The sequence below is a fragment of the Triticum urartu genome, chromosome 4 (assembly GCF_003073215.2).
Source record: "Triticum urartu cultivar G1812 chromosome 4, Tu2.1, whole genome shotgun sequence".
In the NCBI taxonomy this organism is placed as follows: domain Eukaryota; kingdom Viridiplantae; phylum Streptophyta; class Magnoliopsida; order Poales; family Poaceae; genus Triticum; species Triticum urartu.
The window spans coordinates 551,624,339-551,696,427 of NC_053025.1; the positions used below are offsets into that span (position 1 = coordinate 551,624,339).

General features: G+C 46.9%; 2 protein-coding genes and 1 pseudogene across 3 annotated transcripts; 1 reads left to right on the plus strand and 2 right to left on the minus strand.

The window, feature by feature from the left end:
- Positions 1–46,265: 46,265 nt before the first annotated feature.
- Positions 46,266–51,060, plus strand: LOC125552622 (deSI-like protein At4g17486). 2 transcript variants are annotated; one of them, XM_048716234.1, is made up of 4 exons: positions 46,266–46,507; positions 48,307–48,524; positions 49,595–49,882; positions 50,516–51,060. In XM_048716234.1, the coding sequence occupies exons 2-4, from the start codon at positions 48,311–48,313 to the stop codon at positions 50,758–50,760; spliced, it is 747 nt and encodes a 248-aa protein (XP_048572191.1). In that variant the 5' UTR covers positions 46,266–46,507; positions 48,307–48,310; the 3' UTR covers positions 50,761–51,060. The 2 variants fall into 2 exon arrangements, with proteins under 2 accessions (XP_048572191.1, XP_048572190.1); XM_048716233.1 differs by lacking the exon at positions 46,266–46,507 and adding an exon at positions 46,543–46,780.
- Positions 51,061–52,691: 1,631 nt separating this feature from the next.
- On the minus strand, positions 52,692–54,147 carry LOC125554115 (homeobox-leucine zipper protein HOX12-like). Its single transcript, XM_048717722.1, has 3 exons — positions 53,873–54,147; positions 53,418–53,752; positions 52,692–53,252 (listed from the first exon to the last, which is right to left on the minus strand). The coding sequence occupies exons 1-3, from the start codon at positions 53,961–53,963 to the stop codon at positions 52,983–52,985; spliced, it is 696 nt and encodes a 231-aa protein (XP_048573679.1). The 5' UTR covers positions 53,964–54,147; the 3' UTR covers positions 52,692–52,982.
- Positions 54,148–65,314: 11,167 nt separating this feature from the next.
- Positions 65,315–72,089, minus strand: part of LOC125554857 — a 28,173-nt pseudogene continuing 21,398 nt past the window's right edge.

A 72,089-nucleotide genomic window follows, 5' to 3' on the forward strand; every position in this document is an offset into this window, starting at 1 on the left:
GCGATAAAACGCTCCATCGGACGCGAGAGACCCCTCCAGAGCAGAGACCTTCGCCTTCGTGTTGACGGGGGTGGACGTCGGCTTGCAGTTAAGCATACCGGCATGCTCAAGGAGCTCGCGGGCGTACTTCTGCTGATGCAGAAAGAAACCGTCAGCCCGACGGATCACCTCGATGCCGAGAAAGTAGTGCAGGGGCCCCAAGTCCTTGAGGGCAAACTCATCACGAAGATGAGCAGTCAGCCGCTGAAGGAGATCGGGGGTGGACGCCGTGAGGATGATGTCGTCGACGTAGAGCAGCAGATATGCAGTGGCAGCTCCCTGATGATACACAAAGAGTGAGGCATCGGAGCGAGTGGACCGAAAGCCCAGAGACCGCAGGAAGGCTGCGATACGCTGGTACCAAGCCCGAGGCGCCTGCCTCAACCCGTACAGAGAGCGGGAGAGCAAGCACACGAAGTCGGGGTGCTCGGCGTCGGCGAAACCAGTAGGCTGCTCACAGAACACCTGCTCGGCGAGATGACCATGCAAGAAGGCATTGGAAACGTCCAACTGATGCACATGCCAGGCGCGCGAGCCGGCCAGCTGAAGGATGGCGCGGATCGTTCCCGGTTTCACAATCGGGGCGAAGGTGTCGGTGAAGTCCACGCCCGCGCGCTGCCGAAAACCACAAACCACCCATCGAGCCTTGTAGCGCTCGAGAGAACCGTCCGGGCGAGTCTTATGGCGAAACACCCACTTGCCAGAGATGATGTTGGCACAAAGGGGTCGCGGAACAAGTTGCCACGTGCGGTTGCGTTGTAAGGCGTCAAACTCATCCTGCATCGCAGCTAGCCAGTGGGGATCCCGAAGGGCAGCGCGAGCGGAGGTGGGGACAGGTGATGGCATCGACGTCGAGGCGGCGCACACATACTCGTCGGCGGAGTAGCGCGTGCTGCGCCGAAGCACTCCTGCTCAGGCACGGGTAGTCACGCCAAGTGGAGGGGCAGCAGGGCCGGCGGGTACCGCGGCAGCAGGGGCCGCGACGGCGGGGGCACCCGGTGCGGCGGCGGCGGAGGCGGCGGCAACGGCGGAGGCCGCAGCGGCGGCGGAAGAGGCGACGGGCGAGGATGACGTCGAGCCCGTCGCAGGGTGGGAGGGCGGGGTGCTGGGCTCAACCTCATATGAGGGAGACGGGGACCCGGGGGCCCGCTCGGGCTCGACCTCGAGGGAGGGAGTCACAAAGCCAGGTGGTGGCGGCAGAGGGCGCCGTGCCGGGAGGGCCGCCGGGGGCTGCTGTCGCGCATCGCTCCATGAAGGGGGCGCGGGGGCCGGCGCCGAAGGGACCGAAGCCGGAGGAACCTGAAAAAAAGGGAACACTGTCTCGACAAAGTACTCATGCCTCGAGGTGTACACACGATAAGTGACAGGATCATAGCACCGGTAACCTTTGGTGTTAGGAGGGTAGCCAAGGAAGACGCATGGGACAGATCGTGGTGCGAGCTTGTGTGGCGTGGTAGAGGCGGTGCTAGGATAACAGAGACACCCGAAGATGCGGAGACCATCATAAGATGGTGGTGTGCCGAAAAGAAGGTGGTGAGGGGCGTAGTTCCACCGAGGGCGACACGGACGGATGTTAACTAAGAGAGTGGCGGTAGTGAGGGTATCGGGCCAAAACCGAGCGGGCATGTTAGAGTGAAAGAGTAACGTGCGAACGCAATCATTAAGAGTGCGGAGAATGCGCTCGACGCGGCCGTTCTGCTGAGAAGTGTAGGGGCAAGTCAGACGGAAGGTGGTGCCGTGAGAGGCGAGAAGTGTGCGAAAAGCGACGTAGTCAAACTCTTTTTCGTTATCAGTTTGGAGTGCGAGTATGGGTCGACCGAGCTGGGTGGTGACATAGGAATAAAAGGCGGTGAGTGTGGCTAAAGCATCAGATTTACGACGGAGGGGAAATGTCCACACATAATGAGAATAATTATCTAAAATTACCAAGTAGTATAGATAGCCCGTGTTACTCGCAACGGGAGATGTCCAAACATCACTATGAAGTAATTGAAACAGAAAAGTGGAAATTGAAGAAGACGCACTAAAGGGAAGACGAACGTGCTTGCCTAAGCGACAAGCCTCACAAGAGTGCTCGTCGAGCTTATCACGTGAGAAAGAGAAACTCCTAAGAATTTAACATAAGACAGTGTGGTTGGGGTGACCCAAGCGAGCGTGCCAAAGGTCAATGCCGGCGGCAAAGGCGACAGGTGTGGATGTGGAGGCGCCGGCGTGCACGGGGTAGAGCTCATCGGGACTGTCACATCGGTGAAGGACCATCCGGGTACGGGCGTCTTTCACAGAAAAGCCGACACCGTCAAATTCAACAGTAAGTGGGTTCTCACGAGTAAGACGATGAACGAAAACTAGGTTCGTGACTAAATCAGGTGAAACAAGAACATTAGACATAGTGATGGGTGTGAAAGTGGAGGGAAAGCTAGTGCTGCCGATATGAGTAATAGGTAAGGAGGAGCCGTTGCCGACGGTGATACGAGTGGGTGTGTGAATGGAAGTGGAGGAGGTTAGGTTACCGGGATGAGCTGCCATGTGCGCAGTAGCACCTGAGTCCATGTACCAGTCGCCTCCACTGACAGAGCTACTCGGCGACAGCGCGGAGTGCTGGGCGGCGAGGAGGGTGAGGTCCCGTGGCACAAGTACCGGCGGCGGCGGAAGGCCCCCGTAGGGCGGCGCCGGGATGGGTGGGCCATAACCACCGAGAGGCGGCGCAAGGAGGGGCCATAGTCGGCGCCAGTCGGCTGGAAGGGCGCGCCGATGAATGCCTAGTGGCCAGTGGGGAGAGCCTGCTGATAGTACGGCGCCCCGCCGGCGTCCTGGGCCTGCTGTTGCTGCTGGCGGCGGCGACCGCCGCCACGCCGATTGCGTCGGGCCCCTCTCCCTTGCGGGTGCTGCGGGGAAGGCACTGGTGGCGACAACGGGTAACATCCGGCGGGTGCCGGAGGAGGCATCTGGATTAGCGCGGCCGATGGAGCGGTTCCACCGCAGAGGGTGAAGTAACCCGGAGAGTCCATGAAAGGCGTCAGAAGCGGCGGGAAGAGGAAGGAGGCGGCGGCGACACGTGGGAGCGCGCGGCGGCGGTGGGGAGCGGCGGCGGCACGCGCAACGAGGCGTTGCGCGGCGGCGGTGGGGAGCAGCGGCGGCGGCACGCGCGAGAAGGCGTTGCGCGGCGGCGGCGGCGGGGAGCGGCGGCATGCGGGGAGGCGCTGCGCGGCGGTGGGGGGAGCGGCGGCGACGCGCGCGGAGATGCGCTGCGCAGCAGCGACGCGAAAACGAAGCGGCGGCAGCGAGACGGGACGCGGCAGCGCAGCGTCACGGGATGCTGCGGCGCGATGCAGCGGCTGTAGCAGGCCGGGATGAAAAACAGAGCGACGCGGGGGCGGCGGGCTAGCGAAGCGCGGGCGCGGTGGCAACTGGCTAGCGAAGTTAGCTAGCTACCAGGCGGTCAACGTGGTCCTGATGGCTAGCGAAGCTAGCCAGCTAGCCAGCTAGCCAGCAACAGGACGAAGCGTGTGCGTGGAAGGGCGGAAGCAAGGCACAACGGCGGCGGCGCGTGGAGGCAGGAGGTGGAGGGGCGCAGCGACAACAGGTGCGGAGGTGGGGTGCGGCGGCGGCGGGTACCCTAGGATTAGACCGAAAAAGATGATACCATGTGATAGATGATTTGCAATACCATGTATTGATTTGGGGTGCTGGTGCACGCATATCTCTCCCTATAATAATAATAATAATAATAAAGCACGGATTGACTCCGTGGATTCACCGTCACAATACGCTTTTTTCCGTGATTTTACGCTTTCAATTTAAATTTAAAATATACCTGTACGTCAAAAGCATTGAGCGACTTGGGCCTGCACCCGTTTTAGATCTGGCCCACCTGGTCCTATGTGTCCGTGTGTTTGATTTTTTTTTAATTTAAAAAAGAAATTGGTCACAGCTGGGATTTGAGCCCTGGTCTACTAGATGTGTGCAAACACATCAGACCACTAAGGCTGGGCTCGTGAGTGTAATAACCTAAGCGTCATTCCCGCTATTTAGAATAGAAGGCAATGCGTGTGTACTTGGGCCGAGACAATGGGCACGGGCGTGCTGGGCCGGCCAACTGCCCATTGGGAGCAGGCTGGAGGCTGTTTTCCATATTTGTTTACTTATTAAATAGTTCTATATTGCTATTTTACATAATTTTTTATCAGTTTATATATGTTCTTAGGTTGTCAAATATCAAGGAGCTGCTTCGGAAATTATGAAAGAATATGGCATGAATAAGAATTGTGCTTAGCGAAATAAATGAGGGGAAGAGCAATAGATATTATGCATAATTAAGCCGGCAAGAAAGAAAATAGGCTCTAATTGCATGGGAAATAAAGAAGTTAGGAATTAAACGGTAATTGCAGATTTTTTGAAGGAGGTGCGGGAATCAATGGCAGGCGTGTAGTGCCCTTATTTATATCTTATGAATAAAAATGATGTGGCATCTTTTTCCTGCATGATCCTCACTAAATTCAGGCCATTCTTTCTTTCGTTGCAACATACAACGTGACATGTTTTCCTTGTAACTATAATCCTTACTAAATTTGCGCCAAATTTATAACACATTAAACATTATGTTTGTGCATACAGTCCACGCTAAATTTATGTCAATTGTTTCTACCGTTGTAACCCACGGACATATATATTGTTTTTTATATTTATATAAATAGAGGTATAATCTTATTGGTCCTCCCATTTCTTATGTCCATGGCATTTCTTCATACTGAGCTAGGCTATTCTACCGATAGTCTGCCCTGGGCCACTTGGCCTCTACCCCATTGGTCCGCGTAACGTTTCACCAATAGAAAAAACAGTGCCCTCCCAACCTATCCGTGCGACCCACCCCAACAAATCAAACCCACCATCTCATTTAGGAGATGAGGCAAAAAATAGTTGACCATGACTGGAATCAAACTTGCAACGTCCACTGTTTTTTGTGTTGATCGTGTTAGCCCGCAAGAAAAGTATTGATTTTTTATAACTAAAGTTAAATTTGGTGGTTGTTTGTGTCCTTCACATACTGGTACTAAACTATTACGATGTAAAATCCGGATAACACGAACACAAGGCACAAGCATTAGATTGTGCAGATGTGGCCGTGATCTCAAACGCGACTGTTCATTGGTTGTCCATGCAGGCGATGCAATGTTCATTGGTTGTCCATGCAGGCGATGCAATTCTTTATTGGTTCCAAACTTACGTGGAACGTTCGCTGTGTAGTGAACATCATGACCGACAATGATGATAAAGAAAAGAAATGACAACAAGGATGGAGGCAGGATGGAGATGCTAGGGGTGATAATTTGTTTCTCCCGTTGCAACGCACGGGCCCTTTTGCTAGTATAATACAAGGGAAAGCCTCTATCTCAACTATACAAGACTAGGAGGTGGGCCACAACTCCAATACACGTGCAGTGCAAAATACATACTCAACACTATGGAAATATAGCTATACTAATACATAGCTGAATGTTAAGCTTGGCACTCATCATAGATATACTGATACATAGCAGAATGTTATTTTAATTTCAGCTATACAAGGTTAACGAAAATGTCAAGCTTGCGCAGATGGTGTTGATTGTGGAGGAGCTTGCCCAGGAGTTAGCGGAGTCGTAGGACGAATATCAACACGCCATGGTTGTGTTCTTACATGGTGCTGGCCAAGGCCATGACCATGGCGTTGGCCATGGGTGTGGTTGTGCCGGTGGCTGAGGCGTTGAAGGTGCCTGTAGACATCCCAAGGACGGTCGGTTGCAGTGGGGGTGGCCGTGGACGTGGCCGCAATTAGTCCTCTCTCTGAACGTGTTTATAATTATAACTAGATCGGGTTCGCGCTGTGGCGCGAGGGTGCCGATCAGAATGTTTAAACAAAACATGTAACAATTTGTCGGTAAGAGCCCAGGAATAGCATGTGTAGACAACCAATTGTGTTAGAAGCAAAACATAATGGGACTGAAGATAAACATCAGGTTATAAGACAGAATCAAGCTCGATGCTTTCATACAACCAGAGGTAAAACACAGGACCATACATTACTTTTTACGACAGAGAGATAGGAATTAAAATCTGAAATCTATACATGCCTTGTTCAGAACAAAGTGAAAATAGCAACATACCACCAAGTGGTACCTTCCACTACAAAGACAGCAACGGGAATCTAAAGGCAGATATCGAGGTTGAAACAAGCAAACCATCAAACAATTGTAACGATGAATTAAAGGTAACCGTCACAGGAGACTTGCTGCCTAGACATGTCTTGTGATGGTAAATTGCAGGGGCAGCTTTAGAGCTTACAACATGAGGGCAAAAAATGTGGGAATAGGGAATCACCATTAGATAGCCATCATCCTGTAGAGGAAAGTCAAGGATAAAATAATTGTTTTATAAAAGGATATGCAGGCAAGAGTACTGCTGCTGTAAAACTACTGAAACTACTCCATAGAATTAACAGAATTAAGATGATCTCCTGGAGTAGTTCAAGCAATACTGGAGTAGTTCAAGATACTGAATCTTGGTGCAGCACTAAGCATGAGATACAATACTCCACAAAATTAACACAATCAAGAAAGTATAAAAGCAAGTTAACAATCTAACAGGGCAAGTTTCAGTACCGCACCAAGTCAAAATCTACTGCAATCTTGTAACGCCCCGGATGTAACTTTCCCTATTTGTACTCCAACTCTTGCCGTTTCCGGCGTTAAGTTATATTTATTTTCTCGGGTTCGGGTTTTTGTCTCCGTGTGTTGTTGTCGTTGTCATGCATCTCATATCATGTCATCATGTGCATTGCATTTGTATACGTGTTCGTCTCATGCATTCGAGCATTTTCCCCGTTGTTCGTTTTGCATTCCGGCGCTTCGTTCTCCTCCGGTGGTCATTTCTAGTTTTCTTTCGTGTGTGGGGATTAAACATTTCCGGATTGGACCGAGACTTGCCAAGCGGCCTTGGTTTACTACCGGTAGACCGCCTGTCAAGTTTCATATCATTTGGACTTCGTTTGATACTCCAACGGTTAACCGAGGGACCGAAAAGGCCTCGTGTGTGTTGCAGCCCAACACCCCTCCAATTTGGCCCAAAACACACCAAACTCTGCTCCATCACCTAGAGCGTTCAATCACGATCGCGTGGCCGAAAACCGCACCTCATTTGGACTCTCCTAGCTCCCCCTTTGCCTATAAATACACCCCCCTCCAAAAATTCACGGTGCAATCCACCCCTAACCCTAGTCTCTCCTTCCTCCGCGCGCCGGACACGTCCGCCACCGCCCCTCGCCCTCTCCCGCCGCGCCATGTGGCAGCCGCCTCACTCCACCGCCGCCGGCCCGCCCGGCCCAGGCGAGGCCCCCGCGGGCCCGAGCTCCGCGCCGCCCGACCCAGCCGCCTTCTCCGACGCCGGCCGCCGCCCCGCCGCCGCTCGCCGCCTCCTCCGCCTCGCCCGAGACGCCGGCCGCCACCTCGCCGCGACCACCGCCGCCTCCACACCGCCCGACGCGCTCCGGCGCCGCGAGCCGCCGCGCGCCACCGGCCGGCTCCGCCGCCCTCTCCGGCCTCCTCCTCTCCTACCCCGGCGACCCCCCTCCATCTCCGGCCACCACCGCCATCGCCGGCCGACGAACCTCGAACGGCGCGCTCGGTGAACAGTAATTTCAGATCTGAGATCTGGAATTTTGAGGGTTGACTTTCTCCTCCGAACCCTAATTTTTTATGCAATCTTTGACCGGCCGTATCTCTGCATCCGTAGCTCCGTTTTGGACATATAGCATATCAAAATGTTCATCTCAGAGAGTACATCATTTCATTCCATTGCATCATTTTCATTTGAGCTCATATTGATGCCCGAAATTCTGTTATAAGAGGGCTTCGTGAGTTAATTGTCAGATCTGCTAGTTCATCTTAGACTTTTGTCATTTTTGCCATGATTGTTGTGTGCATGATATGCCTGTGAGTCCTTCATATGTTTTGTTAAGCATCTTGTTATCTTTCCAGAGGTGCAAACCATGCATTTTTGTGATGTGTGTGGTGACTTGTGCAAGCTTGCAAAGTGAGGCACCCGGTAATTCTGTTTTCAGGGACTTAGTGATTTCACCAAGTCCTGGGATTATTTAGTTCATGTTGCCATATGTTCTTATTGTTTCCTAGTGATCCGTGCCTCTTTTGAGGATGATCAGTAAGGGAGTTTTGTTAATATTGTTATGCTCTATCCATCCATGTCTTTGTTTGAAATTATGGAGCACCCTAGCTTGAGTCAATCGAGCTCTACTTTTGCTTCGTGGTGAATCTGGGCAGATCGTCAACTTGTTTGCGATTTTGCCGATGTTATTGTAGTTGATCCGTGCATGATATGCCATTGTTCTTGCCATGTCTAGCTTGTATTTTGTGCCTTCTTTATGGTTTAATGCTTGTCTTGCCATGACTTGCACCGTGGTGAGTGCATCGAGCTCGTAAACATGCCTTCGTGAGTTATGTTTCAGCATGTCCCAGTTTTTCACTAAGTCTGAAACTGATTATGTTTTTGCTATGTTCGTGTGCTTGTTAGTATATTTTGTGATCCCTTTTGGCTCAAGGTCACTAAGGTACTTTTGTTAATCTTGTTGAGTAGCTCCATGCCATGCCTTTCTTTGTCATGTTCAGGTCCTGTAGCATATTGTTTTGTTGCTCCGAAGAGGGCTATATGATCTGAAATTTCAGACAAGTGTTAATTTCACTAAGTCTGAAATCTGTTTTGCATTTGCGTTTTTGCCATGCTTGTTTGAACCTCATAATGGATGAATTGGCCGTAGCTCAGTGCTAGACTTTTGTTAAGCATCTTGTGTGCATCCCTGCCATGTATTTTGTTGTCATGTTTGGGTGCTGTAGCATGTTCATCTCATTGCATTTAGATGCCTACTTGCTGTAAATCGCAGACCAGTGTCATTTTTGAATCGCTTGCCATTTCCAAACCGTAACTCTGATTCCGGCGTTCTTTATATCGTTTTCAAGCGATTTCATCTCATATTTCCAGTGTCACCCTTGGAATTCTAAGTTGAGGCCAGGTTCATGCATTTCCTGTCATATCTTGCATTTTGCATCCCGCATCGCATCCCGCATAGCATATCTTCATTTCATCATATTGCTTGGTCTTGCACGTGGTTGATTGTATCCTTGTTGCTTGTTTGTCTTGTTTGGGTAGAGCCGGGAGACGAGTTCGCTAACGAGGAGCTCATTGAGTTTGCTCTTAAGGATCCAGTCAACTCTGACGACTGTGCAGGCAAGATGATCATACCCTCGAAATCACTACTATCTTTGTTATGCTAGTTTGCTCGCTCTTTGCTATGCCAATGCTACGATGCCTACCATTTGCTTGTCAGCCTCCCAATTGCCATGTCAAACCTCTAACCCACCTTGTCCTAGCAAACCGTTGATTGGCTATGTTACCGCTTTGCTCAGCCCCTCTTATAGCGTTGCTAGTTGCAGGTGAAGATTGGAGGCCGTTCCTTGTTGGAACATTTATTTACTTGTTGGGATATCATTATATTGCTATGTTATCTTAATGCATCTATATACTTGGTAAAGGGTGGAAGGTTCGGCCTCTCGCCTAGTGTTTTACTCTTGCCGCCCTAATTTCCGTCATATCGGTGTTATGTTCCCGGATTTTGCGTTCCTTACGCGGGTTATAATGGGAACCCCTTGATTCGCCTTGATTAAAGCTTTTCCAGCAATGCCCAAACATTGGTTTTACCATTTGCCACCTAGCCTTTTCTTTCCCTTGGGTTCTGCAGACTCAAGGGTCATCTTATTTTAACCCCCCCCCCCCGGGCCAGTGCTCCTCTGAGTGTTGGTCCAAACTAGAGCCCCTTGCAGCGCCACCTCGGGGAAACTCGAGGGCTGGTTTTAGTTGTACGGATTGCTTATCTGAGTGTGCCCTGAGAAAGAGATATGTGCAGCTCCTATCGGGATTTGTCGGCACATTCGGGCGGTGTTGCTGGTCTTGTTTCAACCTATCGAAGTGTCTTACCGAGATACCGAGTATGATCGGAACGTCTTGGGAGGTCTATTCCTTCGTTGACCGTGAGAGCTTGTCATGGGCTAAGTTGGGACTCCCCTGCAGGGATTGAACTTTCGAAAGCCGTGCCCGCGGTTATGGGCAGATGGGAATTTGTTAATGTCCGGTTGTAGATAACTTGAACCTTAATTAATTAAAATGAATCAACTGAGTGTGTTGCCGTGATGGCCTCTTCTCGGCGGAGTCCGGGGAGTGGACACGGTATTGGAGTAATGTTTGCGCAGGTTGTTCTCTAGTTTCTCGCTCGCTCTTTGCCTCCTCTTCTCGCTCTCCTTTGCGAATAAGTTAGCCACCATACTTGCTAGTCGCTTGCTGCAGCTCCACTCATATAATACCTTGCCATACCTATAAGCTTAAATAGTCTTGATCGCGAGGGTGTGAGATTGCTGAGTCCCTGTGGCTCACATATACTATAACTCCAGATGCAGGTCCAGGTGTTTCCGCTCCAGGTGACGAGTACGAGCTCAAGTGGGAGTTCGACGAGGACTCTCAGCATTACTATGTCTCTTTTCCTGATGATCAGTAGTGGTGCCTAGTTGGGGTTTGATCGGAACTGTGTCGCTTGTTGGGTTATTTTCTATTTTGGCGCCGTAGTCGGGCCATGAGTGTTTGGATGATGTATGTTATTTATGTACTCTGATGTGACGTGGCGAGTGTAAGCCAACTATGTATCCCCCTTTTATTCTATATGTTACATGGGATGTTGTGATGATTGCTAACTTGCGACATTGCTTTCAATGCGGTTATGTCTCTAAGTCGTGCCTCGACACGTGGGAGCTATAGCCGCATCGAGGGCGTTACAAATCTTTAAGCTACTGAATATTCCAAAACAGTGAAGTCAAGTTCCATTTTAAGCTACTGCAATCTTTCTCTTAAATCTACTCATGCATATGTGGAACTTAGCAGTATTCATTTAAGAATGGAGTAAATTAACTTGGCAGTATGCAAACTTTGAGTAAGTTGACTTGGCATTATATTGAAATTCCACTGCAGTCTTGAAACTACTGTAACCAGTCGGAAATCTACTGGAAACCCCCCAAAAAAGTTCATCTTTTGTACTGAGTACCTTGCGGATGGCGTCGCAGCCGGCGAGGACCTCCTCGATCTGCATGCACTTCCTCGCCGGCTTATTCTTGTCATCCTCGCTGGCTTCCTCGAGCTTGGTCTTGGCCTTGCCGGCAGCACCGGGCTTGGACTTGGGCTCCCACTTCCACTTGTGATCAAAGCTGACGTCGTTGGGGGGAGGCGAGCTCCGCCTCCCACTTGAGAGCCCGGTCCCGCTGTGTGGCTTCTCCTCGGCCGTCCACTTCACCTTGCAGCTCCCCGGGGAGGCGATAGCGTAGGTATACTTGCGGCGAGCCGGCTGTGCACCTTGGTGCGAAGGTGCCGGTCCAAACGTTGTAATTAAGCAGGTAATGGTGAAGTTAGTAGGAAGGTTTGAGAAACTATTTACATCTAAAAAATCAAAGTAACCATCCATGATAGATGAGTTTACTATATCACAAACAGCAAAATAAACCCAATGCAAGGTAAGCAAGGCATAGTCAATCCACAGGATAATTGATTTGCATGGTCACGACAAAAGCAGTAAGAGAATTGGCAGTGAACTGGACACTAAAACTGAACATTTTTGTGATATTCTAAAAACCAATGGTTTCCTCTTCAGCCCCCTCTGGAACCTATAACAACACCAAAGCATAGCACTTTCACAGATAGACGCCTTCGCCTACTTCAAAAGATAGCATAGAAAAACCATATAAATTAGGGATTGGTTCATAGCAGGACACTTCTGCTATGCCATAAAGAAACATATAAATCAGTGATCCATATAAATTAGGTGGCAAATGAGTAAGAGTTATATCCCTCTGTTCAAAAGATAGCATGATACACCAAAGGCAAATCATGGCAGTAGTCCAAGATAACTTATTCATATGGTTCTTCAATGGCATACAATGGTGCAAACCATATAAATTAGGCATCAAATGAGTAAGAATAGTAGACCTTTGTTCAAATGCAAACGATTAAGCAGAAGGATTTAGCAAGTGCGGCAGGGCATAAAGTTCGGTACAAAGCAAAAGCATTTAGCCTGATTATTAAGAGCAACAGAGCATATAGTTCTGTGCTAAAGAGTTTCAGAAGCAAGCATAGTGGCAGTGAGGTCAATATTGAGTAAGCAAACCACATACAGGGCCAACCCAAAATGGTCCAAGTACCCTATTTTCCACACATCTTAGATAGCAAACCACATAAAGCTTGATGCACTATTATCTTTGACTCAGTCAGACCCAAAATAAAGTATTGATTACATCTTAGATAGTAACTTGGGATTGATCACAGCTTAGATAATAACTTTGGTAAACAGCCTTTTTAAAAAAGCAATAGTGTAGGCTGGTTTTTTAAATCTTTCGGCCATTGATTAGATGCAATAGTCTAGACTGGTTTTCTAAATCACCTCTGTTCCATATTAAGTGTCGCTAATTTAGTACTAAATCAACGCCACTTAAGATGGAATGGAGGGAGTAGCTTTTATCACATCTTCACCAATTTCCTGGTGCCATTCTTATTCTATAGCACCAAGTCAAATGTTGATCCTTATTTGTATAATATGCCCATCCATATTAGAAGGGCTACATTCTACTAATTCAGTTAGGCTCTAACCATACAAATTTTAGTAATCAGTGTTATTGACTTTCTTATGTCGTGTCCTGTGCTCCTAAAAGACGACATGCAATCAGAGATGAGGACTATGCATGTGAGGGCAACAATTTCACCACACGGGGCTACATCCATGCGCCAACTAAGTTATGCACTTCTTCACTTTCACCTAGACTACAGAAAAAATGGGCAGATCCACCTGGCACTATCGCTATTAGAATTAAAAGAACGTTTCTCTGGTACCGTTGTTCTGCATGCCAAGTTTAGCAAAACTTATTTGTCTAATGGATACATAATAACATGTTTGTTTATCTAACTAATGCCATATGAATAACCGACAGTTTTAAAATCGACTTTGTATTTTAATTCATACAACATACAGTCAATCAGGCAACATCCTAAATTTATTTTGCACATAGGAAGATCGGAAGAAGAAGAGGAAAGAGGGAACGGAGAAATCAAAATTCAAGGAACAAAGAACCAGAAAGCAGCCACAGTAGCCTGAGAAAAAAAAATCCTCCTTTCAGCAAGAAGAAACAAAAGAAGGAACATGAGATCCACTTCCCATAAATATCCGGACCTCTTGGATTCTTTTTTTCTTGGCTTATCAAAATAGAGTATACTAATTCAGAAACATCTATATAACAGATAGTATTACACAATGCAACGGGAAAACCTTTCCTAAAAATTAGACATGCACAAACATGGGGTTCGAAAGAAACTGCAAGATTTGGGATTTGTGTGCAAACCGAAAAAAGGAAACTTGAGACCCACAGCAAGATTTTCTTTTTATGTATATGCAAGGCTCGTCCTATCTATTAGTTTCTTCTTCTGAATCCCCAACTATCAAGTGCTTTATTTGAATAAAAAACACTATAGTGTTCTATGAATCATATTGTGTGATACTAATCAACCAATTAGCTAGAATTAACAATATAAAGAGCCATTGCCATTTTAGTAAGGTAAATACCATCCCTATGACTATGGAAAATAGCATGCACCAAAGTGAACATCCATGATGAGAATTGTACACGTAATCCCTCCATTCTGATTTACTCGTCGTGGTTTTAGTTCAAATTTGAACTAAAACCACGACGAGAACTAAAATCACGATGAGTAAATCGGAACGGAGGGAGTACTAAAGAAGGCATTGACTTCCCAATAAAGAAAACAAATTGCTAATACATAAATCAAAAAACTGATCCGACCTTGATCTCTAATTACAACTGCAGCACACATTTCTACCTAGAGATATATTTATTTTGCATATACTCCCTCTATCCCAAAATAAGTGACTCAACTTTGGGACGGAGGGAATATAAGTCAATTCATAGCCTTTCTAGAACAACTTTAGAGTAATCAGCACCCTTGGTAATATACTAAAACAGGTGCTTCATCACTTGTGACTTATTACTCCACTCCACATTTATATGGCCTTGAAACATTCTAAGTAAAATGTCATGTTATAAGGTACTACCGGTCTGTTGTTGAGATAATGGCCATTTTTATAAATTGTTCGACCATCATCACGACGTTGCTATAAGGCAAACCCATGTTCATCAATGATAGTTGAATCTCTTAACTATTTTGGAAAATATTTTGAGCAACAACATTTTTTCATGCAAATGCATTTATCATCCATCTCACTACACTGACCATGCATCATGAATTCAGAAATTGAAACATATCCTAGAGGATCACCTAGTGGATTAGGTATCTCAAACGGAATTAATGACTCGATACTTTCAACACCGACCTCACCTTTGTCTCATTTACGCCAGACGAGTATATGCATGTGTGGCAAGCCTCGTTTTTTGGAACTCGGCGGTATACAACACTGCAGAAAACATGAAGTTCAGTTAGCTAGAACACCAACCGAAAAAAACATAACAACATAGAATAAAAAGAAATTGTGCATTTGATTTAAACTAAACAGAACATAGTACCAGGCTTAATTGGGCCAGAAGCTTGCCCAGACTTTATCTAATTTAAGCTTCATATGATAGATCCCAACAACAATATCCACCCGATCAGAAGGCCTCTGCCCTGGCTCTAATGCATCCTTAATCTCATGCCATTTGGGGTCAAGTAAAAGTGGTAAATATTTCTAGTGCACCATGCACCCGTCACAAAAAAAACCCATCCTGGAAGTAACGACAACCACCGTTCTAACATCTGAAAGTGCGTTATATCGACTAGAGGGGGGGTGAATAGGCGATTTTTATGAAAGTCTTCAAAACGTGGAAGTTATGAAGACAAACAGTAGAGATAAGCCTATTACTATGCAGCGGAAGTTAGACTACACTAGGCAAGCCATGGTCAAGTATCAACAGAGTGAAAGCACAGTGACAAATAGCGGTAGTGTAATTAGGATCAGGTAGCAAGATACTATGAAGCCCAACAGATCATACACTCACGTTGTGAAGACAAAAGATAGAACAGACACGCAATGACTTCACAATGAGTAATCAGTAAGTAAAAGGAAGTGAAGATGAAACCAGTGACTCGTTGAAGACAATGATGTGTTGGACCAGTTCCAGTTGTTGTGACAACTGTACGTATGGTTGGAGCGGCTAGGTATTTAAATCTTAGGACACACAGTCCCGGACACCCAGTCCTGAACACGCAGCTCAGGACACCAAGTCCTCACCGTATTCTCCTTGAGCTAAGGTCACATAGTCCTCGCCCAATCACTCTGGTAAGTCTTCAAGGTAGACTCCCAAACCTTCACAGACTTCGTTCACTGGCAATCCACAATGTCTCTTGGATGCTCTGAACGCGACGCCTAACCGTCTGGGGATGCACAGTCCTCAAGTGTAATAAGTCTTCAGATCACACAGACAAGAATACTTAAGTGATGCCCAATGTTCTCTGGCTCTGGGTGGTTAGGGCTTTTCTCCTTGCTAGGAATTTTCTCTCAAAGGCTTCGAGGTGGGTTGCTCTCAAACGACAAAAGCCGTGCACTGAAATCTGAGCAGCCAACCGTTTATGGTTGTAGGGGGTGGGCTATTTATAGCCACTTGGCAACCCGACCTGATTTGTCCGAAATGACCCTGGGTCACTAAGGAACTGGCACGTGTCTCAACGGTCAGATTTCAAACTCTCATGGCAACTTTACTTGGGCTACAAGCAAAGCTGACTTGTCCGGCTCTGGACAAGATTCGCTCTCATTGTCTTCACTCGAAGACATAGGTTTTTGGTTTAGGCATCACTTCAGTCATTCTGACTGGTTCTCCTGGACCCCACTTAACAGTACGGTGGTTCCTATGACTCAACACAAAAGAAAAAGAACTACGAAAGATCTAAGTCTTCGAGCTCCATAGGCTTCATAACGTGTCTTCTTTTGTCATAGACTTCAATGTGAATATCTTCATATACCACCTTGACTTCAATGTCTTCATGACTTAACAGTACGGTGGTTCCTATGACTCAACACAAAAGAAAAAGAACTACGAAAGATCTAAGTCTTCGAGCTCCATAGGCTTCATAACGTGTCTTCTTTTGTCATAGACTTCAATGTGAATATCTTCATATACCACCTTTGACTTCAATGTCTTCATACATTTTTAGGGGTCATCTCTGGTAGTAAAACCGAATCAATGAGGGACTTCTACCTGTGTTATCCTGCAATTCTCACAAACACATTAGTCCCTCAACTAGGTTTGTCGTCAATACTCCAAAACCAACTAGGGGTGGCACTAGATGCACTTACAATCTCCCCCTTTTTGGTGATTGATGACAAACTAGTTGAAGTTTTCAACGGGGAATATAGTCTGTGAAATTGTAAAGGATAAGGAATTGTCTTCATAAGTTGCAAGGGCTCCCCCTGAAGATGTGCATTTAAGTTAATTTGCTTTTGGAATGCAAATGCACATGGCAGGTTGTACTTGTGGAGATCCACTTCAGCTTATGATGACAATCCACTATGCATGTGAAAGTATATGAAGATAATGACATGCATAATGGAAAATGGACGTCTGCTGAATGAGATAAGTGCGGAATTTATCGTCGCACATGCGGAATTTATCTTCGCAAAACAGGGTGGCAAACAAGTAGCAGACGACCATCTGATTTAAGTGTTACAACTCATAAGAACCAAATGTAGCAAAAAAAAGGAGAGTTGTAAGCACGAAGCAAAATATAAGGCACCCGCCCATATGAACCCGCTTGAAGACTATCAATCTCATATGCTTCTCCCCCTTTTGTCAGTAATGACGAAAAAGGTTTGAAGACATAGAGCCTCTACTCGTTCCCATGAGGAGTAGATGAAGTAGCAGGGTTGTTGGCGTTGTTTGGCGGTGCAGAAGAGCTTGGAGGTGCTGAAGCAGGTGGCGGTGAGATAGCATCGTCTTCTTCATCAATGATTCTGGCAGTGACTGTGGCAGCAGAGGAAGAAAACTCAGAGTCTTCAAGAGATGGAGTGCTTCGCATCACAGCCCTTCTAGGAGGTGTGGTGTCAAACTTGAATCGCTCAGTGAAGCCATCCTCTTCAAGTTCAGCTTCAGTACATATCATTGATAGCCCTTTCCATGTACGACGACAGGTTTCATGGGTAACGAAAGCATTCTTGGTGGCAAGATTTCGGATACGATTTACATCCACCAAGAGGCTTTTCATCTGTCTCTTCAACCAGTCATGATGCCTATCCTGCTTTTGATGAAGGGCCACAAGAAGCTCTCGGTCGTTGAGAACACGAGTGCGCTTCTTGGGTCTTGAAGCAGTGGCACTGTCAGTGGCTTCAGTTGAAGCAGGGTGTGGCGCACGTGTAGTGCCAGCCAAAGGATACACCCTGGAGATGGCTTCAACACCTTCAACGTTTTGAGTGAAGCTCTGGTGTTCTGCATTCTGAAGACTCAAAGGTTGCTTGGCAGGCTCAGGATATATAGCTTCAACAGAGGTATCCACATCTGGCAAGAAGATCCGATGGTTGCGGGATGAGGGCTGATATGAGATCGCAGAGTGAAGCTTGATCAGTCTCATTACCCAAGGAGCATAGAACTTCAAACCAAGTAAATCTGAGCCTGATGCAGCAAGTTGGCGTATGAAGAAGTCCTATGCGTTGAAGCATTTGCCATGAAGGATACAAAATATCAGAGTCTTCATTGCACCCTCGATCTTGGCATTTGGAGAGTGCCCTTTGATAGGCCAGAGAGTCTGCCGGATAATGTGATAGATGGTTCTGGGCAGGTACTCAAAGTCTTCAAAGAAGAACTCTGTTGGATAAGGAGCATCGTGGGGCAATGGCTTCATCATGGAGAGCATCTGACTCATATTCAGTTTAGGCCTCTGGAATATGCTCTCAAGAGCTTCAGTGTGTAGTGGACAGCCTTCCTCGAAGAATTCGCCAGGAGTGGGTAGGCCGGTGAGCTCAATGATATCAAATGCATTGGCTTCGTGATGGACATTGCCGGTCATCCACTCCAGGTCCAAGTCTTCGGATCTCTGTTGTATCCTTTGATGTGGAGGGTGGCATAGAATTGCAGCAGGAGCTCTTCATTCCAGTGCTCTTCATCAGTTACAAACTGCAGCAGACCCACTTGCTTGAAGCAATCCAATGCTTCCTCTAAACAGGGCAGACCAGCAATGGCTTCAACATCAAGGCGCTTGTGCGGGAAGATGCGACCTTGGTTGTATAGGATGCATGAATAGTAGCTGCGCTGAGGATAGCTCCAGAACCTATCTGATGAAATCCTTTCCCTTGAATAGGGGTTCTTGGAGCTGTTGAAGAACGTATTATCTGCCTTGAAGCTATTGATGTTAAAGGAGCCAGGTGCTGATGCAGGACCTGGGAACCTCGGCAGCCTTGGGACTGGCTTCTGGACATGAGGCCTGTGCTCAACATGGTAATCAAATTGAGGTCCTGCAGCAGACTCAGGAACAGAAGTGTCTGCATCAGTAGCTTCGCTGTCTTCTAAAGCTTTTGGTGGGGAGGGCTCCACATTGGCTTCAGTGTTGGTTGTGGCAGCCTTAGTATTTTCAGCCTCCGCTTGACTAGCTGGAGGGTCGGTCACAAGCACGTTCTCCTGGAGAACTGCTTCTTGATGGAGCATAGGAGTGGGCTCTTATGGTGCTTCTTCTGCGGCTGATGCAGCCGAAATGTCTTCAGCATAGACTTGAGGCCTTGGACCTTTGCGAAGCTTGCGGAATGCAGACGACGCCTGTGGGGTTGGAGTAGGCTGGGCCTCATTGTCTTCTTCCTCTTGAGGGCGATTCGCCCATGAAGCATCCTGTGTAATTGGCGTCAGTGGACGGCCAATGCTGATGAGTTCGCTGTGTTCTAATTGAGGAAGGGTTGCATCATCTGCTACATTGTCACGATGACCAATGTCTTCAGCAGCGATGGGATCAGCTGCTGGAATGTCTTCAGGAACAGGAGCCTCTGTGGAAGCAGGCTCATGCACCGTCAGTTGACGTTCTGCGTCAGGGTGAACCATAGAAATAGGTTCAACTATCAAGGGCTCTGTGGGAGCAGCCCGAGATTTCTTGGTCTTTCTCTTTTTCTTGCTGGGGGCAGTAGGAGAGGCTTCAGAGCTTTTCCTCTTCCTGGCTTCAGCCTCAGCAGTTCTTGTCTTCTTGAGCTCTGAAGCTGTTGACCGGCTCTTTGGCTTCGAGCCAGTCGTTGCAGTTGGGAAGACAAGCGGAACTGCTTCCTGCCTTGGTGCCTCTTGTTCAGCTGGAACAGTCTTCTTCTTTTTCTTTGCGGCCATCTTGGGGTCGATGCCAGGACGCCCAAGTGCCTTGCGCTTCTCAGCCTCATTGTAGGCTTGCACACATCTGTCCGCCAGAGACTTCATCCGCTCACGTGAACCCTGAGCTTCTGCGCGCTTCTTCAGAAAGTTTTCCTTTAGCTCATGCAACATGATCTTGAAGCTCTTCACTTCTTGCACGCTGAGCTTGGCCATATTCTTCTTGAACTGAGCCTTTTCATGATCAATTTTCTGCTTCAGTTCAACAATGCGTTGGGCAATTGCAAGTTCTCAAGCAATAGCGCCTTGGAAGGCGACGCTGAGGCCAACGGGCAGCTGCAGATCTTCGAAGCTGATGTTTGGTGTGGCAAACCATTCGTCGATGAAGTTGTGGATGATGGCGACATCAAAGAGAGGCAAATTGTTGAAGATTTCAGCTTCTTCTTTGCTCTTGATGAGCTGCTCGAGAGCGTCATCTCCAAGATCTTCATCACTTGACAGATCAATGGCTTCGCTGCGCAGAATGGCAGCTGCTGTGAGCTCTTTGCCGGTGTGTGGCTGAGGCATCTTGGCCTTCTGGGGCTTGGAGACGCGGGATACATCTTCAGACTGCACACTGTCTTCAGGAGGTGCAGTTGCCAATGGCTTCGCCCTTGAGATTTTTGGTGAAGGGGCCGGCTTTGAAGCTTTTGGCTTCTTCGATTGCTTTGGCTTCGGTACAGTAGGAGCTTCATCAGACTCAGAGTCAGCTGGAGGGTCATTCACGGCAGTCCCTTGGACTAAGATGCGAGTGATGAGGCCCTCAAGGTTGGCATACGGACCGATGATATTGGGTTCTGCGTCGCGTGTGCCATCTGCCCTAGGTGCGGAGGGACCAGGGTTGAAGTCTAACCCAAATTTCTTCTTGTTCTGCTTCGCTGATTGTTGGGCAAATTGGAAGTTGCGCTTGAACAGATTGTCGTCACGACACCAGAGTAGTGACGACGGATGTGCATCATCAGGCTGTGGCCCACGAACCATGCATGGATAGAAGCTTTGGGCAATAGCTTCATCTCTGGACCTGGGTACAAGGTTCTTTTATAAGATGTCTCCCCACGGTCTTTTGATGGCACTTTTCTCAGCATACTCCTGGGTGACGAAGCGGTATTGGAACCATTGTTCTGCCCAATAGCGTCGAATCCATTGGATTCGGGTCTTGCGCTGACCATAATTCTCTTCAGGATCTGTTTTGTACATTTCTGCTAGTTCATCAGGCAGATCTTGGATGTTCCTCCACGTCTCTGTCTACCCCCATTCCTTGCTGCTGTTTCTGAAGCCATAAACTTTAACTTGAAAGGCTTCAAAACTTTCAAAGGCTTCAAAGGCTTTCTTTTGCTGGACCAACAGGAACTGGCTTCAGGAGAATTTATGTGATGTTGTAGGAATTCTGCAAATGAATGCAGACTATGAGAACCAAGGGATTCTCCCACGGACATGTACCTGTGACAGCATTAAGGTGCAAGGGAAGGGGAAGAGGTCATATGCATTCTCAGAAGATTTTGAAGATAAATCAGTTTAGAAGACATTGACCTCATCATGCGAAGACATTCACTCATAGATAAGAAGTTGGTTCCAGATTTGTACGAATCCACAGATCAGTACAAGTGAGGAATCTAACTACTTTGTGAAGCACAAGTGAATATACTAGGCATGTTATGAGATGCAGTTTGAGAGAGATCTAGCTTGTGTGAACAGAAACTTCTTGTGGTAGAAAGTGACAGAACAAGAGGATCTATGGTGCTGTAAAAAGGCAGTTTTATTTACCACACTGAGAACTGCTAGACGGAGCGAGAGATGAGGCCGAGCAGTTCACTTGTCTGTGCCCTAACTTGGCGACGGAGGAGACCTACGGCGACGGCGGAGAGGACGATGTCCGCGGTCGGCGTGAAGACGGTGTCGGAGAGGTTGCGGCAGCGAAGTGCTTCGTCGCCGGCGTCGTCGAGAGCTAGCGGTGGCGCTAGGGTTCGTGCGAGGGTGGAAGAAGAGATAGTTACCGCAGTGAGTGTGTATTTATAGGCACAGGGGCGGCATTGTGCTGTTACACAGGTGCCCCTGGCTATTCGCATCTGAGGAACGCGTGGCTAGTTTGCGGAAGTTTGGGGTTTGTTCCACGTCCCACGCACGCCTGGATTGTCAGGTGGTCGTTCCTGCTTCTCCGGATTTTATGTGGAGGAATGAGCATTGAAAACGGACTTTATGGTTGTCTCTATATCTTCTGCTGACAAGGACGCAGTGAAGACATTCGACAGTTTCAATAGAATGCATATGACTTGGAGAGATAGAATTTTGAGATAGAGAGCATACAGAGGTTAGGGTCCGATCACATTCACTTAGTTCAAAAGATTCAAACAACAAGACATAGCTATAAGTGAATGTTGTAGAGGACAGAACACTAGTATATATATATATATATAATCAACGTAGTGAAGATAATCATGAAGACATGTTGAGTTCGAAGCCAAACCAAATGTGAAGACATTGCAAGGTAACGCCATGAGTGAATCACTTCAAAATAGAACGTTTGGTGGTGGCGTTACCCACCGTATAGGAAGTATTAGACCCAGACACGGCGCACAATTATCGTGGCGCTCCGAAGTCAAATTCCACATTAATGTATTCACATTTAGAATGTATGTCTTCATTGATTGAAGATATACTTTACTTCGTGTGTTGCACATCTAAGTCATCAATATGCATAAGGGTTAGGATGTGTGCCTGATCACAGGACATTTGAGGATTCCAGGATATTTAGCTCACACCGTAACTTGCAAAACCTCTTCTCATCCAAGGGCTTGGTGAAGATATCTGCCAATTGCTCTTCAGTGTTGACATGTATGATATCAATGTCTTCCTTCACAACATGATCTCTGAGAAAGTGATGACGAATTTCAATGTGCTTTGTCTTCGAGTGCTGAACTGGGTTGTTGGCAATCTTGATGGCGCTTTCGTTGTTGCAGTAAAGTGGCACTTGCTTCAGATGAATGCCATAGTCCTTGAGTGTTTGCTTCATCCACAGAAGCTGAGCGCAGCAAGATCCAGCAGCAATGTATTCAGATTCAGCAGTGGAGAGAGATACACAGTTCTGCTTCTTTGAAGACCAACATACAAGTGATCGTCCCAGAAAGTGACATGTGCCTGATGTAGACTTGCGATCAACTTTGTCACCAGCATAATCAGCATCCGAGAATCCAACCAAATCAAACTCTGAGCCCTTTGGATACCATAATCCTAGAGTTGGGGTGTGAGCCAAATATCGAAGAATTCGCTTCACAGCTAAGTGATGCGATTGTTGGAAATATGCCCTAGAGGCAATAATAAATTGGTTATTATTATATTTCCTTGTTCATGATAATTGTCTTTATTCATGCTATAACTGTATTATCCGGAAATCGTAATACACGTGTGAATACATAGACCATAATATGTCCCTAGTAAGCCTCTAGTTGACTAGCTCGTTGATCAATAGATGGTTACGGTTTCCTAACCATGGACATTGGATGCCGTTGATAACGGGATCACATCATTAGGAGAATGATGTGATGGACAAGACCCAATCCTAAGCATAGCACTAGATCGTGTAGTTCATATGCTATAGCTTTTCTAATGTCAAGTATCATTTCCTTAGACCATGAGATTGTGCAACTCCCGGATACCGTAGGAATGCTTTGGGTGTATCAAACGTCACAACGTAACTGGGTGACTATAAAGGTGCATTACAGGTATCTCTGAAAGTGTCTGTTGGGTTGGCACGAATCGAGACTGGGATTTGTCACTCCGTGTAAACGGAGAGGTATCTCTAGGCCCACTCGGTAGTACATCATCATATGCGCAATGTGACCAAGGAGTTGATCATGGGATGATGTGTTACGGAACGAGTAAAGAGACTTGCCGGTAACGAGATTGAACAAGGTATAAGGATACCGACGATCGAATCTCGGGCAAGTAACATACCGCTAGACAAAGGGAATTGTATATGGGATTGATTAAGTCCTTGACATCGTGGTTCATCCGATGAGATCATCGTGGAGCATGTGGGAGCCATCATGGGTATCCAGATCCCGCTGTTGGTTATTGACCGAAGAGTCGTCTCGGTCATGTCTGCATGTCTCCCGAACCCGTAGGGTCTACACACTTAAGGTTCGGTGACGCTAGGGTTATGAAGATATGTGTATGCAGTAACCCGAATATTGTTCGGAGTCCCGGATGAGATCCCGGACGTCACGAGGAGTTCAGGAATGGTCCGGAGGTAAAGAATTATATATAGGAAGTGCTGTTTCGGCCATCGGGACAAGTTTCGGGGTTATCGGTATTGTACCGGGACCACCGGAAGGGTCCCGGGGGCCCACCGGGTGGGGCCACCTGTCCCGGGGGGCCACATGGCTGTAAGGGGTGCGCCTTGGTCTATATGGGCCAAGGGCACCAGCCCCTATAGGCCCATGCGCCTAGGGTTTCCATATGGGAGGAGTCCCACTAGTGGAAGGCACCTCTAGGTGCCTTGGGGGGGAGGGAAACCTCCCTTGGGAAGCCGCACCTAGGAGATTGGATCTCCTAGGCTGGCGCACCACCCCCCTTGGCCCTCCTATATATAGTGGGGGAGAGGAGGAACTTCACACACTAGCCCCTGGCGCCTCCCTCTCTCCCCGTTACGTCTCTCCCTCGTAGTATAGGCGAAGCCCTGCTACTGTGACGCCCTGCATCCACCACCACGCCGTCGTGTTGCTGGATCTTCATCAACCTCTCCCTCTCCCCTTGCTGGATCAAGGCATGGGAAACGTCTCCGGTCTGTACGTGTGTTGAACGCGGAGGGGCCGTGCGTTCGGCACTTGATCATCGGTGATTTGAATCACGACGAGTACGACTCCATCAACCCCGTTCACTTGAACGCTTCCGCTTAGCGATCTACAAGGGTATGTAGATGCACTCTCCTTCCCCTCGTTGCTGGTTTCTCCATAGATAGATCTTGGTGATACGTAGGAAAATTTTGAATTTCTGCTACGTTCCCCAACAGTGGTATCAGAGCTAGGTCTATTGCGTAGATTCTATGCACGAGTAGAACACAAAGAAGTTGTGGGCGTTGATTTTGTTCAATATGCTTGCCGTTACTAGTCTTATCTTGATTCGGCGGCATCGTGGGATGAAGCGGCCCGGACCAACCTTACATGTACTCTTACGTGAGACCGGTTCCACCGACAAACATGCACTAGTTGCATAAGGTGGCTAGCGGGTGTCTGTCTCTCCTACTTTAGTCGGATCGGATTCGATGAAAAGGGTCCTTATGAAGGGTAAATAGCAATTGGCATATCACGTTGTGGTTTTGCGTAGGTAAGAAACGTTCTTGCTAGAAACCCATAGCAGCCACGTAAAACATGCAAACAACAATTAGAGGACATCTAACTTGTTTTTGCAGGGTATGCTATGTGATGTGATATGGCCAAAAGGATGTGATGAATGATATATGTAATGTATGAGATTGATCATGTTCTTGTAATAGATGATCATGGAGCCCCAAGATGGAGATCAAAGGAGCTACATGATATTGGCCATATCATGTCACTATTTGATTGCATATGATGTTTATCATGTTATGCATCTTGTTTACTTAGTACGACGGTAGTAAATAAGATGATCCCTTACAACAATTTCAAGAAGTGTTCTCCCCTAACTGTGCACCGTTGCTACAGTTCGTCGCTTCGAAGCACCACGTGTTAATCGGGTGTGATAGATCCTTTCGTTCACATACAACGGGTGTAAGCAAGATTTACACATGCAAAAACACTTAGGGTTAACTTGACGAGCCTAGCATGTGAAGACATGGCCTCGGAACACAGAGACCGAAAGGTCGAGCATGAGTCGTATAGAAGATACGATCAACATGAAGATGTTCACCGACGTTGACTAGTCCGTCTCACGTGTTAATCGGACACGGCCTAGCTCACTCGGATCATGTAATCACTTAGATGACTAGAGGGATGTCTATCTGAGTGGGAGTTCATAAGATGAACTTAATTATCCTGAACATAGTCAAAAGGATTTTGCAAATTATGTCGTAGCTCACACTATAGTTCTACTGTTTAGTTATGTTCCTAGAGAAAATTTAGTTGAAAGTTGATAGTAGCAATTATGCGGACTAGGTCCGTAAACTGAGGATTGTCCTCAATGCTTCTTAGAAGGCTTATGTCCTTAATGCACCGCTCAGTGTGCTGAACCTCGAACGTTGTCTGTGGATGTTGCGAACATCTGACACACACGTTTTGATAACTACGTGATAGTTCAGTTAAACGGTTTAGAGTTGAGGCACCAAAGACGTTTTGAAACGTCACGAAACATATGAGATGTTTTGAGGGCTGAAATTGGAATTTCAGGCTCGTGCCCACGTCAAGAGGTATAAGACCTCCGACGATTTTCTTAACCTGCAAACTAAGGAGAAAAGCTCAATTGTTGAGCTTGTGCTCAGATTGTCTGAGTACATCAATCATTTGAATCAAGTGGGAGTTGATCTTCCACATAAGATAGTGATGTTTCTCCGAAGTCATTACCACCAAGCTGCTAGAGCTTCGTGATGAACTATAATATATCGGGGACATGTATGATGATCCTTGAGATGTTCGTGATGTTTGACACCACAAAACTAGAAATCAAGAAGGAGCATCAATTGTTGATGGTTGGTGAAACCACTAGTTTCAAGAAGGACAAGGGCACGAAGGGATACTTCATAAAACGGCAATTCAGCTGCTGCTCTAATGAAGAAACCCAAGGTTGAACCCAAACCCGAGACTAAGTGCTTCTGTAATAAGGGGAACAGCCACTGGAGCAGAATTACCCTAGATACTTGGTAGATTAGAAGGCTGGCAAGGTCGATAGAAGTATATTAGATATACATTATGTTAATGTGTACTTTACTAGTACTCCTAGTAGCACCAGGGTATTAGATACCGGTTCGGTTGCTAAGTGTTAGTAACTCGAAATAAAAGCTACGGAATAAACGGGGACTAGCTAAAGGTGAGCTGACGATATGTGTTGGAAGTGTTTCCAATGTTGATATGATCAAGCATCGCACGCTCCCTCTACCATCGAGATTGGTGTTTGCGTTGAGCATAGACATGATTGGATTATGTCTACCGCAATACGGTTATTCATTTAAGGAGAATAATGGTTACTCTGTTTATTTGAGTAATACCTTCAATGGTCTTACACCTGAAATAAATGGTTTATTGAATCTCGATCGTAGTAATACACATGTTCATGCCAAAAGATAGTAATGATAGTACCACCTACTTGTGGCACTGCCACTTAAGTCATATCGGTATAAAACGCATGAAGAAGCTCCATGTTGATGGATCTTTGGACTCACTCATTTTTGAAAAGTTTGAGACATGCAAACCATGTCTATTGGTGTATATGCATGAATAAACTCCATGCAAATGGACCGTTTGGACTCACTTGATTTTGAATCACTTGAGACATGCAAATCATACCACATGGGCAAGATGACTGAAAGCCTCGTTTCAGTAAAATGGAACAAGAAAGCAACTTGTTGGAAGTAATACATTTTTGATGTGTGCAGTCCAATGAGTGCTGAGGCATGTAGTGGATATCGTTATGTTCTTACTTCACAGATGACTTGAGTAGACGTTGAGTATATTTACTTGATGAATCACGAGTCTGAATTATTGAAAGGTTCAAGTAATTTCAGAGTGAAGTTGAAAGATCGTCGTGACAAGAGGATAAAATATCTATGATGTGATCATGGACATGAATATCTGAATTACGAGTTTGGCATAGAATTAAGACATTGTGGAAATTGTTTCACAACTGATACATCCTGGAACACCATAGTGTGATGGTGTGTCCGAACATCATAACTGCACCCTATTGGATATGATGCATACCATGATGTTTCTTATCGAATTACCACGATAGTTTATGGGTTAGGCATTAGAGACAACCACATTCACTTTAAATAGGGCACCACGTAATTCCGATGATATGACACCGTATGAACTATGGTTTAGAGAAACCTAAGCTGTCATTTCTTAAAAGTTTGGGGCTGCGACGCTTATGTGGAAAAGTTTCAGGCCGATAAGCTCGAACCCAAAGCGGATAAATGCATCTTCATAGGACACCCAAAACAGTTGGGTATACCTCCTATCTCAGATCCGAAAGCAATAAGGGATTGTTTCTAGAATCGGGTCCTTTCTCGAGGAAAAGTTTCTCTCGAAAGAATTGAGTGGGGGGGTGGTGGAGACTTGATGAGGTTATTGAACCGTTACTTCAACTAGTGTATAGCAGGGCGCAAAGAGTTGTTCCTGTGGCACCTACACCAATTGAAGTGGAAGCTTATGATATTGATCATGAGACTTCGGATCAAGTCACTACCAAACCTCGTGGGATGACAAGGATGCGTACTACTTCAGAGTGGTGTGTAATCCTGTCTTGGAAGTCATGTTGCTAGATAACAATGAACCTACGAGCTATGGAGAAGCGATGGTGGGCCCGGATTCCGATAAATGGCTCGAGGCCATAAAATCCGAGAGAGGATCCATGTATGAAAACAAAGTGTAGACTTTGGGAGTACTACTTGATGGTCGTAAGGCTGTTAGGTACAGATGGATTTTAAAAGGAAGACGGACAATGATGGTAAATGTCACCATTAAGAAAGCTCGACTTGTCGTTAAGATGTTTTCCGACAAGTTCAAGGAGTTGACTACGGTGAGATTTTCTCACTCGTAGCGATGCTAAGAGTCTGTTAGAATTATGTTAGCGATCACTGCATTGTTTATGAAATCTTGCAGATAGGATGTCAAAACATTGTTTCCTCGACGATTTTCTTGAGGAAAGGTTGTATGTGATACAACCGGAAGGTTTTGTCAATCCTGAAAGATGCTAATAAGTATGCAAAGCTCCAGCAATCCTTCTGAGGACTGGAGTAAGCATCTCAGAGTTGGAATGTACGCTTTGATGAGATGATCAAAGATTTTGGGTATATATAAAGTTTATGAGAAACTTGTATTTCCAAAGAAGTGAGTGGGAGCACTGTAGAATTTCTGATTAGTATATGTTGTTGACATATTGTTGATCAGAAATGACATAGAATTTCTGGAAAGCATATAGGGTTATTTGGAAAGTGTTTTTCAATTGAAAGCCTGGATTAAGCTACTTGAGCATTGAGCATCAAGATCTATAAGGATAGATCAAAACGCTTAATAGTACTTTCAAATGAGCACATGCCTTGACGTGATCTTGAAGGTGTTCAAGATGGATCAGTCAAAGAAGGAATTCTTGCCTGAGTTGTAAGGTATGAAGTTAAGACTTAAAGCTCGACCACGGCAGAATAGAGAGGAAAGACGAAGGTCGTCCCCTATGCTTAAGACGTAGGCTCTACAGTATGCTATGCTGTGTACCGCACCTGAAGTGTGCCTTGCCATGAGTCAGTCAAGGGGTACAAGAGTGATCCATGAATGGATCACGGGACAGCGGTCAAAGTTATCCTTAGTAACTAGTGGACTAAGGAATTTTCTCGATTATGGAGGTGGTAAAAGAGTTTGTCGTAAAGAGTTACGTCGATGCAAGCTTAACACCTATCCGGATAGCTCTGAGTAGAGATACCGGATGCATATAATGGAGCAACAATTTAGAATAGCTCCAAGTAGAACAGTTATTTGGAATAGCTCCAAATAGAGCATGGTAGCTACATCTAGGAGATGACATAGAGATTTGTAAAGCACACACGGATCTGAAAGGTTCGGACCCGTTGACTAAAACCTCTCTCACAAGAAACATGATCAAACCTAGAACTCATTGAGTGTTAATCACATAGTGATGTGAACTAGACTACTGACTCTAGTAAACTCTTGGGTGTTAGTCACATGGCGATGTGACCTGTGAATGTTAATCACATTGCGATGTGAACTAGATTATTGACTCTAGTGCAAGTGGGAGACTGTTGGAAATATGCCCTAGAGGCAATAATAAATTGGTTATTATTATATTTCCTTGTTCATGATAATTGTCTTTATTCATGCTATAACTGTATTATCCGGAAATCGTAATACACGTGTGAATACATAGACCATAATATGTCCCTAGTAAGCCTCTAGTTGACTAGCTCGTTGATCAATAGATGGTTACGGTTTCCTAACCATGGACATTGGATGCCGTTGATAACGGGATCACATCATTAGGAGAATGATGTGATGGACAAGACCCAATCCTAAGCATAGCACTAGATCGTGTAGTTCATATGCTATAGCTTTTCTAATGTCAAGTATCATTTCCTTAGACCATGAGATTGTTGCAACTCCCGGATACCGTAGGAATGCTTTGGGTGTATCAAACGTCACAACGTAACTGGGTGACTATAAAGGTGCATTACAGGTATCTCTGAAAGTGTCTGTTGGGTTGGCACGAATCGAGACTGGGATTTGTCACTCCGTGTAAACGGAGAGGTATCTCATTCATGCTATAACTGTATTATCCGGAAATCGTAATACACGTGTGAATACATAGACCATAATATGTCCTTAGTAAGCCTCTAGTTGACTAGCTCGTTGATCAATAGATGGTTACGGTTTCCTAACCATGGACATTGGATGTCGTTGATAACGGGATCACATCATTAGGAGAATGATGTGATGGACAAGACCCAATCCTAAGCATAGCACTAGATCGTGTAGTTCATATGCTATAGCTTTTCTAATGTCAAGTATCATTTCCTTAGACCATGAGATTGTGCAACTCCCGGATACCGTAGGAATGCTTTGGGTGTATCAAACGTCACAACGTAACTGGGTGACTATAAAGGTGCATTACAGGTATCTCTGAAAGTGTCTGTTGGGTTGGCACGAATCGAGACTGGGATTTGTCACTCCGTGTAAACGGAGAGGTATCTCTGGGCCCACTCGGTAGGACATCATCATATGCGCAATGTGACCAAGGAGTTGATCACGGGATGATGTGTTACGGAACGAGTAAAGAGACTTGCCGGTAACGAGATTGAACAAGGTATGGATACCGACGATCGAATCTCGGGCAAGTAACATACCGCTAGACAAAGGGAATTGTATACGGGATTGATTAAGTCCTTGACATCGTGGTTCATCCGATGAGATCATCGTGGAACATGTGGGAGCCATCATGGGTATCCAGATCCCGCTGTTGGTTATTGACCGGAGACGTCTCGGTCATGTCTGCATGTCTCCCGAACCCGTAGGGTCTACACACTTAAGGTTCGGTGACGCTAGGGTTATGAAGATATGTGTATGCAGTAACCCGAATATTGTTCGGAGTCCCGGATGAGATCCCGGACGTCACGAGGAGTTCCGGAATGGTCCGGAGGTAAAGATTTATATATAGGAAGTCCTGTTTTGGCCATCGGGACAAGTTTCGGGGTCATCGGTATTGTACCGGGACCACCAGAAGGGTCCCGGGGGTCCACCGGGTGGGGCCACCTGCACCGGGGGGCCACATGGGCTGTAGGGGGTGTGCCTTGGCCTATATGGGCCGAAGGCACCAGCCCCAAGAGGCCCATGCGCCAAGAGAGAGGAAAAAGGGGAGAGTCCTAAAGGGGGAAGGCACCTCCGAGGTGCCTTGGGGAGGATGGACTCCTCCCCACCCTTGGCCGCACCCTTCCTTGGAGGAAGGGGCAAGGGCTGCGCCTCCCCCTCTCCCTTGGCCCTCCTATATATAGTGGGGGAGAGGAGGAACTTCACACACTAGCCCCTGGCGCCTCCCTCTCTCTCCGTTACGTCTCTCCCTCGTAGTATAGGCGAAGCCCTGCTACTGTGACGCCCTGCATCCACCACCACGCCGTCGTGTTGCTGGATCTTCATCAACCTCTCCCTCTCCCCTTGCTGGATCAAGGCATGGGAGACGTCTCCGGTCTGTACGTGTGTTGAACGCGGAGGTGCCGTGCGTTCGGCACTTGATCATCGGTGATTTGAATCACGACGAGTACGACTCCATCAACCCCGTTCACTTGAACGCTTCCGCTTAGCGATCTACAAGGGTATGTAGATGCACTCTCCTTCCCCTCGTTGCTGGTTTCTCCATAGATAGATCTTGGTGATACGTAGGAAAATTTTGAATTTCTGCTACGTTCCCCAACAACGATTCCTTTGGTGCCGCTTGAAATCGAGCACACATGCAAACACTAAGCATAATATCTGGCCTAGATGCACATAAATAGAGCAAAGAACCAATCATGGAGCGGTATACCTTTTGATCGAACTCTTTACCATTGTCGTCGGGACCCAGATGATGTTTGGCTGGCATTGGTGTTGTGAAGCCTTTGCAGTCTTGCATACCGAACTTCTTCAGGCAATCTTTGAGATACTTCTCTTGAGATATGAAGATGCCATTGCGTTGTTGTCGTATTTGAAGACCAAGGAAGAACTTCAGCTCCCCCATCATGGACATCTGATATTGCTCTTGCATCATATATCCAAACTCTTCACTGTACTTCTGATTGGTGCAGCCGAAGATAATGTCATCCACATATATTTGGCACACAAACAGTTCACCATCATATGTCTTCGTGAAAAGAGTGGGATCTAGGGAACCAGGTATGAAGCCTTTGCTCTTCAGGAAGTATTTGAGTGTGTCATACCAGGCCCTAGGGGCTTGTTTGAGGCCATACAGCGCCTTGTTGAGCTTGTATACCATGTCAAGATGTTTTGGATTTTCAAACCCAGGCGGTTGTGCAACATATACTTCTTCTTCAATCTTGCCATTGAGAAAGGCACTCTTCACATCCATTTGATATAGAAGTATGTTATGATGATTTGCATAGGACAGCAGTATGCGTATGGCTTCAAGCCTAGCCACAGGAGCAAACGTTTCATCGAAGTCAATGCCTTCCACTTGAGTATATCCTTGAGCAACGAGACGAGCTTTGTTTCTGACAACTTGACCATGCTCATCTTGCTTGTTGCGGTATATCCATTTGGTGCCTATTATGTTGTGCTTCCGTGGATCAGGACACTTAACCAGTTCCCATACATTATTCAGCTCAAACTGTTGAAGCTCTTCTTGCATAGCTTGAATCCATTCAGGTTCCATGAAGGCTTCTTCAACTTTCTTGGGTTCTGATATTGAGACGAATGCGAAGTGCCCACAGAAATTTGCTAGCTGAGTTGCCCTTGAACGAGTGAGTGGACTAGGTGCATTGATGCTGTCAATTATTCTGTCAATCTGCACTTCATTGGCAACACAAGGATGTACAGGGCGAAGACTTTGCTCTTGCTGATCTGTGTTGTTGTTGGGAGGAATGTCTTCAGGCTGAGCATTGTCTTCATGTTGATCAGGTGCTGAGATGATAAGTTCTTCTTCAGGATGAGCTTCAGAAGGTATGATCTCTCCAGTTCCCATTAGCTTGATTGATTCACTAGCTGGAATTTCATCTAGCACATTTGGCAGTTACTCTCTTTGTGAACCATTTGTCTCATCGAATCGCACATCCACTGTTTCAACCACTTTTTAATGAAAGAGATTGAAGACTCTGTAGGAGTGCGAATCCTTTCCATATCCAAGCATAAAACCCTCATGTGCTTTTGGTGCAAACTTTGAGGTGTGGTGTGGGTCCTTGATCCAGCACTTTGCGCCAAATACTCTGAAGTAACTGACATTTGGCTTCTTGCCAGTTAGGAGTTCATAAGATGTCTTGTTCAGAAGCTTGTGAAGATAAACACGATTGATTGTATGGCATGCAGTGTCAATGGCTTTAGTCCAGAATTTTCTTGGAGTCTTGTATTCATCTAGCATCGTTCTGGCCATCTCAATGAGTGTTCTGTTCTTGCGTTCGACGACGCCATTCTGCTGTGGCGTGTACGGAGCTGAGAATTCATGTGTGATGCCCAAGGTATCAAGATATGTATCAAGGCCAGTGTTCTTGAATTCAGTGCCATTGTCACTTCTGATGTGCTTTATTTTGGCGCCGTAATTGTTCATAGCACGATTGGCGAAGCGTCTGAAGACATCCTGCACTTCAGTCTTGTAAAGAATTATGTGCACCCAAGTATATCTAGAATAATCATCAACAATAACGAAGCCATAGAGGCAAGCAGTAGTAGTAAATGTTGAGTAGTGAGTGGGACCAAAAAGATCCATGTGAAGCAGTTCGAAGGGTCGAGTAGTGGTCATGATTGTCTTCGAGGGATGTTTTGCCCTCGTCATCTTCCCTGCTTCACAGGCACCGCATAAGTGATCTTTCTTGAACTTGACGCCCTCGATGCCTATGACGTGCTTCTTCTTCGCAAGGGTGTGTAGGTTTCTTATGCCAGCATGCCCAAGCCTCTGATGCCAAAGCCAGCATTCTAAAGCTTTTGCAAGAAGACATACTGCAAGTTGTGGCCCTGCTGAGAAATCTACCACGTACAGATCATCTTTTCGATACCCTTCAAACACTAGAGACTTGTCAGATTCCATTAGTACAAGGCAACGATATTTTCCAAACATTACGATCATGTTCAAATCGCAAAGCATTGAGACAGACATTAAGTTGAAACCAAGGGATTCAACAAGCATGACTTTATCCATGTGTTGATCCTTTGAGATTGCAACTCTACCTAGACCCAATACCTTACTTTTACCAGTGTCAGCAAATGTGATGTGGCTCTTGTCGGATGGACGTAAGGTTGAGTCCATAAGAAGACTTCTTTTGCCAGTCATGTGATTTGTACACCCACTGTCAATAATCCATTATGAAGACTTTGAAGATGCTGGTGTCGTACCCTACAGTGCAGTTAGGGGGATAGGCTTCACGAAGAGAATTGTGAAGCAAAAACATTTGACGAACCAGTGGGTTATGAAAACTTAGATCCAGATTAGGACTAATAGGGAGAGTAGCATGCGATTCAGGAACGAAGTACATAATGATGCCATTTGGGCATTTTATCTTGCGCCCTGCAAGATTTTTAAGGTCCCCAGCAATAGCGTCAGAAGATTTTGGTTTTCTGCTGGAGACCTTTCCCTGCAAAAGAGAGTTAAGCTTTCTTAACCACCCACATCTTCAAGGGTGGCTTAGAAGCAATAAGTCTAAGTGCAGCATCTGAGAATTTTGGTTTTGGAGCCCTAGCAAACAGTCTGGCAGGCAGACAATAGTACTCATAAGAATAGGCAGAATAGTTTTTGGTCATATGAACATGACGGTTTGATGAACCGCTCTCATATTCATATTCCTGAGTATGGTTTCCCTGCAAAATATTTGCGTTAGTGCGACTCAGGTGAGTCCTCTTTCTGTATGAAGCCTTTAGACCGTATGAAGCCTTTGGTCTGAGGTTTGTCTTATTCAAGTGAGGTGTCATGAAGACATTCACAGGAAGATTTTCCAGACACTTTTTCGGAACCCAGATCTTCTTCATAGGCGGTCCATTCCTGCAGTTAGTACCAATGTACCTGGAAAACACTTCACCATTCTGATTCTTAAACAGTATATAGTTTGTATCAAAGGATTCATCAATAATAATGGGGTTAGCACAAGTGAAGCCAGATAAATTGGATGGATCTGCTGAAGGTTCCTTTGCAGCAACCCACTTGGTTTTGGGGTACTACTCAGGTTTCCAGTAAGAGCCATCTGTATTTATTTTCCTTACGAACCCAACACCCTCTTTCCTAGGGTTTCGGTTCAGAATCTGCTTTTTCAGGACATCACATAGCGTCTGATGCCCTTTAAGGCTTTTGTACATCCCTGTTTCAAGCAATGTCTTCAACCTAGCATTCTCATCAGCAATAGCAGTGGTATCCTTAGCAGAGGGGTTAGTTACCACATCAACAGTTGAAGATATTGCAATAGCAGTAGTAGTGGAACATTCAGCAACAGAAGTATCATTATCACGCTCAATGCATTTAAGACATGGTGGTTCAAATCCTTCCTGAGCGGAACTGATCTGTTCGGCGCGAAGTGACTCGTTTTCCTTTTGAAGATCTTCATGAGCCGCTCTCAATTTCTCAAGTTCTTGCTTCCTTTGAAGATAATCATAGGAAAGCTTTTCATGAGTTGTTGAGAGACTATCATGATGATCTTCAAGTTCCTGATACTTAACGTGAAGATTTTTTATGTCTTCAATTAAGGATTCAGATCGAGTCATTTCAGCACCCAACAGATCATCGCTTCTGTCTAACAGTTTTTGAATATGTTCCATGGCTTTCTGTTGTTCAGTTGCAATTTTAGCAAGTGTTTTGTAACTGGGTTTTGAATCACAATCAGAGTCATCGTCACTAGATGTTTGATAGTGAGTAGTGCGTTTGTTTACCTTGGCACCGCGTGCCATGAAGCAGTAGGTTGGAGTGGAGTAGTCCTTGTCATTTGCATCGGTGTCGGTGATGAAATCATTGTCTTCAGTGTTGAAGATGGACTTGGCGACGTATGTTGTAGCCAGTCTTGCAATGCCAGAATCAGACTCCTCCTCAGACTCCACCTCTGCCTCCTCAGAAGCGGACTCCTCCTCTGAATCCATTTCCTTGCCAACAAACGCACGTGTCTTGCCAGATGAGCTCTTCTTGTGTGATGAAGACTTTGAGGAAGACTTGGAAGAAGACTTTGTGTATTTCTTCTTCTTCTTGTCGTCAGAGTCATATTCCTTGCTCTTCTTCTTCTTCTTTCTGTTCTCATTGTCCCACTGTGGACACTCAGAGATGAAGTGTCCAGTTTTCTTGCACTTGTGGCATGTTTTCTTCTTGTAGTCATGAGCAGAAGCTTCATCATTCCTTGAGCTTGATCGTGAAGACTTTCTGAAGCATTTCTTCTTGGTGAATTTTTGGAACTTCTTCACTAGCATTGCAAGTTCCCTTCCAATGTCTTCAGGATCATCAGAACTGCTGTCAAATTCTTCTTCAGATGAGGAAACAGCTTTTGCCTTCAAGGCACGAGTTCGCCCATAGTTTGGACCGTAGATATCTCTTTTCTCAGAAAGCTGAAACTCATGTGTGTTGAGCCTCTCAAGTATGTCAGATGGATCGAGTGTCTTGAAATCAGGACGTTCTTGAATCATCAGGGCTAGGATGTCAAACGAACTATCAAGTGATCTCAGCAGCGTCTTGACGACTTCATGTTTGGTGATCTCAGTAGCGCCGAGGGCTTGAAGCTCATTTGTGATGTCAGTGAGTCTGTCAAATGTGTGCTGGACATTCTCATTGTCATTTCGCTTGAAGCGGTTGAAGAGATTGCGAAGGACACTGATTCTTTGATCTCTCTGGGTTGAGATGCCTTCATTGACCTTGGAGAGCCAGTCCCAGACCAGCTTGGATGTCTTCAAAGCACTCACACGGCCATACTGTCCTTTGGTCAGATGACCACAGATGATGTTCTTGGCAGTAGAGTCTAGTTGAACGAATTTCTTGACATCAGCAGCAGTGACACCTTCTCCAGCCTTGGGAACGCCGTTCTCGACGACATACCATAGGTCGACGTCAATGACTTCAAGATGCATACGCATCTTATTCTTCCAGTAGGGATATTCAGTTCCATCGAAGACGGGGCACGCAGCGGAGACTTTAATTATCCCTGCAGTCGACATAGCTAAAACTCCAGTTGGTTAAACTGAATCACACAGAACAAGGGAGCACCTTGCTCTGATACCAATTGAAAGTGCGTTATATCGACTAGAGGGGGGTGAATAGGCGATTTTTATGAAAGTCTTCAAAACGTGGAAGTTATGAAGACAAACAGTAGAGATAAGCCTATTACTATGCAGCGGAAGTTAGACTACACTAGGCAAGCCATGGTCAAGTATCAACAGAGTGAAAGCACAGTGAAAAATAGCTGTACTGTAATTAGGATCAGGTAGGAAGATACTATAAAGCCCAACAGATCATACACTCACGTTGTGAAGACAAAAGATAGAACAGACACGCAATGACTTCACAATGAGTAATCAGTAAGTAAAAGGAAGTGAAGATGAAACCAGTGACTCGTTGAAGACAATGATGTGTTGGACCAGTTCCAGTTGCTGTGACAACTGTACGTCTGGTTGGAGCGGCTAGGTATTTAAACCTTAGGACACACAGTCCCGGACACCCAGTCCTGAACACGCAGCTCAGGACACCAAGTCCTCACCGTATTCTCCTTGAGCTAAGGTCACATAGTCCTCGCCCAATCACTCTGGTAAGTCTTCAAGGTAGACTCCCAAACCTTCACAGACTTCGTTCACTGGCAATCCACAATGTCTCTTGGATGCTCTGAACGCGACGCCTAACCGTCTGGGGATGCACAGTCCTCAAGTGTAATAAGTCTTCAGATCACACAGACAAGAAGACTTAAGTGATGCCCAATGTTCTCTGGCTCTAGGTGGTTAGGGCTTTTCTCCTCGCTAGGAATTTTCTCTCAAAGGCTTCGAGGTGGGTTGCTCTCAAACGACAAAAGCCGTGCACTGAAATCTGAGCAGCCAACCGTTTATGGTTGTAGGGGGTGGGCTATTTATAGCCACTTGGCAACCCGACCTGATTTGTCCGAAATGACCCTGGGTCACTAAGGAACTGGCACGTGTCTCAACGGTCAGATTTCAAACTCTCATGGCAACTTTACTTGGGCTACAAGCAAAGCTGACTTGTCCGGCTCTGGACAAGATTCGCTCTCATTGTCTTCACTCGAAGACATAGGTTTTTGGTTTAGGCATCACTTCAGTCATTCTGACTGGTTCTCCTGGACCCCACTTAACAGTACGGTGGTTCCTATGACTCAACACAAAAGAAAAAGAACTACGAAAGATCTAAGTCTTCGAGCTCCATAGGCTTCATAACGTGTCTTCTTTTGTCATAGACTTCAATGTGAATATCTTCATATACCACCTTTGACTTCAATGTCTTCATACATTTTTAGGGGTCATCTCTGGTAGTAAAACCGAATCAATGAGGGACTTCTACCTGTGTTATCCTGCAATTCTCACAAACACATTAGTCCCTCAACTAGGTTTGTCGTCAATACTCCAAAACCAACTAGGGGTGGCACTAGATGCACTTACAACATCCAACCATCAAAGTGGGATCATCACTTAATGCAAAACACATATTAGGGCTATGGGGATCAAAATCAACTCCATTGATTCATACTTAATCTCAAGTTGTTTCTGAAATAGAATAAACAGGTTCTCATGAACACCCTTGGTAATAAACACCTTGCAATTGGTGTGACGAAGTGGAAAACACCCTTAAATCATAACATGCCTCTTATATCATTTTCGAGATCGATTTCCCCCCTAATGTATCTGTGAAAGTGAGCATCATATGTGCAATGAGAAGAGCTGGAGTTGCAATTGAGGAAAATAAAACAATTTTTCTGGCACCATAAAAATGCAGTAATCTGACCTCTCCGACATCGAATGCAGGCGTGCGGCACTCATCAAATGTTTGATTTACTCCATAATGGCCCCTTGCCTCCTCCACGGTGCTCGGCAGAGCGAGCAAATATGGCACTGCAGATTTTCAAGTTACCATGGCCATGAGAAAGAGACATACATATGTGGTTGAATAATACAAAATAACAAACAACATTGCCATTGGGACCGAGCCGACGTACTGCTGCTACTCCTCACCATGATACGCACAAGGCAGTCAGCCCTGGCATGCACGCTAATAAAAGGAAAAGAAATAGTAACATCATTGCCCCCCATTTATAAGTTGCTTCCTCTGAATTCCTATCTATCAGCTGACAATAACCTGAAAGAATACCAGGCACATGAACCTTACATGTAAGCACAAAACACGAGCATGCAACAATTTTTTAAGATAAAAGGTGAAAACAGATGTGCATCAATTACCAGGTCATTTAAGTTAAAATAACCATTAGCCAAACAATGAAGTTCACTATATGGAAACCATTTAACTTTAGACATTGCTACCTTTCAACTGGAAAATACCACATCTGTGTATGCAGTTGCATGGCACTAACAAAACTTCCAATACTATAAGAAAAAATCTGGCTATTTTCATTACCTCCATGGTTATTGAACAAGAGAAAGATTGACTTGATTTGCACACAAGCACTTACAGCTGCGCAGGGGGATGAGAGGAGAGGAGAGGAGGGCACACCTCAGTCGGGTCCTCGTCGGGAGCGGTGGTTGGAGAAGCTGCAGGAGGCCGAGGCACCGGATCAACGACCAGCAGTCCGCCGGCCATAGGTGTGTCTCGCCATCATAATAAATAAATCCACAACCCAAATGGACCGACAAAGTGCAACTTACCCTTTATCGGATTAAATTAAGAACCGACAACAAACAATAAAAGATCAAGAACAACTTATATGCAGTGAAGATATGAGAGAAGAAACCTTTACATAAGATGGCTATAAACACTGGAGCATAAATAAGCAACACCTTTAAATACAAATAAAAAGGGTTCAGGGTTCATTGCATAGTGGGCTCAGATTAACCTTTCCTCGATCATATAACCTGCCCCCGTCATCTCTTATCACCAGCTCAATCTGTTTATACAGTAGAGCTGCCCTGGTTATCACTCAACAAGAATGACCATCCAAGGACAACAACAAGCATCACAGGATCAAAAAGGATTCTAGAGACAAGAGGGAGGATCCAACTTGATACCCACAGGTGCCTCGATTGCTCAAAGGCACACTACTTTCAGCCAAGGTAATCATCATCGCCCATTTTGTTGCCATTGGAATTTTATCCGACGGCTCACAACGATCTGGTAAATATCCACGTGAGCCGAGCCCGAGATCCGGCGCCCGAAAACACATTAGGGAAACGATCGGACGGTCAGAATGCTCTAATCACTGAGAACGCTCAGGTTTCGATCCGTCTCATGTTTCTGGAAGAAAGGATTCAGTGTTCATTGCATAGTGGGCTCAGATTTGCCTTTCCTCGATCATATAACCTACCCACGTCATCTCTTATCACTAGATCAATCTGTTTATACAGTGGAGCTGCCCTAGTTATCACTCAACAAGAATGACCATCCAAGGACAACAACAAGTATCACAGGATCAAAAAGGATTCTAGAGACAAGAGGGAGGATCCAACTTGATACCCACAAGTGCCTCGACTGCTCAAAGGCACACTTATTTTAGCCACGATTAATCATCATCGCCCTAGCACAAACGCCACTGATCAATCTAGCAAATCCAGGAGCATAGGTATAGGACCAGGGCATCCACATGTAAACCAGAGCATCAAATGAGCTCCTATGATAGCAACTAAACATGAAAAGCAGCCTGCAAACACTAAGATAGCATGGATCCACAACTACAGAGCTCAAGTAGGAACCGATGCATGAGTAGGGCATAGAGCATGAACCAGACGAGCACCACATCAATATTGCCACGGCCATATCCCATACAGTAGCCGAAGCAGAGGAGCAGATGGAAGATGGAGCTCACCGAGGGAGGTTATAGCTGAGACAGTACTCAGTGCGTGCCGGGGTTGCGCCTGAACGCCATCCAACCGGCGAGGAACCGCGTCAGAGTTGCGCCTTGCACCGTCCCGCCGACGAGCACGAACGCATCAAACAACCAAGTGACTCTGTGCACAGAATACATGTCACACAATATAAACAATCAGATATGCCATCACAATAGGCGAATAAACATCTAGTAAAAACAGAACAATGTAAGATCCACACTCACCTAAGATGAGCCGGGGCATGCCTATATGTGCTCCATTCAAATGCTTAATGCTACACAGATCAAGATGGAAAGAAACAAATCAGGTAGAAATCAACTCACCCACATCAACAATATAAGAAACAAACAAAAGATATTTCCCCCTGATAACACGAACTTGCAGCCACAGCACAAAAATCCTCCTGGAAGTTGAATTTGGCATCGACCTGGACTGCGAGCTATGAGAAGGGTTGCTCGGAGATCACGTCTCCTCAGCGACATATACCATCTTAGGGAGTCTAAACACCTCTCTCCAGGCCATAGCTGACACCACTACAAACAAAAGGGAAAGGTTTCGATGAGTACAAGTAAAGGAAGAAAAGGCCAACAACAATTAAGTAAGTGAATAGTTGCCATACTTTGAGGATACTCTTATCAGAAAAAAATGAAGCTAAATATGTAAATAAAAGTTTCAGACCTATCGTCTGTGCAATTATCAGAGTTGTTATTTTTAGTAAGCATAGTATCATTGGTCTCAAATTTGCATATCTGCTTTTGCAGCTGTATCGACCACAAAACAACGAGCCAAAAATTTACCATTAAAGACATTCCACATCACACGTCCATAAATCATGAATCGCACAAAAGAACAAAAAAGACGGGAGGGAGGTGGTATACCTGAATTGGAAAGGTTTTCGACAAGGAATTACAACTCTGTACAATGACAGCTACACCATTGGGATAGCCGTGCTGCACACAAAACAGGCTCATGTCACAGAATTGAGCGCCATGGAGAGGAGAGGTGGCCAGTAGTACGACAATGAGAGAACACCTACAACAATCGGCGAGTGAGCATAGGCCTAAAATTCATCTAGTTGCATTCTGCGAGACCTAGGTTGTTATTTGAAACTCATAAAGTGATAGGCCTGACAAATAGATGATCTATGAAGAGCAAGAGCGTGTAGAAAGCATCTGATCTATACATATGGGAAAAGCACCTACAAACCGGCGCCATGTCAAATTTTAAACTTGTTCAGAATAAGAATTCATGTGCCTAACAAAAAGATGCCATCCCATAGCAAAGCTTTTCTCTTCTCCTCTCTATTACCTCGAGTAGCTGCATTAGCTTATCATATAATTATTTCTACTATATGAAGAGAAGCACTATTTTAATAGATATGTTTGACAGAATTGGCAATAATTCTTTCAACTCAAGACATAAAATAGACAAGCCTTCCAGTATGGGGACTGGTATTTCCTAGCTGCAAGTATTTAGAACCATTGACAGAACTGCTAGTCTATTTAGTCACAGAAATCAGCACATATGTAAACAACATATCTAGATTTAGGAACACTACAAACACACGAAGCATAGACCGATAATATCTAATAATCTGTAAATCATACTTGCTATGGTGTTATCTTTAAGAGATGCATGTGATCTGATTGAGAAAAACACCTTGTGTGGCCATTCTGCTTGTGTGACCACCCATGCTCCTCACTAATGCAAACATCAATTAAACCATAATTGCAATTTAATATTTGGAAACTCAGATCATCACACCCTTGCCTCGGTTATTGTTGAATCATAGGAGCATAGTAGAAAGAAACAATAAATAAAACAAGCAAAGAAACAAAATAACCAACATTCCATGCACAAAGGTGAAAGGACCAACAATCATAGGCCCTACAAAGATCCAGACAATGAACAAAAGGCATATATCTAGGCTCCACTAAAAACAAGCAGTGAAGGAAGGAAACGACAAACATCCAATGCACAAAGACAAAAATACTTTTGGCCTTTAACAGAAAGGACATGATCTACAAGCAGAACAGAGCGAGCCAAAAAATGCATACTGCCATACAATCCTACACCTAGGTCTGGAAAGAAGAGGAGGGCAAAGGAGGAGAAGTGGGGTTGACTCGCAGATCCGTGAACAAAGATGGACGAGGTTGCTAATAGATGATGTGCACGCACAGATCGAAGGAGTCACCGACCAGGGGATTGACCAGAAGGTCATGAACCGTGGACCAATCTGGATGAAAAAAAGATGAAAAAATAAAGATTAGCAGTAGCCAATAACCAAAACGGAACAAAATAGTGACATACCTACGGATCGACGAGTGCAGCAGAGGTGGAGCACCATGGTGCGATGTGCTTGCGGCCCGAGCTACGGCGCAGCCGCGGCGCCGAGTGGCAGTGGCAGCCTGTGCTCGAAAAGCAGAGCAACGGACGAGGACTGAGGAGGAGGGGCACCCCTGGCACGAGCAAGGGACCGCGCTGCTCGGGTCGAGCACTGGCGCATCTCTACAGCTCGAGGCCGGCGACGGGAAGTGCGAGAGGAGATGGGCTGGCGATGGCATGAGAGAGACAACAGGGAAACGAGCGCAGGAGAGGAGGGGCTAGGAGATCGAGCGCGGGATCGAGTGGATGGCAGGAATCCACCGCCGCCACGGACGCCATCGCCGGCGCCGCTGATCCGCCGCCCTCCTCCGTGGCCGCTGCCGCCGTCGCCGTGGTTGGTGGGAGCCGCCTAGGCGTGCGGGGCCACGCGGTGGCGTGTTGGGGAAGGAAGAACGCGGGCGCCGGAGCCGTTGCCGCCGTCGCCGGATGAGGAGCGAGCGAGGGAGGAGGGAGGCGGCTGCGTGGGAGGGAGGGAGGCGGCTGCAGGATCGAGCGAGGGAGGAGGCTGCTAGGTCTCCGTTGAGTGGCCCCCTTTTATACCCCCACCACGCGAAATGACCGAAATGCCCTGGTGGGGCATGGTATTTACATTTTGTTGCCATTACTATTCATTTCAGCAGTGATCGTCTCAAATTCAATGGCCCAGCTTCCTCCAGATGTCGATCCAACGGACGAAAACGCATCAAGGGAAATGATCCAACGGCCGAGAGTCACTGATCTCTAAGGAGCCATGTAGAGACCTTCTTCTCTTATTTCTGGATTACTTGTAGCTGTTCCATGAATGTAGGTTCTTCTTTCTTTTATCGGTATAAAATCAAAACTTGTGGAATTGTTCTTGGTGTGGGTTTGATTTTATCGCGGAGGCTTCATACGGGCCAGCCAGAGTCACCATGGGCTAGGTGATAGAGTTCCGCGTGGAGGCATGGATGCAGTCAGTCTTGTGTGTATGTCTGCCCCAATGGGTGCCAGTGTGGAGCACCTATCTGCCCTGACTCGAGGCCCTTACTCGAGTAGTTGCGTTGGTGCTCAAAACAGCTATTGGTTGTGCTTTTGCTTTGCATGACTAAATTGAGATAATCATGTTTGAAAGAAAAGGGAAGGGTGTGCGTGAGGTGGGATTTTTTGTGTTGCTGTTGGGCGCCTGTTTCATGTTCAAACACTCCCGAACGTACGCGGAAGAAATGAGCTTCGACCTTGAAAACAACTAATCATTTGTCATTTATTTATAATGCATTGTTAGCCCGTAGCAACGCACGAGCGTCCTACTAGTCTAAGGTAATTAAGATCTAAAGCACATGGAAAACCAAACCTGTTTCCGAATCGTGAGGTAAATAGGCAATCAGATGATCCACAATCTGTATGCCCCACACCCTTGCATTCCACGAATCCTCTCCCACAAATAACCCAATATATGTATGCCAAGTTTTCTTCTCAACCATTATAAATACTAGCTAAATACTCGTGCGTTGCTATGGAATGAATCAATATTTGAAGAGTCGTGGCATGTGAAGCGATATATTATGGACAATTTTAGAAAGAATATCTAGAAAAAAGTGGATTGCGTAGACTATAGGGAAAATAAGATTGGGAAAGTCACTACTCCTAATCATCTACAGACATAATTACTCGTCTGCCTAATTAATGATTTGCATTAATGACTTAATTTTTAAATTGGTCCATCGCTCGGTTTTTAAATTATTATGCATTAATGGCTATGGTTGAACAACAACGCGTATACATTCCCCTTTAAATAGTAAAGATGGTGTGTCCTAATTGTTGGAGGGAAGTAAAACTAGTATGAAAATAGAAAGTACTCAATTGATAGCTCTAGATTTGATTTCATTGGGCTAGCTAGTATATTTAATGCTAACTCTTTGTGCATAGTCAACTAAGACTAGTCACAGTGGAGAGTAACTTAGAGTAGGTTACTAGTCTATGTTACTATTTTCACAGTGGGTACTAACATATGTGTTGTGTCATGCATCACTTTATTTATTAGGTTGTAGACTCATCTTTTCTTGATATGTGTGATATTATAGTAACATAGTTATGTTACCACATACTTCTCTTTTTTCATTAATTACATGCCACATCATCTATTTTGATTAAATAAGTGTGATGTTACCACTTATGTTACTCCCACTATGGGTAGTCTAAGAACAAGTGATTTCATCGTCTGACCCTAAGTTACATGGTTGATTCTATGATTTCTATCTTTGCAGATGCCATATGTCCTCTTGCAAAATTTTGTACACGCTACAAAACTGTAGTGTGAAGTTTGACTACTACGGCTCAATCTACAGCCAGACAGAAAAATGCACTCCACAAAAATAAAATGTTTGAGTGCTATTATAATGATAAAAAAAATCCTGCTATATTACCCAGATGGAGCATGAAAGTTGGCGTCCAAGAAATTGATTTCATTTCACGGAAAGAAGTCACATGTTTCTTGAGATTGGGGGGGAGCTATCATGCAATAATTAAGTTCCACATGGCACCGAGTAGCCAAAGATTCCAGAGACGGTTCTCGCGCAATTTGTCAATGATGAAAAACGTCCAATTGGCGACGACATGCGCACCAAAAACCCGGAGAAAAACAGTCAGTGGCAGCCTGATCATTGCGACACGAATACATCTGTAACCTTTACGGGCCGTTACATTTTAAGATTACGGCCAACACATACATGTATGACTCTCTGATTTAGCATGCTTGAGTCAGGGCCTCTTTGATCCTCTGTGCTACAAGAGTTTTATCAGAAGCCTTTTGAGTCGCAGGACGTCTTTATTTTCGTGAGAAAGATTATGAATTCAAAAACTGCAGTGCTACTAGAGATCAACGGAGCTCATCTTTAATTCCATTTCGTGCCCTGAAACCCGCCGGAGCGCAGCCCTCCACGGCGGCCGCTGGTCCTGGTCTCCCACGCTCCAGTTAATAATGTACTCCTAGGAATAAAAGGCAGAGCTTTCAAAAAAAGAAGCGAGGGGACGGAAAAGACAAGGCGATAAATTACAAAGACGACCCCGAGCGACGGGGCGGCCCCCTCTCCTCGGTGCCTTTCCCCAGCCATCACGAGTCCCCTCCCCTCCCCGAACCCAACCAGAACCAACGCCACTCCACCACCACAACTGCGCCTCCCCCCCAAGGATTCCCTCGGATACCTTCCCTCCCCTCCGCTCCCCAGCTCCAGCTCCCGCCCCCACGCCGCGCCGTCGCGGCCGGGCCACGGCCATTGGCCTCGCTCCTCCCCTCCCCTCCCCGTCGCCCTTCGGCCGGCCTCCGTCTCCCCCGCGGTAAGCCTGCAGCTGCTTCCCAATCTTTGACTCCAGTGCCGCGAGATCTTGGCTTGGATCTGCGGCCCCGTGTCTTCCCCGGGCCGTCTACTCGTCGAGTTTGCTCGCTTCTTGTTCTCGATTCGGCACAAGGAGCGCGCGTGCAGGGTGGAATTGCGGCCGGGCTGGTCATTTCATGTCAACATCCTTCCTTCTTTTGTCCCCCGCCTCAGTTCCAGCACGCGCATCTCCGTCAAATTCTTCTTTTTGGAAGAGGGGGTCGGTTCACTTCAGGTTGGCAGTACTAGTACCAAACGTAGCTTTCGCTGCAGCAGCTGCAGTCCAGCTCTGTTTTATTTCTAGTACCGAAACAGTTGTTGGAGTTTGGGCGATGTAGCTGTCCCTGGAAGCCCGAGTTTCTCCTCCCCAGTAATGGAGTGGGCCGGTACTTGAAAGCCGAGCTGGCGCATTGTTGAAAAAGAGCCATCTTATTCTTTTTCCTCAGGTGTTTGCTTCAGGTCTAGATTTGAAGAATCATGTGGCAATGTCACAAAAAGAATGCACATGCCTGGAACTTCAATATGGGGTTACCATTGCCCCTAGCAAAATGTAGAAGCATCAAGCTTCAGTAGAGGGTAAAGCTAGGTAGAGTACATTGAGTGACAGTGGAGAAACAGATCCGATCTGTTGGCTCTCTCTGTATGCAATAGCTCTCTATATAATCTTACAGCTCCAAATTAGAGCTTGAAAGCATGGGCGCTTTGAGTCGGTAGGATTCGATTACAATGTTTGAGTTTTGCAAACCTCTGACCCCTTCTCTGAAATTTGTAGCAAGACTCGATTACATTTCCCCTCAGTTGGAGCGAGCCGTTGTACCTTTTAGGGGGTTTAGTTCAGTTTGGTAGTACCAAACTACCAATCGTTGTGTTCATAGCACCATAGCAGTTTGTTTACTTGTACCAAAACAGTTGTTGGAGTTTAGGTGATGTGTTACGCCACTGTCCCTGAAAGCCTGAATTCCTACTTCGCAGTAATGGAATGGAGCGGTACATGGAGCCAAAGTTGGTACCTACATGGCTGGTGCATTGTTGAATTTTTGTTGCTGCTGTTGCGTGTTTGCCCTGAAGTAATTGTTGTGACTGTAGATTGAAGGATTATGCGGAACCGTCACCAATCAAATGTTGAAGAATCAGACTCTAATATAGAGTTGCTATTCTCACCAGCAAAATGTGGAAGAACTAATATTTGATAGAGCGTAGATCCAGCCAGCTAGGTTGAGTACATTGGGTGCCCATTTGTTTGCTCTTTCATATAGTCTTTACCCCTTCAAATTAGAGCCTCTTAAAAGCGTGTGTGGTAGCAGCCTGTGCGAGCTACTCAGCTGCCAAAGGAGTGAGCTACTCAACTCTGTTCTGTGGGAGCATACTAAGAAACTCCTAGCATTTTCAATTACTCCAGAGATTTCAGATTCCTACCATGCAGCTAAATCTAGTGCACATGTTGTAGTTAAGGGAGCTTAGACTTGTTAAGCGCATGCTAACTATTTCCTTTCATATTTCACAAAGGTGGGCGGTTTAACACATTTTTCAGTTTCCTGCTTTTATTTTACAAGTCCTTGAAATTAGATTTAGCCTCTTCAAAAATAAATAATTCATTATTTAATCTTTATTTAACTTTTAATCGCCCCTTATTATTTGTGTAGAATGAGAAGTTGTTAAACTACCTCGGGAAAACCATTTCAGAGAAAGTTGACGTTCTCAATTGTTGATCTTTCTGAACTAGATCCTTCATATATTGATATCTGACTTTATTTTGTGAAGGAATATGAAACTAAGGACAAAACGACCTGGATGGAAGTCCCTCGTGCCTCTGCAGTTGAGCAGGAAATCCACCATGCGCTTCTTTCTGTTTCCCAAGGTTCAGGCATCCGGTCAATCTCCAAATGATACTCCGGTTTATCTTAATGTGTATGATTTGACACCCATGAATGGCTACATATATTGGGCAGGCCTTGGTATATTTCACTCTGGCATTGAAGGTACTTATTTGTGTCAGATGCATCTTTTTAAGCAAACGTACTATTTATGCACCAGTTCTTTTCATTCTTCTTTTCTCATTTCTGTTTGGTTTCGAGTTATAAATCCAACACGACTTCACTGATGCTATATTAGTCACCATTTCTCCTGGATTGTTCAGATCATTCCAACTAGCTCATAACGGCTAATGTTAACTATCAATAGGCTGCAGCTTACTTTTATGTACCATTCTCCAATCAAGTTGTTACTTACTCGACTGTGCATTAAAATAACAAGTAATCCCCTTACCTGAACGACTCATGTCTGCATAGTGGAGTTCTAGGTAAATAATAGCGCTTATTTTGACCATCAGGTTTTTGTGGTTGTAATGCGACTAATGATATCTTTGCCACCAGTATCATAGCAATTTAGCATACGATGCTTCAGGTGTTCATCTAGTACAGATTTTGGCATAGCCTATATAAGCTCCATCATGTACTCATATGTGCTACTGCTGCTGTTATTAGCTCATATTGCTACACTCATGTATAGGCATAGCCTCTGATCTTTTATTTCTTTCGGTAGAGATAAATATGGGATGGTAGCCTATGTTTTCCCTTCTACGAAAACTATAGATGAATGAAATAATCTTTGCCTCTCTTGATTTTGAGGGACCGCTCTATATGGCATTATGGCTTAGACTTCAATCTTTCTTTCCCAAATGGGTAGCTTCGGAAGGTGAATAAATAAATATTTTTACATGTATACATATGTAGACCCATCTCTTAGACATGAGGTAAGGATCTTCCTGGATCCCTTTAGTCCAGTGTCCGCTGCCAGGACAAGAGGATGGATATTTAGGGCTCTCTCTAGAGCTTTTGTTAGCTTTAGCTTATTCCAATTGGGTCTGCTTGTGAAAAGGTGGAACAACAATTAAACCTTTATTCAGGTCCTCTAAAACAACACCAAAATCCTACCTGGCTCTTCTGTTTTACTGTCCTCGTGCAAATCAAACTGGACAATTTTTGTGGAGTACAGAACTGATCTGAATAACATTGTAGTCTGATTGCCTTTTTTTTTTCTTCACATGCAGTTCATGGCGTCGAATATGCATTTGGAGCACATGATTATCCCACAAGCGGAGTATTTGAGGTAGAACCTCGTCAATGTCCTGGTTTCAGATTCAGGAGATCAATATTCCTTGGTACGACGTGCTTAGATCCCATCCAAGTTAGGCAGTTCATGGAGCTACAGTCAGTAAACTACAATGGAGATTCTTACCATCTTATCATGAAGAATTGCAACCACTTTTGCAAGGATATGTGTTACAAATTGACCGGCAGCAAAATTCCAAAATGGGTGAATCGACTCGCCAGAATAGGTACCATAACTTAATGCAAGCACTAATGCTTATTATTATTAGATGGTCAACTGTTTATTCCAAAAGGATAGGCAGTTGTGATAATGTTGAGTGCATGGTCAGAATGCATTGAGCACTTTGACAGTTACGGCCATCATTCTTGCTGATTAAATTCCATTGCCACTTTATTTTCTAGAAATGTAGTTTACCAAATTGTTGTGTAAAGCTGTACTTTTTGTGATCACATCATCTGCTAGTGCAATTCTGTAATCTTTACAGCGATTGGACTGGAGACCTTGATAGATTAGGAAAAGAATATAACCCTCCACCACACAAAAAAAGGCAATATATGACAGTGCACTTGACACCTGATCTTGTTGCAGCCTAATCATCTGCTAGATATTTGAGAAGTCTCTGTTTTCAGTTTTAAACAGGAATTGCATTCAGCATGGGCCAGCTTCCGCACAACATGAAACTCTGAACATGTAGTTCAACTGTCCATGGTCGGTGTAGTTTCATTTCTTGTCCAGATAAAGTCGTAGAAGAAATGAGATTCTTGTCATGTACATCAATTATTATTTTTTTTGCTTGTCATAGCATTTTGGTGATTTCCTGAGGTCCTTAAAAACTGGCTTTTATCCCTTTTTCCTACAGGTGCCATCTGCAACTGCCTCCTCCCGGAGTCTCTCAAGATTTCCCCGGTCGGCCATGATCCAAACAGCCAGCCCGAGGATTCAGAGAAGCGCCGCCTGCGAAACCCGTTGAGCTGCTTCTCCTCCATCTCGAGCCAGAGAGCGCTTCCCCCGTCTTCTTCCCCTTTCCCTCCATCGCCCGTGAAAGAGCCCATTCCGAGCTCTTCATCGAGGAAATCCAGCACCGCGTCGCTCAAGAGTAGGTAGCCTGCGTAACTTTTGAGACCAAGTTGGCTAATTCAGGCAGCGGCGGCGCATCTGGACGGTGCCAGTTAATTTCTCTCTCTCTCTCTCTCTCTCTCTCTCTCTCTCGGTGTCAGCCTAATGCTTGCTTGTTGATGTTGTTTGTTGTATCATGTGATGTAATCCCCGTGAAAAGAGTGGCTAAAGACAGATGTGATTTGGGTGAACGAATTCACCTCGATTCCACCCGCTCCCTCCCTGTACTCCTGATAGACTGTCGGCCAGATTGGATTTGTATATTAGTCTATCTATTCTTTCAGTTCAGTCTCCTCTAGTCCCTGTCTCATCGTACCTGATATCTTCCTCCTGTTGATCCATGCATGCTTGTGTTGTCATGTGATTTTTTACCTAGTCAACTGTAAAAGCACAGACCAGTCTAGTTCAGCAGTAAATCAGCTAGCCTGCCATGTCCATATGCAGCTCACCGCATGTGGTTTTCTGAAAGATGGAGCAGTGTAGGCTCTAAATAAAGGCACATGCCAGTGGTCAGTTGAGCTGAGGTTGAGACCGGAAGTCAGTAAAGGTGGCTACAGGCGTACCACGCCTACGCCGGCGGATCGGATCTGCATCTCAGCCATACAGGTGTTGCAGCCGCGCTGCGAGCGTACAATTCCGCGGAGTGGCGGCGTGCCCACCAAAGGATAGGAGAAGAGAAGGACGAGGAGGGAAGGACAGCGAGCGCGACAGTTTGCGGGCGCTGAAAGCTCTGCCCCAGTCTCCAATCTCGTCGTACGTAACGTAGTACAGCTCCAGGGGGGAGGCACCTCTCGGATAAGAATGCTCCGATCCTATGATGCCCCCACGACTAAGCAACGCCAAAGACAAAGCCACGCCCAGCCCCCCGGCAACCTGCGTACGTTGCGTCCCCCACACGGCCACGGCCACGGCGGGCGGGCGGGCGGGGGCCATAAAGCCGGCGACGGCGACGGGGCTCGACGAGGACGACGGTCGATGGCTCCCTCCGGGCTGTCCATCTGTCTGTATGTGTGTTTTGTTTCTTCCCGTTCGTCCGTGCGTGCGGCCAAGGACGGAGGAGGAGGGTCCCTGTCAGGCGCGGTGGATGACGGGCGACGATCGGTTAGGTCGTGCGCGCGCTCGCTTCGCGGTGGCACGTACGTACGTGTTACTTTGGAGTTTTGATCCGTCATTTCATCCAGGCCGATCGCCCGCCTTTTATCCCTTTTTTACAGGGCTTATCCACGCGGGAGAATGGCTTTTCAGGCGACGGCTGGTTCGGTTCGCTTCTGCAATCATTAGCTCCGGATAACATGGCTGCGGTTTTTCTACCCTGAGCTCGACACGTCCGACGTCTACTCCTACTAGGATAGGAGATGCCACGTTTATGCGGCTAGCTGTACGTACCTGAGCCGAGCACCAACTCCTGCTCTGTTCCTGCTATCTCATGCTCCGAATGATGCCCGGCGTAAGCGTCAGTGCCTTGCTAGTGCTGCCACTCTCCTGTGCCGCCAGTTACACATTGTTGACGTATAAATGTATTGCATAGTTTTTTTTATATCAAATCGGTCTTTGATTGCATTGACTAAAGCATGCACTTCTACATCGTATAAGAGTCAAAAGATCTTAAGTTCAAGACCCAGCTGGCTGTAATTAAATTGCAGCCTATTTTCGGTCCATGTTTAGGCCTGAGAGCATGCACTTCTACACACATAGAGAACAGCTGCTGATTGAAAGACGGAAGGGATGTCATCAGGTGGCATTTCCCCCTTCATAATAGTATATTCTTCTGTGATAAAGCCTGCCAACTGAGGTGAAGCCCAGTCAGTTGGGCCGAGGCCGACCCCAGATCATCATCAAAAGCAAAAGAATACAAATGGGGACTGCACATACGCCTTGTGAGCTGTGATCACGCCATTAGACATTACTACTAGTTCAGCTCACGATAAACCACTTGCATGATGATAACCCGTACATAATATATACTTACAAAGATTACCAATTCATAATGTACATGGCTTAGCAAATAGTACGTACTACTACTGAGATTCTCCGTTAGGGCATCCACCCATTGAAACTACCACCAATACTACCCAGTTCTGACTTGCTGCTACTACTGCTAGTACGTGCATACGATTGCCCCGCAATCCCGGTTGATTAATTAATTAATTAACATTGATTGAGCATAGTAAACTACCACTAGCACTGTTCTTTCACCCCCTCTATCCGGATCAGCTGAACTGATCGTACACCCCTCCGAGGTAGCCGCCGGCCGCCAGGTCCATCATGTAGTTGGTGTAGGCGTACTCGCTCATGTAGGTCAGGTCGGTCTCCACCTCCTCCATCCCGAACTGCTGCCCCCCTACCATTGCCGTCACCGTCGAGAACGACGAAGAGCTCGGGCTGCTGCCACCCCCGCCGCCCGTTGCCGCCGCCGCCGCCGCCATGGCCTTGTTCTTCTCCTCCTCCGTCTCCGCCAACCTCTCCTTGAGCCTCAGCAGCTGCATCCATATATACATGCACATGTTAGTTCAGCACAAACCAGCTAGCTAGCTACGTATAGTACCCAAGAGTTCTGTCATTTATGTGTGTGAAGTGTGAACTGCAGCTAGCTGCATGGCGTGAGTAAAGACAAGAGACTAGCCAGTCGGACTGTTGCGCTGTACCTCGGCCTCGAGGCGGCAGTTGTGGACGACGACGGCGTCGTGGGCCGCGCGGAGCTTGGAGAACTCCTCCTCGATGAGCTTGCTCTTGTAGCGGGCGCGGCGGTTCTGGAACCACACGGCGACCTGCTTGGTGTCCAGTCCCAGCTCCGCGGCGAGCTGCACCTTGCGCGGCGTCTCCAGCTTCCGCTCCTTCCTGAAGTTCATCTCCAGGAACTGCGCCTGCTCGTCGCTCAGCCTTCGCTTCTTCGCCGCGTCGTCCCCTCCGCCCTCACCACTCGCTGCCTGCCTCGCCCTCCGCCTCCGCCGCTGCCGGCCGGCCTTCTTCTGCTCTCCGCCTGCACCATTCACTTGAGAATCAGCAACAGCACATTGCGGTTGAACACTCGATCGAGCACCTACGTGCATATGGATGGTGCGCTAGCTAAATCAACGACGACATGGATGATTAAACTTACCGGAGACGACCGGTGTGGCGTCGTCCGCCGGGAAGCTGTCCGGGAAGACGAAGGAAGGGAACAGGAGCCTCTCTCCCTCCTCGGAGCTCATCTTTCCAGCAAATCAAAGCTAACAGCAACACGAGAATACTTCTCTCTCTAGCTAGTGCCCGATCAACAAATACTAGTATATTTGATCGGCTCTGATCGATGCTTTGGGCTTTGGGGTTGGGATATTTTGAGGGGCGAGAGCAGATGCTGTGTTGTCCAGTGACCGGTGTCCGAGTCTGTGAGCCTGGAGCTCGGCCGGGGGAATTTATAGAGGGAGAAGCGAGGGCTGAGGAGAGAGGGGCGTAGTACTGGCACTAGGAGTGGTAGATAGGAGTTGGGGCTTAATAATTCGTCGTGTGGGGAGCCACGGGAAAGCGATGCTGCGTGTGTCGCGCTGTGGATTGGTCATCATCTGCCGGTAATAGTGATCGATAATCAGAGTAATCGTGTGCTAGTTTTAGATAATGGAAAATGAAACGGGAGCAGGGTAAAAGCGACCGAGGGAGTGAGCTTGAGTGACATGCTTACTACGCACTGTAAATCATCTCCAACAGAGGCGCTAAATTTTTCTGCGGCATCGAAATAGGGTTTTAACGCACGCAGAAGGATGAGTGCTTTTTCAGGCGCTGCAAAATTTAGCGTGCCGCTGTAGCGCTTCACCAGATGCAGTAAAATTCAGCGCGCGCCCAGCCACCGCTTGGAAAAAAATATGAAACGACACATACGGAAACATTTACAGTTCAAATTTATAGCATAGTTCAAGCCCCAAACCACAAGCAAGTTCATACGATGCTAAATAAAACTAGATGAAACGATGCTAGACTACTCCCCGTCTTTCTCGGTAGTGTAGTCCGACAACGTAAATGCATCGAGTCACCGAGGATCTTCATCGTCCCATGTCGACGCATGTCCTAGGTCGATCTGGGCTTCTGCCAGTTCCATCCGCGCACACTTGTCCCCCCGACGCACGGCTCGCTCCGCCCTCCTCTGCGTCCAGAACTCATTCTCGGCGGTGACATCCTGCGGTAAGCGCTTGCGCAACACCGCCATGGTGTGTTCGTCCACCTCGACAATGAGGAGGGGGCGCTCCCGCCTATGTTGGAGGCGGCGATCCTCGTCGCTGATTAGTCACGGGGAAGGTGCGAGATCCTGCGTCAGGCGTGTCCGCACTTGAAGAAATTCATCTGCGGCCGAGGCCGCCTGAGGCGCCACGCCGTCGTGTCGTATGCGCCGGCGGCCTCGTGGGCGGTGTCGAATGTTCCGAGCCCGAGGCGTGTATTGCCGGAGCGGATCTCCGCGTAATGCACGCGGAGGGGCGGAGGCAGACGCCGCGGTAGCCCGAGCTACTCCGGGGACGCGGTGGCATGGCGAGGCGCTGGAACCGATGGAGGGAGAAGGCGCGGCGGCGCGGGGCGCTGAAAGAGAAGGCGTGGTGGGAGAGAAGTTTCTGGCGGTTGGCGGGCGCAGGCGCGCGGCTCATAACCCAGTGCGCTGGGCGTCGCGCGACAAAACTACCGCGCGCTGCCGCTTTTTCCCGCGCTCGGGCCAATTTATTTCGCGCGCCAACTTTTCACGCGTCTGCTGGTGCGTGTCGCACGGCCTCTCGCGCACGAAGCTGACGGTTTTTCCAACGGCGCCAGTTGGAGATGCTCTAAGCGGGTGCTGATCTCCCCAGATTAACAGCACAGTGCCGTCTTTTGGCGACAAGGACGCACGCACTACACTAGCCGGACGGCCATCGATGGATGCTTGTGGCGAGAACTGTGAAATTCCCGCGCACTTGTAACTTTTTCACCGACGCAGATGGCCGCAACAGTATTACATATTACTAGCACGTACGTGCAGCTAGTGCACACAAAAAAGAAGGCTGCTAAGCTTTGACAAGTATGTAATATTACATATGGGCGCATGCATGCACGCACGCGGCCAAAGTTGAAAGTGAGTGCTATAGCTAGGTCGGTAGGGCATGGATCATGGAGCGACACAGATGGCTCGACCGATCAGCTACCGCCCGAGCCGAGAGTTCGGGACGCGCAAGTTACCACTACCACCCATGGATCGGGTCAGGTGGAGCTTTAGTTTAGCCTAGCCCATGGGACGGGTTGTGTCTGTCGGCCTCCGGGGTCCGGCCGGGAGACGACGAGCACGCCTAGCAAGGCCAAGCTGCTTGACGTCAACCAGACCCATGCACGCACGCACGCTCGCGCTGTACCTTTCTTCGAAAAAAGTTTGGCGCGGCTGCATGCCAGATATCCATTCCCAAGTGTGCCGTGCCACACGCTTTGTTTCATATCGCGCGTAAAGTATGCCTGTACGTGTGGATAGGGCGATCGAGCAGCCGACGATCCATCCAGCGACCATGTGAAACATCCTCCCGATCGACCGCTGAGTGATTTGACCGGCCAGCGCGTGCGTACGTACGTACGCGTGTTGGCGTGGAAGACGGGTGCATCGTCCGTCAGCGGCCAGGAGGTTCCTTCCTTACGGCCTCTTCTTTCTTCTGTATATCTAGTAAGTATAGTTTACCCCTACCCCTTGCGGCGCATCGATCTGTCCACCTCTGGCGTGCGACGACGACCCGTAAAGCTTGTGTGAACAGTGTGCCTTTTGCGCGACACGACGGATCGATGGATGGGTGGCGCGTCCTAGCTAGGCAAGGGACTCGATCAATGGCGGCTACATTTTTTGGCAAATATATCTCGCAGCATTTGCGTGCTCGTGTACCTGCCCTTACTAAAAGAGTGGCATGGCCAATGGCCGGTTGGCAGCTCGGCACGCAGGTGTTCCACTGCTCCAAGGAACGCAAGCACTCGTGCTGCATGCATAGCCGAAAATTAATGAACAATAGTACAATTACAACACGCGGTAGTACTGTTTTTTATCCAAATATCCATGCATGCATGCGGGCGTGCATGGTCAAACACTATCAATGGAGAAACTTTACAACTACGGTGCTCTGCAGTCTGCACGAGTACAGACCTAACGACCAAGCTGGGAGAAGAAGAAAAATACGAAATGGAAGGACAAACTAAATAAGTCGCCCTTGATCAGCCGTCGTCTTCAAACAGAGAGCTCGATATCAGAAACTGTCCTCCAAAAGGCCGCTCTAGGTTATTAAGAAGTTAGGCGCGTACGTACGTGTTACGTGCATCGCCTAGCTATATTGCCCCTATGCATGGCTAGCTTATCATTTGATTTCGTTTTCAGTCGTACGTCTCCCGCTTGCTTTCGTCTTGGAAAATGTTGGCTCCTCCCTTCCAAGTTACTGCTGCGTCCATACCCCACGCGACTGCTTGTGCTATGTACGTGTTGGCGTTCCATAGGCACCCCATCCACCGGACAAAGACAAACTGCCGTACAAAGTCCAACCACACGATGTTGCAAACTCGAGTACGTTATCACATGACCAGTACAATTTCCCTATGAAAATAAACAACTGCATTAGTCATGTGTTGATTAATTAACTCGCCACACACAATTTCTTGTTTGGCATTTTTTTTAAACACAATACATGAACGCCCATCCCTATAAATACATCCACACAACCCTATCCCCATAGGCATCTCCAAGAGATCGAGCCGGCAGATCTCGAGATTGCAAAGTCGCTACATGCATCTCGTAGTCGACGGGCACATCATACCACCGAGAAAATAGCGACAAAGAGACTGAAAAAATCCAGGAAATATACAAACATCCATGTCAAGTTTAGAACGTGAACCCAAGTGGCCTGGTTTCACCACAAGGTACATAACCATCTAAGCTAGGCTTATTTCACATTTACTGTTTAGTAATTGCATGTATTAATTATTCCTACTCCTACTATCCTACATGTTCATACCAATTTTAGCACTAATTACTTGACACGACTTACCACCGTACTAGTTCAATGTTATGATATGGATCCCCCGGAGGATCTAAGCAATGATAAGTTATATATAAAGATAATTATCTTTTTGCACTATCAAAATTATGAAACACTTGGTGGACAACCACTTAAAAACTTCCAAAAAATGCAGTTATTTGAACTAACCATCGGATTTCAATCCTACGGCTCCTTCGTTATTCTTCAACCTAGCCACAACCATCCACCCTCCTGACCAACCTAACAAGATGCCACGTCGTTCATGAATGCCCCGTTACCGCGTCATGTCACCGACCCAACTGCCACCCATCGTCACCCCGACCATCCCTCTAATCCTACCACGCCTCTAAAATCTTCTCTGGCATCGCGAACCTCGCCTCCCCCACCCCAAACCCATGAAACTTCCTCCGCTCCACATCGTCATCGTCTCCCGCTCGATGAGCCTGAATCATGAACTAGTCGCACGGTCTACAAACCAACCTAGAAGTTCACGATTTTGCAATCACCTATAGTTCTCAGGAGTTTGGAAGCTTTAATTTTCATATATAGATAACTTCTATGTGCACCAATTCGAAAATAAAAACCGGACATGCACTAGTGGTATTGAGGCAATACTTTGCTGGTCTTTTTTTACCAACTTTGTGCGGTATAGACTTTTACCTTTGCTGTCACTGTGAACCATTTTCTTTTCTTCGAAAAGGGGCGCTTTATCACTGTGAACCATGGTGAAAAAAGCTAGTTGTCGCATTTGATGATTTGATGTTCCCTTTAGAAATTGGCCTGAGTGCGGATCAGTTTAGTCAGCTAGCTTTGAAGTAAGCAGTGACCAGTATTAATTCCTTTTTGGCCGAGTGACGGATTTGGACGTGGCTGAGACATATATTCGCGGCCGGCGTGCGAGCACAGGAGGCGCCAAGGGTGTGTGTGGCCTGGTAGCGTGCGTGACAACGACCTGAGAGAGTGAGAGGATGGCGATATATTGCACATCGATCCATCGGAGAATTGTTTCCTTCCCCACATGAAAGGTGCATGCACACGGATGTCGCAAGTTCCAAACGATTGCTGTGACTTGTCACTTGTGTGAGAATACATGTTGGTTTTGCAGAGGAAAGGCCTCACAATCCATGATTTTGATGCTAGCAGCTAGCCCATGGATGTCAAGTCGAATAGGTCGATTTCGCTTTCATTCGCAGGTCAGCTCTACCCTGATAAAAAAAATTGTAAGATTTCCACCTTTTTTCTCTCTCTCGTTTCAAAGTCAAAAATTAAGAACGTGTAGAATTTATGTGCACTCATCATCAAAAAATGAAATAAAAACAGTACACGTAAAAACAGGGTTGACATCAAACGGGCCCGGATCGATCGGCGAGTGTCTGCTGATGGCATAAGACTAGCACTCGAACGTCAGTTAATTTACTCTATCAAATCAAGATCTGGTCTGGCGCGGCCCCAATTCCGCGCGTGGCACCATCTGAGGAACAGCAAGATTCGACGTCCGTCTTGGAAACGGAAATCCCCCCTGCACGATTAATCAACACCGTGTCCAAGTGATACGTACGACCAGCTGCATGCTTGTGTACGCGTGACCCACGTACATATAGAGACGAACAGGGGACGCACGGGCAGTGAACACGACTGGCGAGAGTGACGACAGCCTCACTCACTCGCCACCATGAGAGAAGAGAAGAGAGGAGACACAAGGACGACGTGGGGGGCCGCCGGAACCCGATCGAGCGAGGAACTACTGGTAAAGACTAGGAGTAGATAAGAAAGGCAGCGCGCAATTGGCCAAAGTGGACACTGGCTGTGGGTCGCCATCGGTGGCACATGGGACGCGGTCCCGGCGTCGCCCGGGGCCGTGCGCGGGGGGGGGCTCGCCGTGCCGCCACGCGTCGGCCGCTGCGGCGCGTCCGGCCGCCCCCCTCCCCCTCCAAATCTCCTGTTGGCGCACCATCGGAGGCGCAGGGGCCGGCGCAGTCCCGTCCCGGCCTTTCCGACGAGAGCGACGTCTCCTCTCTCTCTCTCTCTCGCTCGCTCGCTCTGGCGGACTGACGCATCCTATCCACGCCAATGGATGGTGAGCGCCCAGCGCGCGGGGGCACAGGACATGCCGCGTGCGTGGCCAGTCAGTCCCACTCCTAGCTACAGCTGCTTGCCCTGCGCGCACTAGCCAGGGGCCGGCCGACCAACCCAGACAAAAGCCGGCCGGTCCAGCGCGCAGGGCAGCTCTCGCCGCCTGCCCCCGTGCCGCCACGCCGCGCGTCCATGCGTGTGCGCTGCATCTGGCCCTGCCGCTCGCGCGCGCGCTGCCTGCAAACGAAATGCAGCCTGGACCGCCGGGCGCATCAATCGCACAAAGCCGCCGCCGGCGGTCGTACGTACGCAGCGCAGCCAAGTGCACCAGATGTCAGCGCCCTAGCATACGCAGCAGTCGCGTGGAATGGGGGTCCGGTTCCAGCTCCAGCCACAGCACCCGTTTCCGTTTGTGTTGCTTTGCGGTCGCTGGCTCGAGACGTGTCACCCGTTCCCTCTCATCGCCATCCATCGCGGCTAGCTAATCCCAAGTCCACAGGAGATGGACAGGAACCTTTGCTCGACTCGGCTAGCTCATCGCTTTCGCAAGGTGCGCACGCGCACACACACACGCACGCACGCATCGCGCATCGCATGAGTGAATCGCACGACGGATCACCGTGCATTTTTGCCTTTATTACCGTCGTCGTTTTGCCTTTCTATTTCACGGAAACAACAACAAGTGACCAAAGTAGCTGCATGGCATGACTAGCTATCCCCTGTAGGGGGTTGCTATACCTATACGTGTACATATTTTTTTTCGTGAAAACACATGTACATATATGGTCAGGCGGTCTCAAAGCTGCATATCAGCGATGAAGCCGTGCCGAGCTCAGATAAGAAGGTGATCCGTTATTTTTTTCTTTAACTGTGGTCATCGACGGAGTTATATACACTTCTGGGGGGCTGTGGCCCCTCCAAGATATAGAGAAAACATTGAAGATTTTTTTTCCAGAGGTTAAGATTGAAGAAAAAAGTAGTCATTAGCCCCCCCCCCTCAAAACAATCATATTTACTGATTAGCCCCCTCCGCCGTTCTCTGCTAGCTCCGCCACGGGTTGTGGTGGTGCCGGGGGCAAATGACGGGCGTTTATGCCAAGCTCAGAGATGTTTTATTATTTTTTCAGTTTTCTCATATCTGTCGTTACATGATTTGTATATTGATCTTTATAATATGAATGAGACACATATTATTACCATATGAAAAGAAAATATATGATTAGGCACACCTGGGTCCTCCTAGACTCCTAGAGAAGACAATTCAAAAGAGCGCGGGGCGGGATCTAGATATAGGTCGAGCTGTCACGTATACATGTGCCGATAGCATGGGTGCATAACTAATTGCTGCGGGGAATATGAGCAGTACACTTTCACTTGTCTTCTATATATCCGTCAGCTGTCGAACGGACCGCGGTACTACGTAGCAGTTGATGGCCTTCACTTTAGGGTCCTTGGTTGATTGCCTTGACTTGGACTATTCAATGGGTGTTTTTTACAGTCTACTATAGTATATTCAACTTCTAGTGATTGCCTACGTTTATTTTTCGGTTTTCCTAATGTTCTGTCTTGTGAGTTTTTGTGTGTGTGAAAACAGTGAGTTTCTTTTTTACAAGTACAACTTTTGTTTAGTGAAACCTTTTCATATAGCTGCATTTCTTAATTCTTAAAGGGTGCATGTTGCCTATTTTACTAAGCCGAATTTATATTATTTTTATAGTCGATTTAGACACAAAAATAAAAACAATCAACTTAAAAATGTACATTTTTTAAGGGAGACTTTCTTGGTGGTAAATTTCTCCGCAGAGTTAAGCATGAATATACATGCTGGTAAGAAATCATTGGAGGTACTCCCTCTATTTGTGAAAAGAAGGCCAGTAAAATTTGTCTGAAGTTAAACAATGCAAAATTTGACCGAGTTTCTAAGAAAACTATCAAGAACTACGGACCAAATGTAATATCATTACATACACAATAAAACATATCTATATTGATCTGGTCGGTATTGTATAGTTGTTGATGATTTTTCCTACATCACATGGTCAAACTATGGACCGTTTGAGGTCAGTAAAATTTATAGACCTTTTTTGTAGACGGAGGGGATAATTAAGATTCACTGTAATCATCGGTACTAGTAGCAACTAAGGTGCACGACTACTACCTTGCGCAAAAGCCTAAAGGAGGCACTAGGCGTGCGAGAAAGTATTGGCAGCGCTCAAAAGTAAGATGTACGTAGCACGCAGCACCCGCGGCTAAGCTTAAACTCTTACGTACGAGCGAAGAATCGTTATACTATTCAATTTCAATCAAAAAAGAAGAGAAAAATGGTCATATGCGCTTTCCAATCCGGTAGGACGGTCGACACGCATTGAGAAGAGAGAGGTTGATTGACGCCACACCGGTATAGTCCAAATCTAGCCCGCCCTTTTACGTCCACAATCAGATGAAGATCACTTAGCTAATCAGAGCGTGCATGGCTCGCACATGTGTCTGCGCTTTGGGCAAATCACCTCCGAGCCTGAGAGCAAAGCCCAATTAGCCGTCACGTGGCTCGTACTACGATCGGGATAAGGTTTGGACCTGCGCGCGCCGGCCTGGTCGACTGCCCAAAGGTGGCGTACGATTCGTCGGCGTTTCACGTGCAGCCACCCCCCATGGTTGCCAACCTCGCTCCACGTCGACCGCCCACCGGCCAATCAATCAGGCCACCCCCGTGGTTTGGACGCCAGACAAGGATCACCGATGTGGTCGACCACACCAGTGCTGATTGATTAGCTTTGCTTAGGGCACGGTTATTTCCTCCACAAGCTTCACTTAGCTTACACAGTAGCCAGCTTTGGACTTTTCATTTTGCACCTCACACTAAAGCCACAAAGTCTAGCTACCTTCAACAGCTTTCAATTTTACTCCCTTCGTCCGAAAATAATTGTCCTAGAAATAAATAAAATAGATTTATCTATAACTAAAATAAGTCGAGATATATTCATTTTAGGGACAAGTATTTTAGGACGAAGGAAATATTTGCAAAACTAAAGCCTTCCATTATCCAAAATCGACATGTTTGAGGGGTGTGTGTGTGTGTATGAACAAAAACCTGAGAGCTCTGTCGACGCACCGGCCGTTTGGAATTGGATGCTAAACTAGTAATGCGGGGCGGCCAGTGATTCCTTGTCACATGCCTATGGCTACGGCTATGCCCTCGTAGTTTGGCTCCCCTTTGGCATCACGCACACCACGCAGAATCGCTCAATTATGCACTTAACTAATCAAGGTTGGTACTACTCCATTGGCTAGCCAGAGCTGGCTCTAGCTTTGGGCTTAAACTATGCGCTGCCACTGCCATCCTTATCTCAGACACCTCCCGCTCCTGTTTCCCCATCTCCAACTTGCGGGATCCCGACGCCATATGTTAATCAGCCCGCTGATCACTCACTAACAACACCCCTAATCAAATCGAGCGAGGATTACATTACACCATGGTGACCACCCAAACCTAATCTCCTCGGGCCACGGCTAGCTCTGACACAGGCTCGCCTACCTCGCCTAATCTAACCACGCTTTCCGGTCGAACAAGCGGTCAAGGCTCAACCTCGTCGCAATTTGCAGCAAAAGCTTTGCTAGGGCTAGGCCTTAGTAGGCGCTTTGACGAAATCAAATCCATTTTACGATTTGATTGGGCAGCCGTCTCCTGGCGTGCATGTGCACGCCGAACGGGGCAGCAGGCAGCAGCGACGTAGGGTACGCACACTCTTGGCCCTCCTCGAGGGGCGCGCGCGTGACAGTGCGGGCTTGATACGGCCGATCTCCCCCGTGGCCTTTTGCGCGATAGCGCCACTAATCGCCAGGGTTATTTTAAAAGGCCTCCTCGCTTAGGTTAGTATAGCTAGCCGGTCGCTGCCCTCGTCGTTTCCTCGCGCGTGCAGCTAGCTAATTTCGCGCCAAGCTTTGCCATCCATGACCGACCGACCGATCGCCGTCGAGTCAGTCAATGTGTCTTCCCCAAGCTTGGTCAATTGGTCAGGACAAGGCACGCCGCTGTCACAGTAGGTGGTTAATTATTACCGCGCCAAAAAAACCTATTGTATATCTCTGCAAGCGCCAGAAGACTAGCTAGTTAACCGAATCCGAATTCCGAAATATGTATGTACTGGTACGTCTCTCGGTGTCCGCCGTAACATGACAAATAATCCATGGCTGCAGTTTTGAGATCAGTACTCCACAGAGGGAGACAACGTACGTTTCAACTTGTGAGAGGCCCTCCACCCCAGGCTCCACCTAGGGCGCGACACATGTGTGCGTAATTAACCTCGGTACTAGTAGAAGCGGAGGAGCGCGGCATCGCGGCAACAGGTGTAAACTCGATGCTTTGTTTCTCTACTGACAGCAGCGCTAATGCCAAGTTTAACCGGAATCATGGCCGGCCATCTTGCGTGCATGCTTTCCCATAAAAGGCGCCACATTTTAGGGGAGCGCGCGCGGCATCGATCCATCCATTGGACGGCAAGCGCTCGAAGCTTCACCCCCAAGGCTGGCAGTGGCAGCTAGACTAGAACCAGCACACATGGCATGCTTCGGGCCATGATATAGTTTGTTAGGATTGTGCTCTCTCCTTTTCTCCTCCCTTAACCTAATGTCTAGAGTGCAGTAAACTAATCCCAGTTGCATGATAGTAAAGCTTAAGCACCAACCACTGAATCGGGCAAAGGATGAGGCTAGCCCGCTCCTAGGTAGGGGACCAGCGCGCCGGGAAACATCCGGACAAAGCCTCATTAGCGCTAATTAAACAATCACGTTAGCTTTGTGGAGCTCAGCTTCGGCCACACCACAAGCGCTCCTCTGTCATTGCGTGTCAATGGCATGGGCTCGTGTTTGCCGACCTGGCCCCTCCGAAGAGCGACACGTGCACCGGAAGGCGCACCGCCCGTGTGAGCGGAGCGAGCGACCCCGGCGCACGCACACCGAGGATGCCGCCCTCGAGGAGTATGGTACGCATTTCTTTTGGCAAAATGATTTGATTCCAATGTTTAAGTAGTGCCCCCAAGTGTAGGGTTAAAGAAAGGGGTTATGTGCGAGAGAGGTTTAAGGAAGGTGATCACGGCCACGGCGAGGCGAAACGTGGCCATCGTGCCGTGATTAGTTTAGGGAGGGACGTGTTTCTTAGTCACTCTAGTTGCCTAATTAACAACAACTTGATGAATGGATGGATGAAAGGTGGTGGAACTTTCTTGTTGGTACGGTTAGCTTGTTTGTTTAGGGGTTCATTTCTCTAGGGAACAAACTTTATCTTGTGATTTTGCCATACAAGGCAAGTGTGTGACATAAGGGCTGACGAATGCATCGTTGCCATGTCGACGCAACAATAAGCTCATACCTACATTTAGGAGTCAAAAGAACAACCATAGAAATGGATAATTGTCATCATCGTTTGCGCACAGATACGGGTGCAAATAGTCAGAAAACCACACCACACTGCTTACTGTATGATGTGTGATGTATGTTGTATGTGGTATATATACATGCATGATGGCCAACCGATTTTACACTCCACAATACAGATGCTTTACATGCAATTAAGAAAGCAAACCACACCTTGACCATGCACCATGTCTCACCATTTTGTACAATCTATAATGTACTCACACTACAAGTGACCTGACACCAGTCACACCACAAAATGCACTGCCAAACCAACTGCCATGTCTGACGGAAGGTAAACACAAGATGAGCAAGTTCAGAGACCTAACTACACCTCGCTGATCTCTGAATCCTCTGAAGCGGGAGACCCCAATCTTATATCGGCTCTCATGTTCTCCTCGGCGGCCTTGGGCTGGCTGCCAGCCTGATCAAACCTGAAGCAGCACCGTAGGTGGTCGTTCACGATGCCGGCGACCTGCATGAAGGAGTAGACCGTCGTGGGGCCGACGCACTGGAACCCTCGCCGCATCAGGTCCTTGCTCATAGCCTCAGATTTGGGCGTCTTGGTGGGCACTTGGCGAGCGTAGCGGAAGCCGTTTGTGATGGGCCTGTGGTTCACGAAGCTCCAGCAGTAGTTGTCGAACGATCCGAATTCACGAACTACCTGCAGATAGTCATTGGCGATAGCGAGGATATTATCAGTACTGCCAGAAGTTGTGAAACCCAAGGGTCGATTTTGTTCGAAGAAACCACTGAATCTGTTTTGCCGAACGGATACTATACAGGTTGCAAAATAGTGGTATAATTCATGAGTAGCATTAGTCCAAGTATCCAAGCAAGAAATGATAAGTATAGCATATAGTGGTGGTGGTGTTCGAGTTATAAGCATTCGGTTTGAGAACAGTTCGAACAGTTGTGTACTTATGAAAAGCAATTGATGACTGTATATTACAGTACGATACTAATACTGATGCGAGTGTCACATTGTGCAGAATCTGAAACTCTGAAAGCACACAAGGTATGGGCCATATGGCCCATAGCAAATTCAAAGGCTTGTTGGGCTTTTATTGAGTGGGTGCGACATGGCTTCATTTTATTTCGAAAGAAGCTAGTCTGCTGTAACATTTTAGGGCTTCTTTGATTCAAAGGATTTCAAGGAATTTTGGAGGATTGAAATCCTTAGGAATTTTTACTACGTGTGTTGTTTGATTCATAGGATTGTAAACCACGGGAATTTTTTCAAAGGATTTATTTGCACTAGATTTCATAGGAAATTTTTCATCCTCTCAAACATCTTTAAAAGAATCCTATGTTTTTCCTATGCACAATCAAACACTCATACGATCCTATAGGATTCAAAATGACATGCCACTCTAATCCCATGTTTTGGAAATCCTATGAATCAAAGAGGCCCTTATGATTGGTTGGAGGAATGAGAATGATAATGATTTATATGTCCTCATTCAGCGATAAATTAGAGGAAATTTTGTAAATATTCATTTTACCATTTGAATTCACCATAAACAAAACTTGCCTTTTGAATTTGCTTGGCGTTTGCGGCCACAGCTCGCATCTTTTGCTGTGACAACAACGTGCTTCCGTTTGACTTGGACAGCTGGTTTATCTTCTTGTCCGTGCAGTCACACACGGATGCATTGTAGAAACCATCAATCATCTCCCTGAACTCATCCCTCTTGCTCAAAATTACAGGCCAGGAGAGCTCAGCTAAGGCTTGTGATAAGGTGAGCAGCTCAAACAGCTTGCGGTCATCGTGCACCGGTGCTCCCCATTCTTCATCATGGAATGCAACGTAGAGGGGTTCTACAGAAGTTATGTACCATGCATCATCAGAAGTTATATGTGTAAGTTTCAAAAAAAGAAGAAGTTATATGTGTACTGCACCCTCATGGCGTGCGTGCTCAAAATTGAGAAATCACATGCTTGTGATAACTGATAAAGTATATACTTCATATCATGGAGTTCACAGATCAAAATTACGGACTCTAGGGAACAGTGGAAACGTAACGAAACGAAGCAGGGAGCAATCGAAGTTTGTCACCAGAGTTGGCCGTGATCCAGGAGCACCTCCTCTTCTCCAGCTCCGGTGAGCTCCCACACGCCCCCCTACCACCATTGTGCCGCTTCTCCTCTGCTTCCGCCTTTGTGCTTGCCCGCGTCTTGGCTCTTGCTGCCTTGGAATAGGCCGCAGCAGGGCGAGTGGTGCGGATGCGCGGGAGCGCCGGCAAGCCGCTCGCCGGAGACTCCGACTTGACGCCCGGCATGTCTGAAGTGCCAACTGATCGACGGAGCTTGCAACGATTCGGAAGCAGGCGCATGTAGATGGACGCAGACCTGAAGAGCGAGCGGCTAATGAGGGTTTTGAAACGAGCGGCGAAATGACGACGGATCCGTTACGCGGCCACGGAGTTGGTACTCGTTGTTTCGGACTGGAGGTCGCCGTCGGGTGCGGGTGCAACGGCCTCGGCACGAACGAGGGTGGCCGTGGCTTGGCCCCGACGCCTCGTACCGTTACGCGCAAGCGTTGCGTTGCCATGCACCGCCCCACTACCCACACGCACACCCACACACGTAGCCGGACCTCACCTCCCTGTCGCTTCCACCATCCGGCTTGCGCGCAGCGCACGTCCGCACCGAGCCGGCTCCTACGTGGTTCTCGTCGGCAGCAGCGACAACGGCTTCTTCTACTCGAAGAGGGAATACGCATTCTGTACAAGGAAACGGAGAAGAGTGTACACACAACACAAGGATGCGGGCACAAGCACCAGTATCTTTCAGCACCAGGGAATCGTTTTGCTCCAAGAGGATGAACAATCTACATCCAAATGTTCCCTTCAAGAATGGACCAGGGTTCATGTTAGATCGACAGACCAGTCACTAAGACCTTGAGCACAATTCAAGTTTTGGTGGCAACTTTTGATCACTGCAGCAGGGAACAGAAGCAGCAGCGGGATACAGTTCTGTGGGGAACGGCACTGTAATGTGGATCGTCCTTCAGTCAAGCTTAGAGACTAGTTCAAATCGAACCTACCAACTTTTGACAAAACTGCACCTCGTTAGTTGCCAACTTGCCATTCCGTACCAACTACGTAGCTACTAGTGGTAAGTGGTAACCAGTGTCCAAAATGCAGTGTAGCGCTATGCGAAATCCAGCCGCAGGTGTTCATCACCACCTGAAGAAGCAACAAGGCATGATACGGTCAGTTAGTAATAAGAGTCTAAACACAGCAGTGTAAAATGCGAGGCATGACTGGGAATTATAAGAGAACCGAAAGAAATTAGCTATTTACAGAAAACACACGAGACATAATGCTACAAGACAAAAGCATTACATCGATACAGCAATTGTTCAACTGTGCATACCATGCTCTTGTCTAGTAGTATCAATTTACTTCTTTGAAAAGTACATTGAATCCTGGAAATGGAGCGGCTCGTTTCCCCACGAGGTCCATCCGGAACCCAATTCTCTTGCAAAAAGCTCTATGCACCTTGGAGGCTTCGGACCAGGAATATATTCTGAAAGAATTTCTTTTGCAGGTTAAGGATTGGCCATAAATCATACTGCCACTATAAAAAGAGCCGCATTGCATTTACGACAGGACAGATGCGAAAAAGGGTTTCCCCCCGCTTTAGATTATAAAGCAACGTTCAACCGATACAACCAGCTTGCTGGGGCCGCAGTACAAACAAGCCCAAAAGAAAAAGAAGAGAAAGAAACAAGAAGAAACAAATGCCGACGCCGGCAGCTCAACTAAGCAAAGATGACCGACACCCGCTGCACCCACCGGAGAAGAACCACCGCCCGCCAAGCACTCTGAAGCCTCGCATACCAAGCAACATCTTCATGAAGAAATGCGACGACAACGCCGCTGCTGCCCGGACAAGTCCTAGGGTTTCCCCCGATACGCGGATGGCAGTGGGGAAGGGGGTATCACCAACGCCCCTCAGGAGGGTCCCGCAAGGCCCATGGGCGCAGCCGCGCCGGTGGCGAACGAGCCGCCAGAGATTTCTCCCGCCCCGAAACCACCACCGCCACCTCAGACAATCGGAAGCGCACCGCCCAACATGCCGCCCACCAGCCTGTGCCACCACGGATACCACACCATTTTCACCGTTTCACTTAGGCCACCAACACGAGACCTGGAGGTAGGATGAGAAGACACCAGGCTCGAAGGCAACCGCAACGCAGCCGACAGGAGGGAACAACCTCCACCGAGACTTGCCAGGCCACCACCGGCCCGGCCGGACCCCAATGGGTCCGGACAGTCCCTGTAGCCACGCTGCAGCACACCGGCCGCCGGAGCCACCTCCACCGCAGCCACGGCCCCCTTGTCTCACCACCAAAGAGCCACGCCGTCGCACCCCGGACCGCAAGCCCGCCCCAGCCCAGATGGGGCCCAAAAGGGCCCAGATCTGGGCCGAGCGGGCGCCGCCGGCCAGCCGCCCACCGCGCCGCCCCGCAGCCAACGGCCACGCCGCCGCGTCGAGGGAACCCGAGGCCCGCAAAACTCCCGCCGGGCCTCACCGCCGCCAGCCGAGCAGCACCACCGCCAGGCAGGAGGGAGCCCCGACTCCCCCTCCAGGCGCACCGGGAAGGGACGTCCGCCGCCGCCGGCGCCACCCGGGCACGCCGGAGGCGGCGAAGGAAGATGAAGGAGGAGGGGGGCCGAGACGGGGAGGAGGGCAGGGGGGCAGCGGCGGGGAGGAACCCTAGCGCGGGTCGCGGGAGCCCCTCGCTAGCCGCTCGACAGGACAGATGCTTCATTGCAGATGATTAACTAAAAGATAAACAGGACATAATGTGACAAATCACAGGCAAGGATACTCTGAAGAGGAGGTTTCCTTGAGTGTGCACCCGGAACACTCATAATTACTTGGCTGCCTTGTAGAACCTTAAACTTCGATCCTGACTCAGCTTCTCTATTCTGCCAGGAAGAAAGCCAGGAGACCAGAATATATCAATTTCAGGGTACACAGTCCAGATCAAACGTTGAATTCCAGAAAAAAAAGGCAAATAATCTAGAGGAAAGAACTCACAACGTTGATGTAGCCAAGAAGGAGACACTCATAAGGCCTGTGATGGAACAAGTCTAGATCGCCAATCAGTGAACCATCCGACTTCACCTGTGATTTGTTGAGATTTCAGGACCGCATTGCACAAAAATAATGACACCATTGTAAAATTACTAATGTGTCAATTAAATCATTGTTATAAAAGATAAAAGGTTGCACATGGATATTAGCCGCAAACCTTCAGCCAATAAAACTCCGTGGGGTCTTTGACCCCCCAAGATGGAAGCAATTCTTCCTCAACAAATCTTCGCAGTTTCTCCCGATTTGTAATCCACAAAACCAGAAGAGCTCCAGCTGGATGTGCAAGTTCTTGAACTGGAAGATACAACAAATTTCTATTGGGAAGTGTAGGATACCTAGGGCATACATTGTTGAAAAAATGAACTGCAATTCATAAAAATGCCTAGCTGGCCATGCACAAATGGGATTATTACATTAAAAAGATGACAACAATAGAGAAGAATAGAAGATGGATCCGTTTTAGTCCGAGAATATTTAGTTTCCATGAAACTACCAACAAGCATATCCCCAAATCGGGTTTTATTACAGGAGAACATGATATCAGCACACATGGTTCATGGTCAGTGAATCATAAACATCCGTAAATAATAGGACACCACAAAATATACATATAAAAGAAGGCTTCAAGAAATAAGAAAAGCTGTAATTAAAAATGCAATATATAGGAATACTGCGAAAAGAAACATGCATTTAGGTCAGATATCAGATAGCTGTTGTAACCTTTTGCTTATCAATAATATGGCCGTATGCATCTTTCTGATGCAGAGGCCGGGGCAAACCCTCTTTTCGAAAAAAAAGGTCAGATATCAGATAGCTGTGCTAACATTCAAGCATAGCAATCCAGAGTTTAACTAGTTAATCCAAAGTTAACAATCCAGTGTAGTCTAATAAGACACGTCACAAATAAACAAAAAAGAGAAATACAGGAAAGTCAGCCATCAATAAGCCCGGACAATCTAAAGTTTTGCTTGCTTGGCAGAAGAAGAAGAAAGAAAGAGTTAGCTTACGCTTCTTTCTGGCGAACACATCCATTCTCCCAAGGTGGGTCAATAACTATAAGGTTGTACCCTATATTAGGATTATCTGGAGACAGAGGACATCATCCACAAAATAAACGAATTAAGCACATCTGCCAATACAACCTTAACAAGCACAGCAGGATCAATACAACATATTAAAACATTTGTATGCTACATTCACATACCAGGAATGAGATCACGAACATGTGTGAAGTCAGTCTTCAGTTTATGTATCATCAGCATCATGCCAAAAAGATAAAATAAAAATTAAAGATGGACTGTTCACTTAGATGAAATTAGGTGAGACACCTGCACTAAAGAATGATTAACTCACCATCATGAAGCAACTTCCTTTTGGTAAAATATAAAGTCTACTCTGAAATTCTCCTTCTGCCTCATCGTTTTCTTCAACACTGACTATCCTATTAAATAATGGACTGGATCTCTTTTGGACATTGCAGGTACCTAAAACATGGTAGAGAAGGACTTTATGCACTTATGCATCATACATACCTATAATTCTGTAAACATGGTCATCAAGAAGTACTCGTACAATTTTTGGTTTGATTATACCTGCCTTGACCTGACCAAGAGGCTTCTGAAAGCAGATAGTCATCTCGTAGAAAGGTGCTCGCCATGAGGCCCCAAGCTCAACAAAATTGTTCTCAGAACTAGTTTCAACATTTGGCAGGCATTCATCTCCCTTGAT

What these genes read in the sequence shown, in the direction of transcription:
- LOC125552622 (XM_048716233.1), top strand. Translation starts at nt 46,683, where the DNA reads ATGTCAACATCCTTCCTTCTTTTGTCCCCCGCCTCAGTTCCAGCACGC. An exon ending in ATTTCACTCTGGCATTGAAG is followed by an intron (nt 48,525 to 49,594) that starts GTACTTATTTGT and finishes CTTCACATGCAG; the next exon opens with TTCATGGCGTCGAATATGCA. An exon ending in GAATCGACTCGCCAGAATAG is followed by an intron (nt 49,883 to 50,515) that starts GTACCATAACTT and finishes TTTTTCCTACAG; the next exon opens with GTGCCATCTGCAACTGCCTC.
- LOC125554115 (XM_048717722.1), bottom strand. Translation starts at nt 53,963, where the DNA reads ATGAGCTCCGAGGAGGGAGAGAGGCTCCTGTTCCCTTCCTTCGTCTTC. An exon ending in CGCCACACCGGTCGTCTCCG is followed by an intron (nt 53,753 to 53,872) that starts GTAAGTTTAATC and finishes TGAATGGTGCAG; the next exon opens with GCGGAGAGCAGAAGAAGGCC. An exon ending in ACTGCCGCCTCGAGGCCGAG is followed by an intron (nt 53,253 to 53,417) that starts GTACAGCGCAAC and finishes ATATGGATGCAG; the next exon opens with CTGCTGAGGCTCAAGGAGAG.